This window comes from Physeter macrocephalus, chromosome 4, assembly GCF_002837175.3.
Source record: "Physeter macrocephalus isolate SW-GA chromosome 4, ASM283717v5, whole genome shotgun sequence".
Classification (NCBI taxonomy): Eukaryota; Metazoa; Chordata; class Mammalia; order Artiodactyla; family Physeteridae; genus Physeter; species Physeter macrocephalus.
This window is the reverse complement of record NC_041217.1, coordinates 1,160,690-1,227,451: the sequence shown is the minus strand read 5'-3', so window position 1 is coordinate 1,227,451 and position 66,762 is coordinate 1,160,690. Positions and strand designations below refer to the sequence as shown.

Below are 66,762 nucleotides of genomic sequence, written 5' to 3'. Positions count from 1 at the left end.
CGCCGGGGGCGGGGGGGGGGGGGGGGGGGGGTGGGGTGGTGGTGTGTGTGTGTGTGTGTGTGTGTGTGTGTGCTCACATCCCAGGCCTGCCAGCCCTGCACCTCCCACAGCAGTTCTGGGGCTGCGGCTCCACCTCCCAAATGCCGCGATCCTCCCAGCACAGGAACCCGCTCTCAGACTCCCCTCAGGCTGTCACCCAGCCCCACTGTCCCCCAAGGGGAGCAGCGACCCGGCCCCCAGGGTGTGGGAGGCCTTGGATCACCAGGCCCCTCTGCTCTCAGGGGCCTCTTCCGAAGAAGCAAGGGGTTGACCAGCTGGTCTCTGAGAGCCCCTCGACCTCTGATGTTCTGAGGTCCCCAAGGTCGGTGATGAGTCACGACTGCTAGAGGAGAGGAGAGGCGGGGCGGGGCGGGGCGGGGCGGGGCGGGGCGGGGCGAGGCGAGGCGGGGCGAGGGGGTAGCAGGACCAGGGGAGGGAGGGTCTGGAGGGGAGCGCAGCCAGACAGGAGGTGCTGCCGGAGGAGGGAAGGACGCTCTGATTATCATTAAGCTCCTGCAGTACACCAGGCACCAGGCTAGACTTTTGATCAATATTTTATACATGTTTGTGGTCACAAGAAGCCTGTGAGGAAGGTGTGACTAACCTCATGTTACAAAGGAGGAAACTGAGGCACAGAGCAGTCTAGTGGCTTGTTCAAGGTCACACAGCTAGCAGCGGCCCCCAAAGCCCCTGTTCTTGTTTCCCAGCTGCCTCCTGGGAAGGCCCTGGAGTCTGCGCTCCAGCGGCTTCCCGTCCTGCACAGCCATGTGCCTCCCCGGCCCCGCCCCCCAGTCCTGAGGCTGGGGTTCCGCCCGAGCCCAAGTCCTATCCCAGGTTTGCAAAACATCACTGCTGGCCAGGGGGCAGGGCAGCTGCAAAGGCGGGTGCTGGGTTTGCCGGCGTGGGGTGCACAGAACTGGAATTTGGGGCTGGCAGAGGCGCGGGGCCCAAGCAGATCGAGTGCTGACGGCAGTCAGTTGGGCCGGGCTGGACCACGGCTGGGTTACTCATCACCTTGCCAGCCTCCCCGGCCGCCACCCCACCCACCGCACCCAGGGAGACCAGAACTGCAGCCCTGAAAGGTTCTGAGCTTTGGGGGATGGAGCGCACACCCTGGCCTTGCCCCTCAGCGCCCCCGGCCCAGCCGCCTGGGACTCACCCAGGCCCCCCCCCCGTTCTCCGGGCCTCGGTACCCAGTCTTCTGCCTGTTCTCCCTCCACTGCCGGCCCTGCCCCCTCATCTGGGCTGAGCACAGCAGGGGCCAAAGAACGGGCACAGGCGCCCCTCTTGTCCCAGCCTCGGGCGTGGGGGGCCCCGTCACGCGCTCTCATCGTCCCATCAAGGTCCTTGCGAAGGGCTTGGGGCGTGGCCCCTGCCGTTCCCAGCCCCTCCGTTTTCCACACCCCCAGTGGGGGCCGGGAGCCTGTCTGCGGCCCCTCTGGACCCTCCGGGGAGAATGACCGGGGACGACAGGGCTGCGGGCACCCACGCCTAGGGTGGCGTGAGGTGACGCCAGGAGTCAGGTCCAGGGTCTGTCCATTCCTACCCTGTTCCGCCGAGGGCAGCGAGGGGCCGGGATTCGGCGAGGGGTCTGCACAAAGTCCATCCATTCAGATCCCTGGGAAGATGGCCTCCTAGATTGGTTTCTCCCAAGATGACCAGGCCAGGGCAGGCGGGGAGGGCATTCGGACTTCCTGATGTGGGTTTCCCTCGGGAAGTGCGAGGCCAGGCTCCCTGGAGGCGTGGGGGGATGGGCTGGGGCCGCGGGTGCACCCCCCCTCCCCCACCGGGCATCCCTGACAGCAGGTGGTGAGGCAGAGGTCGTGAGAGGAATCAGTGTTCAGAAAGGCAAAGGCTCGACCGGGCTGCACTCAGCGCCCATCGTCCCAGAGGCCTGGCTCTGGAGCAAAGAGGGTGGACCCGGTTGAACACAATAAGCGTTTATTGAGCACCCGGTGTGTGCCAGCGGTGTGGACGGTGAGCAAGGAGAAACGAATAGCACACAGCCCCTGCGACAGGCTAAGAAGGTGAAGGGGACTGTAACACAGGTAGGCACCTGCTACAAAGCGTCCCAGGCGAGGGCACTGAATTCATTCGTTGTTGGGGAATTCCTCGGCAGGGATAAACAGGATTGACGAGCTGACAGGTGGCGGGAGGCAGGGGTGGAGGGTCTTGTCCCCCTCGTTTCAGGCCTCTCAGTGGCCTCTCAATCCTCTTAGAATAAGATTCAAACCCCGGGCAGAGGTCTAGAGGGTCCGGCACGATCCTGTGCTGGTGGCCACTGGATTCACACATGGAAGCATTTGAAATGTGGCTGGTGTGTCTGAGAAGGTGAATTTTTTTTAATTTATTTAAAAAAAAATTTTAATGGAAGTATAGTTCATTTATAATGTGTTTCAGGTGTTCAGCAAAGTGATTCAGTTATACATATATATATTCTTCTTCAGATTGTTTTTCCTTATAGGTTATCACAAGATAGTGAGTAGCGTTCCCTGTGCTAGACAGTAGGTCCTCATTGTTTATCTATTTTATGTGTAGTGGTTTGTACCTGCTAATCCCACACTCCTAGTTTATCCTGCCCCCCACCGCTTACTTCATTTAGCTGTAACTGGTTCGATCAGCACAGACACAGAACATTGCCGTCATCACCCAGAGCCGCGCAGGACAGCGCACCCTGCCCGCCTGTGTCCGCGTGCGCGCACCTTCTCCTCCCCACGCCGAGGCCACGCCGGTCTGTGGGCCCCGAGGACGCGCCAGGCTCAGGGCCTTTACCCCATGGTTCTCTCTGCCTGTGGCACCTTCCCCCACTGCTGAGATGGGTGGCCTGCGCGCCCCTCTCTCACCCCTCCCTGACCACCGCTCGGAGGGTGAGTGAGAGCGGACCCGGCCATCCATCACAGTTTTGTCCGGGGACTGGCCTGCCGTGTAGCCGTTTAGCACTCGGGACAGACTTACGTGACAGCCTGAGTGAGCCGCACGCAGAGGAACGTACGTGCAAAGGCCCGGGGGAGGCATCGGCGCCAGGCGAGTCAGGCAGGGCTGGCAGGAAACAGAATGAGAAGGGAGGCTACTGAGAGGCGGGGAAGGGGCAGCGGGGTCCCCCAGGGAAGGCGCTACAGCTCCTGAGTTGGGCTGCCCCCGGGGCTCCCACTAGCTGACCGGGGACTCAGCTGGAAGAGACCAGGCAGCCGGGAGCAGGAAGCCCAAAGCTGCCCGGGACAGGGAGGGGGCAGGTGAGGAAGGACTGGGCTGCGCAAGGTGGGGCCGTGCCTTCCAGCTCAGGGGTCCACCCAGGAAGCTACCGCTTCCAGCTCCGTTTGGGGTTCAGGAGGAGGTGGCCCCCTCACCTGAGGAGCTGGAAACAGCAAGGAGTAGCTTCAACCCTTAGAAGCAGCAGGAGCCCCAGAGGCACCCTCTCAGCCTCCACCTGAGCCCGTGCTCCTGCCTGGACCAGCCGTCCCCGCCTCCCCCACCTCTCGGAGGTGAGCTGGATAGAGGCAGGAACTTTGTCTCTTTCGGCCTCGTGTCCTAGGACGGGCCCTGCCCCGTGGGAGATCCTCACGAAATACTCATCAAATGAATGAATCCATATTCCGCTTCTCGGAGAGCCCTGAGCGTTGAGAGTGGAATCTGGGTCCCAGACAGCCCGCAGGGCGGGCAGCAGAGGATAAGACCTCCATCCATACTCAACACCCCAATGTCTCTGAAGATGAAATTGACTCATCTTGCTCCGAATCAAGTCAAAATTAACTTCTTCCAAGACGCTTTCCCTAGACCACCCCACATCCTCTAAACTCAAATCCACCCACACCCACTAGGGTGTTTTCACCCTCTAAAGACATGCCATTCAGAGCGTACTCATCTCCGGGGCCTCTGGGACCTCTGTTCCTCACCTGGGGACTGTGACCCTTTCCTCTGGTCTGTTTCAGGGGCAGGACCCCTAAGGGGCGGGGCTTGGGCAGGCAGGAGAGAGAGGTGACAGGAAAAGCTGTGGCCCAGACCAACCTTCCCAGCCAGAACAAACCTCCCTGTGGCCCCAGACCTGTGGCTTGCGCCACCTTCCTCTCCTTCTCCCAGGTCGGGGGTCAGATCCCGGAGGCACCGCCGACTTCATGTTTCTGAGTGTGTTTTCTCATCTGCAAAACAATACCTCCTGGGGGGTTACTGGGAGATAAAATAGTGTCTGCAGAGCCCTCCCTCCATCCATGTCCACATCCAGACTTTGCTTCACCTTGTTATTGGGGCAGGAGAGGCAAAGTCCAGAAGACCTGATGCAAGATTCTCCTGCTCTAAAAACCCCCATAACTGACAGCTGCATTATAGAGTGTTTGGGCTACGGTGGACTTGGGGAGCTCCTTGCTTTACAGATTTGGTGGGGAGGACGGAGGAGGGCACCTGTCCAGCATCATGAATCGAGTTAGGGATACAGCTGGAACTGGATCCCAGGTGGCCTGGCTTTCGTGCCTTGTGATGGAAACAGATGCTGTTAAAAGGTTGGTCCATGGAAGGCTTTTAGCCGCTGCTCGTCACAGGGAAATCTCAAGGAGGTAGCCTGGCACCGTCACCGAGTGCCCAGGTGCCGGATCCAGGCTGCCTGTGCTCGGCCCTGGCTCTGCCACTTACCAGCCTTGTGACCGTGTTGAGCCTGTTTCCTCATCTGAAAAAGAAAGATGATGATGCTGGTACCCACCTCATAGGATGATCATAAATATTCAAATGAGATGGTCTATGTCCAGGGCCCAGACTGTGCCTGCTTTGTAGGAGGACACCAAATACTTGCTGTGGCTATCAACATATCAAAATGTTAATATCAAAATAACAGGGCTTCCCTGGTGGCGCGGGGGTTGAGAGTCCGCCTGCCGATGCAAGGGACACGGGTTCGCGCCCCGGTCCGGGAGGATCCCACATGCCGCGGAGCGGCTGGGCCCGTGAGCCATGGCCGCTGGGCCTGCGCGTCCGGAGCCTGTGCTCCGCAACGGGAGAGGCCGCAACAGGAGGAGGCCCGCATACCACAAAAAAAAAAAAAAAAAAAAAAAAAGAGAAGCATCTAGAAAAACTTCATATCTGGAAACCATTTTAAAGATAATCAGTTTCAACCTCCAGGGGCTAAGTATGGCCTATTACAGCAATATGGGCTACTCCTGTCACCTCCTTCAGGGCCCTTCTACATCCTAAAGGTGGCAAAGTTATCATTATTTAAAGATGTAATTAACATTTATTATGGCTAGCATGTTAGGCTGTAGATGCGCCAAAGGCATGACACAATGGACTTGTGTTTTTATGTGCTGTCATGTATACTTTATAGGATGCTGGGGCCCCTCTGTCATCGGTGCACACTGTACTTGAAGGACCATTTTGTAGGACTTTTATAAGGGAGGCCAGGTAGTGTGGAGGGGAGAGCACTGGCCCTGGAGTCACCAGGCCCGACTGAAATGTAGGCTTTGCCACGTATGAACTGGTGACCGCGGGCAAGCTACCTCCTCTTCGAGTCAGAAAACTGCAGGGGCCGAGCTGGACGGAGTCCAGGGCTCGGTCCAGCCCTGACAGACTATGGCTCAAAGCAGAATCTTCCAATGTGAAGTGATAATCAAGGTCTACAGGGGTTGAACTTTGGTATCCGTGACATATTGTTGGTCACACCTCTGGTTTATTTGACTCTAAGTTCTTAGGGACATAACCCTCAATTATAAAACCATTTCTATTGAATCCACGATGTGCTTCACGATTTTCTTCTCCGCACGTGGCTCCTAGGAATGCGTTACGGAGAACAGCTGGGCTCCTGCATATAACATCCACGTCTCAGGAAGCGAGCGAGTGACCGTCATGTGGTCCCTGAGACCATCCCTGGGCTTCTCAAGTCTACCTCACAGGATTCCCCACGAGCACGGATTCTGAGGGTCCCTTCCTCCGCAGAGCAGAAGGGCCAGCTGAAAGTGAAGGGTGTCAGCTGTGAGTGCCAACTACAAAGGACCGCAGAGGGGATGGCTGGAGGAGCCCGGAACACAAAGAAGCTGACCGGACTGCACTGCCAGCTCAGCACTGGATGCCCAGCATGGGAATCCCGAGTTGTACGTAAATGTGCTCGGGGTCTTTTGCTAAAGGGGGAAAGGCAGGGGTGGGCTGCCCTTAGAAAGATTTCCATCAGCATAGGTTTAAAATATTCAGTTCCTGTCACACACCAGATTCCCTGACGCCGGCTACCTCGGGGCCTGAGGACAATACTACAAGAATGAAGCATCACTACACACGCCCCAGCGGGTATGGGAGAGTGCACACAACGTCCTAGGATAATAAGTCCACGGCCGGATAGTTTTAAGGGGTAGGCAACCTTACGGGTTTTCAGTAAGGATCTGGGTAGGATTCAAATTAGACTTCATTTACCTTAAATTAGCTAGTCTTCATTTATTCATCCATTAAAACATATTTTTTTATTGAGCCCCGAAGATGTACCAGGCACCCATTTTAGGGGCTAAGTCTGGAGTTTCAGAGACATCCACTGTTCACCTGGTGTTTCCCCTGGCATGCCCATGCCCTGGGGGGTGGGTCCTACTTTGTGGTTTTGCATCTCCAGTCTCATCCCGGTGTGGGCTTCAGGCCCTCACCCGCTCCCTGCAGGTTGGAAGCTGTCTTCGAGCAGAGCCTGTGGACCGGGCTGTGCTCCTTGCCGTCAACCTGGGGGCCCCCATCCACAGGGCTGGTCTCCGCAGTGACCTGTGCACGGAGGCAGAGGGGCATCTGGCTGTGCAGGGGGCGCAGTGGAGAAAGACTCCTTTTTCCTAGAGAGGAGTCTCCCTCAGTGCCGAGCGGAGCACGCACTCTACCCCTGAGCGCGCAGGACCGGGACAGAGGGCGGCTCCCCGGCGGAGGCCTCACCTCGGCAGGTCGCGGGCAGAGGGAAGGGGGCCAAAGGAAGAGAGAGCACGGTCCAGGCTCGGGACTTGAAGCCCTGCCCCCAGAGCGCCCGGCCCGCACGCAGCTCAGCGCCCGGGGCTCCGCTGGAGCGGCCGCGGCGGGGCGGGGACGGCGCCGGGCGGGGCGGTATATCCCGTCCGGCGGAGGGCGGGCCCGCCAGTGCCTGGACCGGGACACGCCGGGTGGAAGCGCCGGGAGCCGCAGCCGGGAGGCGTCACGCGCGTGGCCCGTCGCGCTCTGAGCACAGGGAGCCGCTGAGCACGAGAAGAGCCCGCTCTCGCTGCCGCCCCGCACGCCGCGCGCCCGCACCTCGCACCTCGCCGCTCGCTCTCCGGGCCCGCGCCCCGCGCCGCCATGAACCACTTGCCGCTTAAGACCGCCCTGGCCTACGAGTGCTTCCAGGACCAGGACAGCTCGACGCTGGCTCTGCCGTCGGACCAGAAGATAAAGACCGGCACGTCGGGCCGGCAGCGCGTGCAGGAGCAGGTGATGATGACCGTCAAGCGGCAGAAGTCCAGGACTTCCCAGTCGTCCACCCTGAGCCGCTCCAACCGAGGTGAGGGCCGGATGCGCGCGTGGCCGTGCGCCCCTCCCGGGCGGCGGGGCGCGGGGCGCGCGCAGACCCCAGCAGCGCTCCCTCCCGCCGCCGGGGCTACTGTGCAGCCGCGGCCCGAGCCGCTGGGCGGCGTGCTCACGGGGTTGGGGGTGGGGGCGCGGTGGGAGACGCAGTCAGGGCCGTTCTCGGGGCCCAGGGCTTTCTCTTCGCCGGCCCGCTCCGGGGAACTGTCTCCGCGTCCTGTCTTACCCGGTCGCCCGGCGTCGTGCGCCTCCCTCACCCCGCCCCATCTTGCCCGGACTTAGCTGCGGGATCCCAGTGGCTGGGGTGTCCGGGGGGAGGGCGGTGCGTGGCTGCTGGGCGGGCAGGGAGACACGGAGACCCGAGTGGAGGCCCAGGAGGGGTGGGCGGCCGGGGCGGTGGCGCAGCGAGCGGACAGGCCCTTGTGATTGCGCGGCGTGGTAGCGGGAACCTCGCAGGTGGAAGAGGCAAGTGTGGTTGCAAGGTCGCCCGGGGCCAGTGCGGACCCTGGAGACTGAGCCCGGGAAGGGGTCCAGGATGCCCTCTTTCCGGTGGCTGAGAGAAACCCACTTTCCCACGGGATTCGCCCGGACCCACTCAGCTTGCCTAGAAACAAGCGTCTTAGGGGAAAGTAGGGAATTCGGTGCGCAAGGTTGGAAGCCCCCGCCTCCGCCCCCCGCCGTGCTGGGCCCTCGTGGTGGGCGCTTGTCCATCTAGGTGCCGGCCTGGCCGGCCCTCTCCCCTCCACGGTGAGGTCCCCCACGGGGGGGCGGCCAGGAGAAACGCAAGGAGGAAGGTATGATACCTGACAGGGCCCTTTGCGGAGGATTTTTAGACCAAACGCTTTCATACAAAGCTTTCCCAGTGAGAATTACACACAAATCAGGGCACCTTCTATTTATTTATTTAAACGCTAATGAAGACGCTGCAGACTGCAAACCAGTACAGGTCAACCAAGATTTATTTATCGAAAAAAACAGATATATTGATCAAGTCAGGTGTTCATGAGAGAGCGGGGAGAATGGGAGTAGTAAAGAGGGGGGGCAAAGGAGATGAATCCTCACCGATTCTCCACACACACACACCCACACACACACACACACCCACACACACCCACACACACACACACACGCCAGCTCACGATTTCAACCTCTGTGCCCCCGCCCAGGTGGCCCCCGTGTAGAGCTGAGGGGGAGAAAATGTCTGGCGGAGGACTCCCCTGCGCCCCAAACCCAAAGGCCTGTGCGGCTGTGCCCCTTGCCCTGGCCTGGGCCCCCACTCCTCTCCCGCCAGACCCCCACTCAGGGTCACAGCCTCCAGAGCGCTTGCCCCCTTCCCTTTTGTTTGGTGCCTTGGTAGCTGCTTCCAGCCCTTTTTGGAAGTAGGTTTGGGAAACGACGTGCCCCTCCTTCTGGCCACAGCCCAGTCACAGCTCAAGCCGACCTCCTGTCTCTCTTGCTGAAGACTCACCTGTCCCCGTATCCCACTCCCGCTCCGTCCCTGGCCTGAGCTTGAGGCTCACGGCTGCAGAAAAGTCTCAGGCCAGCCCCGGTGCCCCAGACACCCCATCTCACTCCCCGCAGTGGGGCGCTGGCTGAGCGCTGTGCCCCGGGCCTCTCTCTTTGTGGGTGACGTCCATCCCCCTTCTCTCCACTCCTCCACCCCGAGGTCCTCCGGGGGCGGCAGCAGGCAGGGGTGGACCCTGATGACCAGTGCGTCCCTCTGAGGGCTGACCCTGTAGGCGTGTCCCCTCTACCCTCGGCTCTGACCGGTTTCCCCGGCGGCGCGGTAGCTGGGAGAGGCCGTCTGCAGCTGGTGTTTCTGGTTTATCTGGCTTTGGCTCTTCGCCAGCGCCGCCCAAGCGTCCCCCTGTTTGCTCTGTGACTGCCTCTCCCGGCTTTGGTCCCTCTTTGTCCTGTTGGTTTCACTCCACGTGTCTGCTCTGGTTCCCGGGAGGGGTGATTGGCGGCTGTGAAAGGACCACGCCCCAGGCCATCCCCCTCGCCCCAGGACAGACTCGAATTCTCTTTCAGTTGCCTGAGAGAGAAGAGCAGGTTTCTCTGGGGTCTTTGATTCTCCTGGGCCCCCGCCCTGAAGAAGGCCAAGTGCGCCCCACTGCCCGCAGAGGCGCTGCCTCTCTCTGTAGCCCACGGAGGACAGTCAGGAATCAGCCACCCAAGATCCTGGCAGTAGGAGTGTCTTCTGTTCGGAGCCGGCCCCGTAGGGCTGCCTTCCATCCTGTCAGGGAGGGGCCTTGAGCCGCCGAGGGCTGGGTGTGGGACCCCATGGGAGAAGCCTGGCATGAACGCCCGTCTCTGCCGTGCCCTCCCCAAAACACGGGCCCAGACACGTGGCCCACCCTGTCAGGCAGTCCCCGGTTAGGGAGGGGCTCTCTGGGGCCTGGAGACCCTGCAGGAGGAGGCTGCTCGGGACCTGCCCACCCATCTTTTCCTGAATGGGGCCCCTGAGCGTTGCTGCCCACGCTTCCCGAGGGTCCCCGTGGGCAGCGGGTGTAAGGCCATGTGGGAGGCGGGGGGAACCCGGGGACGTGGCTGCCCAGCCGCAGAGCAGGGCTGGGAACCATGACCTCCTTGCGGCGGGCGGGGAGCCCCTGCGGGGTGGACCGTGGGGGGAGGGACTGGTGCCCTGTCGTCGGCCCGAGAGGAGACACTGCCATATCCACGCCCTTTATACTCCGCTTGGAATCTCTTCCTAAAGCTGAACCCAGATCTCCTCTGATCCAAGTCCGAAGCCGCCGCTGCCCCCCACACACATACACACACACACGCACACACACATACATACACATACACATGCGCACACACACGCATACACACGCGCACACACATACACACAGACGCACACACATACACGCGCGCGCACATACACACACATGCACACACATACATGCACACACGCACACATACGCATACACGCGCGCACACACACGCGCGCGCACACACAGACGCACACACATACACACACGCGCGCACACACATACACACATACGCGCGCACACATACACATACGTGCACATGCGCACACATACACACGCGCACACACATACACACATACACATACACGCACATACACTCACACACATACATACACACGCACACACACACCTCTGCACACACACACACATCTCTACACACACACATCTCTACACACACATCTCTACACACACACACACACATCTCTGCACACACACACACACGGATGGACATCTAGGGTGGCAGTTGCTGGTGACGATGTTTTGCCCTGGACCCCCCTCGGGGCGCTGTGCCCAGGCCCCAGCATGCTCCTGCCTCAGTCCGACACTTAGGCTAGTGGTGGCCACACACGGATCATCAGGAGGAGGGCAGGATTCCAGCAGAGCTGGGTTTGAACACAGCCCGGCGTGCTTTGGTGTTTCTGTCCTGTACACGGGCCCGGGAAAGGGCAGAGACTGCGCCAGAGTGTCTGGTGGGGTTGAGCTGACCTCCTCCCGTCCAGGACAGGGCGGGGCGTCCACGCGCGCCCCGCTGGCCTGGGTGGAGGGCAGAACATCCCCTGCGATGTTCGAGGGGCAGGAGCTGGGCTGCGGGACAGTCCAGGACGCCCAGACATCTCCGTGCCCTCTTCCGACAGTTCTTCTTATTATCTAACTTAAATTCCTCTTGCTGTGGGCCTCGCCCTGCTGGGCACCCTGGATGGGAGGGATTTAGGGGGTGAAGTAAAGGCGTTTCTGAGGCCGAGAGACGGTGGGCTTCCCTTCTGAAGCTTTTTGTGCTAAGGAACAGATGTAAGTGCAGCAGCAGCTAGAAGAGGCAGGTTCACAGACACCCCTCTCTGTGAGGGCCTGTGGCTAGCAGGGACGGGGGTGTGGGGACACTGGGGTGGAGGAGAGGCGTTTCGGTCAACCTCCGCCCCTGGAGCAGCCCTTCGGCCAGGCTGGCCAGTGTCCCGAGGGCCTCTCCAGGTGGAGTCTGGTCCTGGGTCGGGGTGGGTGGAGAACGCCCCCAGCAGACACACACAGAGAAGGCAGCCGTAGCACAGAGTGTGTCGAGCAGGTAGACGGAGCGCTGACACGGCTCCGAGGGAGAGTTGGGGCGCCGGGGTGGGAGGTGGGTCTCCTCCAGGAGGAGCTGGTTTTGTGCAGGGTTTGGGCTCCAGGGAGAGGCTTGGCTGAGAAGGAGAGCAGGAATGTTTCAGGCGTGGCGGGTGGGTGTGACCCATGGAAGGCTTGGGGGTGGGAGGATGAGTCATCCCTGCGAAGGTTCACGCGTAAGCGTCCCGGTGGGGAAGGAATCCCGGGGATCCTGACAAAGGGCTGCCCCAGGGACACAGGGGGAGTCAGGCCGCCGTGCAGGGCCAAAGGGAAGGGGCCCCGGGGTGCTGCCGTGTGCGGGGTGGGGTTTCTGAGATGGCTTGTCACCCGGAGCAGCGACGCGGAGTGAGGCTCGCAGCGCGCGGAGCGGCCAGCGATGCCGGCCCACAGGGAAGGCAGACCTTCGCTCTCTGACCCCGGGCTTCCGTGGGAGGGCAGATGCCTCGAGGCAGACACACAGTCGGGCCACACAGAAAGGCCCATGGGCCCTTCCGGCGACAACAGCGGGTGCAGTGCTCCCCGGGAGGTGGGGTGGCTGTGGGGCAAGCTGGTGCTGGGCCCCCCCTCCCTTCCCACCCCTGGACCGAGAGTCCTCCCTGAGAATATAGCCTTGGGCGTTCTGGCTCCAGTCTCTCCCTGGTTCACCGACCCGCCAGGGACCTCTTCGGGTGGGAGGGGGGCCTGGCTGAGTGGAGTGAAGGACCCCAGTCCCCTGCTGCGGTTCTGGGGACACTGAGCCTCAAGGCACCAGAGCTGGGCAGGGGCACCGTACCTCACCGTACCCCGCACTGAGAGGACAGGCAGCCTGGGGCACGGACACCAGGTGGGGGTCCTCGGGAAAGGCTTCCTAGAAGTGACGTCCAGGGAGGTCAAGGGGCCAGTGGAGAAGGGCAGGCCGTCAGAGCTGTCCCCTCCCTCTCAGTGAGAAATTCCATGTTCTTCCTGCTGAACTTGACTTTCAGAGGGTGGTACTTCCCAACCAGACCCCGCAGGGTCAGGAGAGGGAGCGCTCGCTTCTGCTGTGGGAGCAACAGTCTCACAAACGGCTCGCCTCCCGCCTGCACCCCTTCGGGTATCTGGCACACTGCAAGGTGTGACTGCAAGTGTGTAAGGTCTCTGGACTCCCCACCCTCGAAACCTCGGCCCAAGGGCAGCTGCCTCCTGCCAGAGAAGCAGTGCTGGCTGGTGTGATGGCAGCCTCATTCTCACCAGGAGGCCAAGCCAAGCAGCTCACGGCGGGAGTCAGGCAGTTTGACCCCCAGTTGCAGGTGATCTTGGAGAGATGCCTTCAGGAGCTGCCTGGAAGGGCCTGGAGGCCTTGGCCCAACCAGAAGTGAGAGTTACAACCCATATCTGTCATCACCACAGTCCCCGCTGGGTCACAGGGACTGGCCTTGCAACGATAGGGTACTCCAGAGGTCATCTGCCTCCACGGCAGAGAACTCCCCAGCCGTCACGCAGAGGAGAATGAGAGGCAGGCGGGCAGGTGCAGGGTGTCGGGGAGGATATGCTTCACCTGAGGACCAAGAGGGCGAGTGACATCACTGCTGACAGACCACCTCCCGAGCAGGGCAGAGGCTCCGTGGGAGCCTGCCCTCCACGGAGCCTCCTGGGGCCGCCTCTCCCAGAGCTCTGTGTCTGTCACCACCCCAGATGTTCCATCTCAAGCAGCTGGCTGACCCACGCTTGCCCTTGGGTGAGAAATCCCTGCCCAAGTGAACCCTGCCCTGCCCTGCCCTGGAAGGGATGTCAGGAGTGGGCTGGACGGAGGGGAGATGGACGGGACGCTGGCTGTCGGCCACCGGGGTTCCTGGCTGCAGCCCCTTTCCTCGGTGAGAGCGAGTTCTGGGGCTCTACGCCCATGAGGTTGCCTCCAGACTCCTCCTGACGAAGGCAGCTTTGCCAGAGCTTCTGGAGAAATGAAGAGGCACGAGCTGCCTGCATTCAGCAGGGAGCTTGGAGTAATTCAGAGCCTCAGAGGCGTCCCTTCTGGAGCCAGGCCTGGGCCTGGGGCTTTCTGGGGTGGGGACACCTCTGGGGGACCCTGAGGCGGGCAGCAGAGGAGGTGGTGATGTAGCCTTTGATGCCCAAACTTCTTCCTTGCTGAACCCTGTCTCTAGAGGAGAGAGGTCCGGCTTCTCTGAATGCCCTCAGGCACAAGTCACTATAATCACACAACCACAGGAGCCTGAGGTACAGGGAGGCCGAACCCCTCTTTCTGTAGAAGAGGAAGCCGAGGCCCAGAGAAGGCAAGTGCCTTGCCCAGATGCCAGAGCCAGGACCACTTCCAACACCACTAGGCGCCCAGGGCAGGGGGTCTGTGCCACAGCCGGCAGCCCCGGTGGCCAGTTGATCCTCCATGGTGGGGGGCATGGAGGATCAGGGGCACTGCCCCTCCTGTGAGCTGTTGGGGGTCACCTGGCTCTGGACAGAGGAGGCGGCACCGGGCAGGGACATCTGCCGCAACCCAAAGCTGCCCCTCTGCTCTGTCTTCTCCCCCCAGCTCAGATGCTGCAGCGCCCACCCCCAAAGGCTTGGGAGTCTGAGGGGCCACAGCCGATGGGGAGGGGTGAATTGAGCCAGGTGGGATCCCGGTCGGACCCTTCCCCCGATGCCTGGGTCGGCGCCCTCTCCCTGGATCGACTTTCCCCGGGGCCATCGCTTAGTAAGCGTGTAGGGCCACCCTTGCTCCGGAGGCCCCGGAAACGGGGCACCAGGCAGGATGTGACCTGGGGTACGGACAGCAGGACAGCCTCTTGGGCCGGGCCCGGTTGCAGGTTTTGAACTTGGGTTTACAGACGGTTGCGATTCAGTGGCCGAGGAAGGAAGGCAGACTCGGTGCGGGACACGGCGTGAGCAAAGCCCCGGGCAGGTCACTGTCCGTCACGCTTCAAGGGCAGCGGGACAGCGGGCAGAATTAGGCTGTCCTTTTGGGTTCCCCAGCCATCCGGTGAAGGAGCCTAGCGTCCAGGCTGCCTTCTGAAATCCAAAGCCACTTTACTCTTAATAATAGTAATGACGCTCTGTCCTCCCCGGAGCCTGTCACCTGTGGGCCCCCAAGCACTCAGAAAACAATTAAGCCTCACCAGGCCTTTGAGGTTGGTGGCCGCTCCCCCTGCGGCAGCTGGGGCACCTGGGAGATGCAGGAGGGGGCGGAAGGCCGGGCTCGGGAACGAGTCCCGCGTGGCGTTGGCCTCGGACCCTCCGGAGCTGCCCTGCGGCCCCGAGGCTCTGGGGCTGGCATGTGGGGCCCGTGGCTGTGTCGTCCATGAGTGGGAAGGTCATCCTTGTGGAACTCGGAGTTGTGATTCCCTGGACCGGGACAACGGGGGCCTGAGGCCCTCCAGGCCAGCTCCCGACCTGTAGGTGTCAGCCCACCCCCGGCCACAGGGCTAGACCCCCAGGAAGGGGTCGGCCGAGGCCCTCGGAGCTGACCCTGCAGCCGTCTGGCTGTGGAGGGGCGGGTGGAGAGAGGGAGAAGAGGAGCAGAACACTGGTTCCCCGTCCTCCTCCTGCAAGGCCTCAGCCCTGGTCTCCTCCGAGGGCCGCAGGGCACCAGATGCAGAGGGGATGCCGTGGGAAGGGCCTAACCCCTGCCCCTGTCCTCAAGGTTCCACGTATGATGTCCTGGCCGACGGTTACAACGGCTGCGGGACCACCAGCCGGAGCAGCTACTACTCGAAGTTCCAGGCGGGGAACGGCTCGTGGGGTTATCCGGTAAGGAGCTGCTTCCCGCAGGGTGCTGGTTCAGGCTTTGTGGGGGAGAAGGCGTGTCCTGGTTGCCGAGACAGTGATACGGGGTGGGAAGGGTCCCCGAGGGGAGGCTCCCCCGGCTCCGACCGGGTCCGTTTGCTTGGCCATCATCTCACACGTGGCTCTTACTGCAGCCTCCTGTCTGACTGGATATTTCTGAATGGCTCAGATGAGAACATTTTAGAAAAAGCATAAAGAAAACATCATATTTTTTAAAAAGTCCATTTCCCAATATATCTGATTTGATCATAGATTTGAAAGAAGTTTGAATTCTCATGGTCCAGTCATGTACAGATTAGATGTTTCTAGAAATATCCCGAAGGGAGCCTCTCCTCAGCATGTGCTGATGACCAGGGATGTGTGCTCAGGGGGAATGTGGCTTGAGTTTGTAAGTTGGACAAACCAGCGTTCAGATTCTAGCTGTATTACTGCTGAGCATGTGACCTTGGGCGAGATTCTTCTACCTCTGGGTCTCAGTTCCCCCACCCGTAAAATGGATATAACAAAGTCTACCTCTGGGGGTTGCTGTCAGGACCAAACGAAATAATGCACATTAAAAAAAAAACCCTGAGTATAATCATTCTTAAGAATTTTTTTTTTTAATTAGCATGAGTAGAGATTATCCTAGATCCTTTAATCCTGGCCCTGTCACTGTCTTTCTGTGTGATCTCATCCTGCTATGCCCATCCACCCATTGCTGAGCAACTGTTTCTTTAGCCGTAACTCTCCACCAAGCACCAAGGCAGATGCCCTGGTTCAACCACACAAGCCCACGCAGGAGTTTTCTTCCACTCCGCAATCTGGGGTGTTGGGCTAGGTGATGCCCAGGTTTTCTCCCGGTCTGCAAATTCTGTGACTTGCCTTTAGTTTTGCTAATTTCAACATTAGCCTATATTGTTCTGGAAATTCTCCGGTGAGGCCCTTCAGGCCTATGCAGCTGGGGATAAAGGCTGCTTCTCCATGGGACCCTGGGCCCCGGCTGCTGGGGCCTCAGGTTCTAGCAGCTTTGGCTTCGAGCCCGCATTGCTCGCAGATGTCGGGGTCCCGGGCAGGAGAGAGGTGGGAGGTTTATGAGTTAGGCGTTCTTTGTCATCCGCTTGGTTCCTTCCTACCTGCGCTCTCACTGGGGCTGATCTGGGAGGATTTGTCTTTCTTGCACGTTACAGGTTTAACTAGGTTTGTTGTGAATTTACATACACGTACACATGCGCGCACACACGCATACACACGCGCACACACGTACACACAGACGCACACACATACACACGCACACACACATACATACACATACACATGCGCGCACACACATACACACAGACGCACACACATACACACAGACGCACACACATACACACGCGCACACACATACACACACATGCACACACATACATGCACACACGCACACATGCACATACACGCGCGCACACACACGCATACACACGCGCGCGCACACACATACACACACGCGCGCACACACATACACACATACGCGCGCGCACATACACATACGTGCACATGCGCACACATACACACGCGCACACACATACACACATACACGCACATACACTCACACACATACATACACACGCACACACACACCTCTGCACACACACACACATCTCTACACACACACATCTCTACACACACATCTCTACACACACACACACACACACACACACACATCTCTGCACACACACACACACACACGGATGGACATCTAGGGTGGCAGTTGCTGGTGACGATGTTTTGCCCTGGACCCCCCTCGGGGCGCTGTGCCCAGGCCCCAGCATGCTCCTGCCTCAGTCCGACACTTAGGCTAGTGGTGGCCACACACGGATCATCAGGAGGAGGGCAGGATTCCAGCAGAGCTGGGTTTGAACACAGCCCGGCGTGCTTTGGTGTTTCTGTCCTGTACACGGGCCCGGGAAAGGGCAGAGACTGCGCCAGAGTGTCTGGTGGGGTTGAGCTGACCTCCTCCCGTCCAGGACAGGGCGGGGCGTCCACGCGCGCCCCGCTGGCCTGGGTGGAGGGCAGAACATCCCCTGCGATGTTCGAGGGGCAGGAGCTGGGCTGCGGGACAGTCCAGGACGCCCAGACATCTCCGTGCCCTCTTCCGACAGTTCTTCTTATTATCTAACTTAAATTCCTCTTGCTGTGGGCCTCGCCCTGCTGGGCACCCTGGATGGGAGGGATTTAGGGGGTGAAGTAAAGGCGTTTCTGAGGCCGAGAGACGGTGGGCTTCCCTTCTGAAGCTTTTTGTGCTAAGGAACAGATGTAAGTGCAGCAGCAGCTAGAAGAGGCAGGTTCACAGACACCCCTCTCTGTGAGGGCCTGTGGCTAGCAGGGACGGGGGTGTGGGGACACTGGGGTGGAGGAGAGGCGTTTCGGTCAACCTCCGCCCCTGGAGCAGCCCTTCGGCCAGGCTGGCCAGTGTCCCGAGGGCCTCTCCAGGTGGAGTCTGGTCCTGGGTCGGGGTGGGTGGAGAACGCCCCCAGCAGACACACACAGAGAAGGCAGCCGTAGCACAGAGTGTGTCGAGCAGGTAGACGGAGCGCTGACACGGCTCCGAGGGAGAGTTGGGGCGCCGGGGTGGGAGGTGGGTCTCCTCCAGGAGGAGCTGGTTTTGTGCAGGGTTTGGGCTCCAGGGAGAGGCTTGGCTGAGAAGGAGAGCAGGAATGTTTCAGGCGTGGCGGGTGGGTGTGACCCATGGAAGGCTTGGGGGTGGGAGGATGAGTCATCCCTGCGAAGGTTCACGCGTAAGCGTCCCGGTGGGGAAGGAATCCCGGGGATCCTGACAAAGGGCTGCCCCAGGGACACAGGGGGAGTCAGGCCGCCGTGCAGGGCCAAAGGGAAGGGGCCCCGGGGTGCTGCCGTGTGCGGGGTGGGGTTTCTGAGATGGCTTGTCACCCGGAGCAGCGACGCGGAGTGAGGCTCGCAGCGCGCGGAGCGGCCAGCGATGCCGGCCCACAGGGAAGGCAGACCTTCGCTCTCTGACCCCGGGCTTCCGTGGGAGGGCAGATGCCTCGAGGCAGACACACAGTCGGGCCACACAGAAAGGCCCATGGGCCCTTCCGGCGACAACAGCGGGTGCAGTGCTCCCCGGGAGGTGGGGTGGCTGTGGGGCAAGCTGGTGCTGGGCCCCCCCTCCCTTCCCACCCCTGGACCGAGAGTCCTCCCTGAGAATATAGCCTTGGGCGTTCTGGCTCCAGTCTCTCCCTGGTTCACCGACCCGCCAGGGACCTCTTCGGGTGGGAGGGGGGCCTGGCTGAGTGGAGTGAAGGACCCCAGTCCCCTGCTGCGGTTCTGGGGACACTGAGCCTCAAGGCACCAGAGCTGGGCAGGGGCACCGTACCTCACCGTACCCCGCACTGAGAGGACAGGCAGCCTGGGGCACGGACACCAGGTGGGGGTCCTCGGGAAAGGCTTCCTAGAAGTGACGTCCAGGGAGGTCAAGGGGCCAGTGGAGAAGGGCAGGCCGTCAGAGCTGTCCCCTCCCTCTCAGTGAGAAATTCCATGTTCTTCCTGCTGAACTTGACTTTCAGAGGGTGGTACTTCCCAACCAGACCCCGCAGGGTCAGGAGAGGGAGCGCTCGCTTCTGCTGTGGGAGCAACAGTCTCACAAACGGCTCGCCTCCCGCCTGCACCCCTTCGGGTATCTGGCACACTGCAAGGTGTGACTGCAAGTGTGTAAGGTCTCTGGACTCCCCACCCTCGAAACCTCGGCCCAAGGGCAGCTGCCTCCTGCCAGAGAAGCAGTGCTGGCTGGTGTGATGGCAGCCTCATTCTCACCAGGAGGCCAAGCCAAGCAGCTCACGGCGGGAGTCAGGCAGTTTGACCCCCAGTTGCAGGTGATCTTGGAGAGATGCCTTCAGGAGCTGCCTGGAAGGGCCTGGAGGCCTTGGCCCAACCAGAAGTGAGAGTTACAACCCATATCTGTCATCACCACAGTCCCCGCTGGGTCACAGGGACTGGCCTTGCAACGATAGGGTACTCCAGAGGTCATCTGCCTCCACGGCAGAGAACTCCCCAGCCGTCACGCAGAGGAGAATGAGAGGCAGGCGGGCAGGTGCAGGGTGTCGGGGAGGATATGCTTCACCTGAGGACCAAGAGGGCGAGTGACATCACTGCTGACAGACCACCTCCCGAGCAGGGCAGAGGCTCCGTGGGAGCCTGCCCTCCACGGAGCCTCCTGGGGCCGCCTCTCCCAGAGCTCTGTGTCTGTCACCACCCCAGATGTTCCATCTCAAGCAGCTGGCTGACCCACGCTTGCCCTTGGGTGAGAAATCCCTGCCCAAGTGAACCCTGCCCTGCCCTGCCCTGGAAGGGATGTCAGGAGTGGGCTGGACGGAGGGGAGATGGACGGGACGCTGGCTGTCGGCCACCGGGGTTCCTGGCTGCAGCCCCTTTCCTCGGTGAGAGCGAGTTCTGGGGCTCTACGCCCATGAGGTTGCCTCCAGACTCCTCCTGACGAAGGCAGCTTTGCCAGAGCTTCTGGAGAAATGAAGAGGCACGAGCTGCCTGCATTCAGCAGGGAGCTTGGAGTAATTCAGAGCCTCAGAGGCGTCCCTTCTGGAGCCAGGCCTGGGCCTGGGGCTTTCTGGGGTGGGGACACCTCTGGGGGACCCTGAGGCGGGCAGCAGAGGAGGTGGTGATGTAGCCTTTGATGCCCAAACTTCTTCCTTGCTGAACCCTGTCTCTAGAGGAGAGAGGTCCGGCTTCTCTGAATGCCCTCAGGCACAAGTCACTATAATCACACAACCACAGGAGCCTGAGGTACAGGGAGGCCGAACCCCTCTTTCTGTAGAAGAGGAAGCCGAGGCCCAGAGAAGGCAAGTGCCTTGCCCAGATGCCAGAGCCAGGACCACTTCCAACACCACTAGGCGCCCAGGGCAGGGGGTCTGTGCCACAGCCGGCAGCCCCGGTGGCCAGTTGATCCTCCATGGTGGGGGGCATGGAGGATCAGGGGCACTGCCCCTCCTGTGAGCTGTTGGGGGTCACCTGGCTCTGGACAGAGGAGGCGGCACCGGGCAGGGACATCTGCCGCAACCCAAAGCTGCCCCTCTGCTCTGTCTTCTCCCCCCAGCTCAGATGCTGCAGCGCCCACCCCCAAAGGCTTGGGAGTCTGAGGGGGCACAGCCGATGGGGAGGGGTGAATTGAGCCAGGTGGGATCCCGGTCGGACCCTTCCCCCGATGCCTGGGTCGGCGCCCTCTCCCTGGATCGACTTTCCCCGGGGCCATCGCTTAGTAAGCGTGTAGGGCCACCCTTGCTCCGGAGGCCCCGGAAACGGGGCACCAGGCAGGATGTGACCTGGGGTACGGACAGCAGGACAGCCTCTTGGGCCGGGCCCGGTTGCAGGTTTTGAACTTGGGTTTACAGACGGTTGCGATTCAGTGGCCGAGGAAGGAAGGCAGACTCGGTGCGGGACACGGCGTGAGCAAAGCCCCGGGCAGGTCACTGTCCGTCACGCTTCAAGGGCAGCGGGACAGCGGGCAGAATTAGGCTGTCCTTTTGGGTTCCCCAGCCATCCGGTGAAGGAGCCTAGCGTCCAGGCTGCCTTCTGAAATCCAAAGCCACTTTACTCTTAATAATAGTAATGACGCTCTGTCCTCCCCGGAGCCTGTCACCTGTGGGCCCCCAAGCACTCAGAAAACAATTAAGCCTCACCAGGCCTTTGAGGTTGGTGGCCGCTCCCCCTGCGGCAGCTGGGGCACCTGGGAGATGCAGGAGGGGGCGGAAGGCCGGGCTCGGGAACGAGTCCCGCGTGGCGTTGGCCTCGGACCCTCCGGAGCTGCCCTGCGGCCCCGAGGCTCTGGGGCTGGCATGTGGGGCCCGTGGCTGTGTCGTCCATGAGTGGGAAGGTCATCCTTGTGGAACTCGGAGTTGTGATTCCCTGGACCGGGACAACGGGGGCCTGAGGCCCTCCAGGCCAGCTCCCGACCTGTAGGTGTCAGCCCACCCCCGGCCACAGGGCTAGACCCCCAGGAAGGGGTCGGCCGAGGCCCTCGGAGCTGACCCTGCAGCCGTCTGGCTGTGGAGGGGCGGGTGGAGAGAGGGAGAAGAGGAGCAGAACACTGGTTCCCCGTCCTCCTCCTGCAAGGCCTCAGCCCTGGTCTCCTCCGAGGGCCGCAGGGCACCAGATGCAGAGGGGATGCCGTGGGAAGGGCCTAACCCCTGCCCCTGTCCTCAAGGTTCCACGTATGATGTCCTGGCCGACGGTTACAACGGCTGCGGGACCACCAGCCGGAGCAGCTACTACTCGAAGTTCCAGGCGGGGAACGGCTCGTGGGGTTATCCGGTAAGGAGCTGCTTCCCGCAGGGTGCTGGTTCAGGCTTTGTGGGGGAGAAGGCGTGTCCTGGTTGCCGAGACAGTGATACGGGGTGGGAAGGGTCCCCGAGGGGAGGCTCCCCCGGCTCCGACCGGGTCCGTTTGCTTGGCCATCATCTCACACGTGGCTCTTACTGCAGCCTCCTGTCTGACTGGATATTTCTGAATGGCTCAGATGAGAACATTTTAGAAAAAGCATAAAGAAAACATCATATTTTTTAAAAAGTCCATTTCCCAATATATCTGATTTGATCATAGATTTGAAAGAAGTTTGAATTCTCATGGTCCAGTCATGTACAGATTAGATGTTTCTAGAAATATCCCGAAGGGAGCCTCTCCTCAGCATGTGCTGATGACCAGGGATGTGTGCTCAGGGGGAATGTGGCTTGAGTTTGTAAGTTGGACAAACCAGCGTTCAGATTCTAGCTGTATTACTGCTGAGCATGTGACCTTGGGCGAGATTCTTCTACCTCTGGGTCTCAGTTCCCCCACCCGTAAAATGGATATAACAAAGTCTACCTCTGGGGGTTGCTGTCAGGACCAAACGAAATAATGCACATTAAAAAAAAAACCCTGAGTATAATCATTCTTAAGAATTTTTTTTTTTAATTAGCATGAGTAGAGATTATCCTAGATCCTTTAATCCTGGCCCTGTCACTGTCTTTCTGTGTGATCTCATCCTGCTATGCCCATCCACCCATTGCTGAGCAACTGTTTCTTTAGCCGTAACTCTCCACCAAGCACCAAGGCAGATGCCCTGGTTCAACCACACAAGCCCACGCAGGAGTTTTCTTCCACTCCGCAATCTGGGGTGTTGGGCTAGGTGATGCCCAGGTTTTCTCCCGGTCTGCAAATTCTGTGACTTGCCTTTAGTTTTGCTAATTTCAACATTAGCCTATATTGTTCTGGAAATTCTCCGGTGAGGCCCTTCAGGCCTATGCAGCTGGGGATAAAGGCTGCTTCTCCATGGGACCCTGGGCCCCGGCTGCTGGGGCCTCAGGTTCTAGCAGCTTTGGCTTCGAGTCCGCATTGCTCGCAGATGTCGGGGTCCCGGGCAGGAGAGAGGTGGGAGGTTTATGAGTTAGGCGTTCTTTGTCATCTGCTTGGTTCCTTCCTACCTGCGCTCTCACTGGGGCTGATCTGGGAGGATTTGTCTTTCTTGCACGTTACAGGTTTAACTAGGTTTGTTGTGAATTTATTTCCCTCCCTTTTTCCTGCTTCTTGACGTCAGTTGATACCCTCAGTGTCGATAACTGATAAATACGGTTGGCTGAGTCCAGTAGGCTGGCAGACCAGGCGTAGAAGTGAGTAAAGGGCTTTGACAGAAAGACTGATGACCAGGCGGAATCTGAGAAGATGACTTCGTGATGCCGTGAAAAGGATTAGGAGGGACCCAAGGAGGGTAGGTCCCTGGACGGGACCAGCGGTCAGATGAGTAATCGTGCTGACCGCGCAGGTGTTACGTGTCTTTACGATCAGAGCTCGGGCGCTTGGGTTCCCACCCCGGCCTGCTGCTCTCTGGCTCTGTGACTTTCGATCGAGCTCTGATTTCTCCGGGTATCGGTGTTCTCATCTGCGCGTGCTTCACCTCCACTCAGGGGTTGACGTGTTAAGGTAACCGGGGGCGTGTCGTCGGGTGGGCCGTGAGGGGGTTATTCCACGTGGAGATTTGTAACCGGGACCTGCAGGGAACTCGTTCTGAGGCCCTCCTTGGGAGAACCTGTGTGCGGCTGGGTTGCGCGCTGCTTCTGGTCCGTTAACTCGATCCTCACCGGCTCCCAGCTGCCCCTACACCCTCCCTGTGGCTGTTGTCTGGCGCCCGGTGGGAATCCCTTCCTTTCCCAAACCCCAAGGCCCAGCCCTCCTCCAGCCTCGCTCCTTCTCCCCGCCGGCGGGATTTCAGGGTGATTCAGGTCAGGAGCTGCCTGGGCGCGTCCCGGCTCGCTTGGCCCGGGAGGGGCTCTGGGGCACACGGGGATTTGGTGGAGGGACGGGGGCGGGTGGAAGAATTGACGCCGGAGCCGAGCACGGCAGCCACGATGGCAGAACCGCCAGACAGGACTTCGGGGAAGGGGAGCAGGCGGCAAGGCGACAGAGGTGCCATGGGATTTTCCCAGGGACGGCACAGCTGAGCCGGGGGAGTTCAGCGGCCCCCCCCCCCGCCAGGAAACCGGCGCAGAGAGCAGGGGGAGGGAGCAGGGCGCGCAGACCCTCCTCAGAGGAGCCTCCATGGGCCCTGGGAGGACCGCAGACAGATCGATGCAGGCGTCGTTTGCTGAGCTGGAGGAGTCCAGCTGTGCTGCCGTTGCGGGAAGTGTTTCCGGACCCTCTAAAAAACATTTCTGTGGTAAAATGTAATTGCTGTTAGTGCCATTTGGGGGGGCCATCTAAGAAAACCAGCCCCACTTCTGTGTTGTCAGGACCTGTGTTTGAGCAGAAAGGATGTCAAGCCCTCTGAGAGCCTCATTCCTCACGTTTGTCTTCAGTTTCACGTACCAAATGAACTTCAGATGACAAAGATTGGCCACCACTGGCTATGTATTTTATTTAAATATGCAAAGGATCTGCGGGCATTTCCAAAAAGGAAGTTGTAAAAATGTTTAAAAAGCAGTGGTGTTACCTTATGAATTTACCTTATATTCTATTTCAGCAATAGTCTTCTAACTTTAAAAGAAACAGATGAGATAGATAGATAGATATATATATGTCTCGTCATACTAGTTATAATCTATGATCACTTACATCACAAGATAAGAAAATTGAATATAGACGGTCTTGTGGTAGAACGAAACAAAGTGAGTCTGACACACAAAAAGCATCAAGGGGCTTAAGGAGAAGAAGAACTGGTCCCGAGACAGTCGTTGGCCAGTCGTTCTCTATCCTCTCCTGGCCGCTGCAGCCTCCTGGTCCTCGGACGCCGTATGTGCTGCTCAGCATCTCTGCGGCCCAGAGGCCCAGGGAGGAGCAGGCGGGCTGGGGCCAAGCGAGGGGCACATCCCGCCCTGCTTCTCAGATGAGCAGGCGCAGCTCTTCTGTCCCAGCTCTCAGAACCAGACTCGGGGACTATTGGATTAGAGACCAACAAGGTTGGCATTTCACAGTGGAGGACACCCAGGCCCAGCAAGGACAAGGGTCACACGGCTGGTTAATGGGAGAGCAGACGAGACCCCTGGCCTCCTAACTCCTGACCTGATGGAGTTTCCTTTCATCGCTCCAGACACGTGCGCTCTTTTGTTGGTCATCTTATGGGATGTTTTCTGGTGGTTTCTGGGGACTTGGAACAGACGCATGAGTTCAGATGCCTTCATTGCCTCCCTCTGTCCCCCAGCCAAGCCTACTCGTTCCTTGAGGAGTCAGCCTCACACAAAAGATGCAGGGCAGTGGCCCCTTTTTCCTTCCTAGACTCAAGCTGGAGCCACTCGGCTGTGGGGGTCAGGGTGGGCCACCGAGTAAAACATAGAGAAATGCAATATTTGCGGCGCACTGATCCTACAGTGTTATTTGTTGTTTACCTGGTATTCCAGTGTAACTGGGTGTCCTGCATTTTTATTTGCTGGATCTGGCGTTCCCCAGGTCAGGGTGTATTTCCCCTCATTCATTCCCTGTAATAAAAACAAGGCTCCCTAAGTGCCCCTCTCCTAGCTTGGGGACCCAGGCAGAATTACTTTAGGGGAGCAAAGGGAGGCCGACGGCCCCCCCTGAGGTCCTTGTACGGGGCACTTTGAACGCGTCCCCTGGGTCGTCTGACGGCAGGTTGACGGAGGAGGAAGCAGGAAGCACCGAAGGCGCAGAGCCCTTCTGTTCCAAAGCTGAACGTGGGCTGCTGTCACGTGGGCTTGTCCTGGATGAAGCTGCGGCGGGTGGACGGTTTAGCTTCCAGGGAAGGTTCTGGATTAAGAGGAGGGTCTCCTTTTCCACCGCCTCCAGCCCCGAATGATTTTCCTGTTTACAAATCAGGAAGCACATCTAGAGCGCGTACGTCCCTCTGGGCGGCACATGGAGTGAAACGTGCTTTGGTTATGGACGGGCCTAGAGCATCCTCCCGGGAGCCGATCCCACGCGTGCAGCAGCTGCCAGGCGGTCTGGGCCAGGGTATCCCGTGGGGGCACCGTGCCGAATCCCTCCGCCGTGCTCAGCTATACCAGCCCAGCACTCGGGGCGGGGGCGGGGCAGGCCAAGACTCCCCAGGAGGACGGCCAGAGGAAATTCTGCCTTCATCCTGGTCACTGACGCCATTTCTCTGCTTTAATCCAGGGTTCGGGGAATCCCATGGTCAGGACTCCGCGCTGCCAGCGCAGGGGCCACGGGTTCAATCCCTAGTCGGGGAACTGGGATCCCTCGTGCCGCACGGGGAGGCCAAAAAAAAAATTATTAAAAAAAAATTCCAGGATTCGCTAGCCAATCTTCCTCCCGGCCTCTTCTCAGCTGTACTTGCTTAACTGACCTGTCCGTATTTGATGATCCCGTCACGACAGGGTCTCCTGGACCACGTGCTGGGGACCCTCTCCCTGAGGGGGACTGGCCACCCCGGACCCGGAGACACCTGGGTGGCCCTCTTCTGTAGATGAGAGGGCTGAGGCTGTGCAAAGCTCCGCGGGGCACGGGGAACCCAGGCTCTGGTGAGCCACGCGTGCGCAGGGTCTGCAGGCGGCCGGGCCCACGGCCGAGGGGCTGCCGGAGAGAGAACGGCAGCACTCTCGCCCTTGAAGCAGAGAAAGGTCCCAGTAAACACAGACCCCTCCCGTGGCAGGTGGTGTGGGGGAAGCAGCCCCCGGGCCCTCAGCTGGCTGGCTGGCTGACCCTCGGCACATTCCTCACCTCAGCTGCCGGCCCATCTCTGAAATAGGCGAGAATTCCTATCTCAGGGGGCCGTCGGGGCCGCAGATAGGACACACCCGCTCGGGTAGGAGGCCTGGATTCTGGTCTCAGCTTGGCTGCTGCAAGCGGAGGGAAGGACCTGCGGGGTCTTCACCTCCTGAGACCTTTTCTCAACCACGGAGCAAGGCTGTTGGACCAGACCTAGCCCAGGACTCCTTCGGCCCCGACTTTTCAGGGTTCTGTGCGGCTCGACAGCTTCCTCTGGACAGCTGCGGGACCCACAGCCTGGGCCTCACGGTGGTCTCCGGGGCGGCCCCCCACCCCGGGGCCTGCAGATGGGTGAGGACTTCTGCATGACCTCCCCGCTTTCATCTGGGCGCCTCCAGGCACCGGGGAAACAGCAGGTAATTAACCCTTGCAGCAGGATGGAGAGCTGGTAGGCCCTCATTTCCTTTAGCTTTACAGAGGGGAGGCGGGCCGGTAATTCGCACTGCTTAAAAACCCCGCCCGGCCTCCTGCCCTGCTCCCCTCTCTCAGCTGGGTTCTCTGGCGGTGCCCGCCGGGCCTGGTCTGTTTGGAGAGTCTGGGGAGAGAAGGATGGAGGGGACGCGAGCTCCTGGCCCACGCGGACACGGCTCCCGCCCCAAGAGGGAGTCATCGTCGTGCTTTGCCAGCCCGGCGTCTCCCTGCCAGCAGTGACCCACCCCCGCCCAGTCCCGCGGGCCCCAGGCTCTCGCCCAGCGAGGATGCGGCTGCCGAGGGACAGAATTTGTCCGAGAGACGAGGAGGCGACGGAGTGGGGGGGCCACGGGCCGGCCCCCCGCCCCCCGCCCGGGCTCCCTCCCTGTAGGAGCAGCGCCTGGCTGGGCATCGCCGAGGCTGGAGACATCCCCGCTGTTCAAACTCAGACGCCCATGTCGGGGTGTCCCCTGGGGTGTCCCTTGGAGTGGCCGTGTGCATGGGGTGGCCCTCTCCCAGCCTCGGAGGGGCTGCTCTTCCTGGCTCAGGTTTGGGGGGGCAGGGACTCTTCAGAGGCCAGGGGTGAGGTGGAGGAAAGGCCACTGGCCTGGGCGTGGGGCTCCCCAGCACTGCCCAGCGAGCGCTGCTGGCCCTCCGTCCCCGCCGGGCCCCAGGCGCACCATCAGACTGTCTCCTCGGCACTGACGTCCTGTGTTGTGTGTCCTCCCTGGGGGGAGAGAAGTCGGCACCGTGGGCCTGTGAAGGGAGAGGACGCGGCCCGCAGATCGATGCAAGCGGAGTCCCAGGACGGGCTCCAGGCGGGGAGCTGGGCTTGGGGGCTGCCCTCAGCCGACAGGAGGGGGCAGAGAGGTGCTGCCAGGCTAGGAGCTGGGACCATAGCCCCTGGGCCGTCCTTTGTGAGCGCTCACAAGGCACAGGCATCGCCCCGAGAAGGGCAGCTCCAGAGGCCAGGCCCAGGAGAAGGCAGGATGTCACCTGTCACTGTCCCAGTTGGTGGACCCTTGTGGGGGAGGGAGGCAGGCAGTTGGTCGCAGTGTCCAGAGAGGCGTGTCCATGCAGGGGACTCAGCGTGGCCACTGTGTGATTGGTGGGAGCGCTGGGCTTTGCCAGCCCTGGACAGTCTGCAGGGGCCCCTCCCAGATGGGCCTCAGGAAGGAGTGCCCCTCCGCTGAGAGAGGACCGAGCCTGGTTTTACATCTTCCTTTGGCTTTAATTCACCTGTCACTTCCGGTCAGCGTCTCTCCCCAAGAAGGAGGCTCCCCCGTGATCTGCCTTTGTTGTCACCTTCCTTCTCACATGCGTGTCACAGTAGAGCTGCTGAAACTTTAGAGGGAAGATTTGAAGAATCAAGGACAATTGCAAACATCTTTATTTCACTCCAGAAGAAAATTAGTGAGTTTTAGTTTTGCCTTTTTTTTTTTTTTCTTAAGTCCTAACAAGAACGAATCGGCTGAGCCAACAAGACTTTAAAGCCCTAACACTCTAGTTAAAAACAACTAACAGGGGGCTTCCCTAGTGGTGCAGGGTTAAGAATCCGCCTGCCAATGCAGGGGACACGGGTTCGAGCCCTGGTCCGGGAAGATCCCACACTCCGCGGAGCAACTAAGCCCGTGCGCCGCAACTACTGAGCCTGCGCCCTAGAGCCCGCGAGCCACAACTGCTGAGCCTGTGTGCCACAACTACTGAAGCCCGCGAGCCACAGCTACTGAGCCCGTGAGCCACAACTGCTGAGTCCACGAGCCGCAAGTACTGAAGCCCGCGTGCCTAGAGCCCGTGCGCCACAACAAGAGAAGCCACCACAATGAGAAGCACGTGCACCGCAGCGAAGAGTAGCCCCAGACTTTAAAGCCCTAACACTCTAGTTAAAAACAACTAACAGGGGGCTTCCCTAGTGGTGCAGGGTTAAGAATCCGCCTGCCAATGCAGGGGACACGGGTTCGAGCCCTGGTCCGGGAAGATCCCACACTCCGCGGAGCAACTAAGCCCGTGCGCCGCAACTACTGAGCCTGCGCCCTAGAGCCCGCGAGCCACAACTGCTGAGCCTGTGTGCCACAACTACTGAAGCCCGCGAGCCACAGCTACTGAGCCCGTGAGCCACAACTGCTGAGTCCACGAGCCGCAAGTACTGAAGCCCGCGTGCCTAGAGCCCGTGCGCCACAACAAGAGAAGCCACCACAATGAGAAGCACGTGCACCGCAGCGAAGAGTAGCCCCCGCTCGCCGCGACTAGAGAAAGCCCGCGCTCAGCAACGGAGACCCAACGCAGCCGAAAATAAATAAATAAATAAATTTATTTAAAAGAAAACAACAACAACTAACAGATGAAGCACCAGCGTGAGAGAGGGTGTGATGCAATGCTGGGGTTTGCAGCACGAGCCTCTTAACCCTCACCGGGCCTCAGTCTCCTGGTCTGTCATGGGCAGGTGGGACCAGGTGACCCCCCCCAGCCTTCTTCCCTAGCACCAGCCCTGGTCCCCAGGGTCCTGGAGGTTTGGGAACGGAGCCCTGGGGTTCTGGGTTAGCAGGCAAGTGCCGGCGTTGCCAGGACCACCGCCTTCGAGTTTGGTGGGCTGTCAGTGGGAGGGAGTCCAACCCTCAGAACCCCTTGAATGATGGAGCCGTTTGAACGCATACAAGGTAATCCTGTTCCCACTTGCCAGCCTGATCCTGCCACCTTTGTGGGATCTGCAGGGGTGAACGGGTTCCTGTTATTCCGATTTTATTAGCAGGGAAGTCAGGCTACGGAGAAGTGCAGGGGCTTGCGCCCGGGAGGTTCCTCACAGGTGGACCGGGCAGAACCGGGTCCAGAGTGCAGTCAGCTCTGCGTGGGGTGGCGGCGGCACAACAGGAGGAGGAGGAAGGGTCGGGACCTTGTCTCCTGCCCGGCGGGGCCGGCGGCACGGGCTCCAGAGCCTGGAGGGAGGAGGGGGCCCTGCAGGAGGCCGCCAGAACAAAGCCCCGGGCAGGCCGTCCAGTGCCTCTCTTCTGGCTGCAGCTGCCTTTTGCCACCGGGCTCCGCTGACAAATGCAGCAGCCTTTCCCGGGTAGGTGGGTGAGGACCTCACCCCTCCCTAGGGTGGGGCTCAGCCTCCTCCCCCAGGGCCCCGCCCTGGCCTGCCGCTACCAAGGACTTCCAGCCGCAGGAGAGCAAACTTAGCTGAAAACGAAAATCCAGTGGGGCGGGGGTGGGGGGAGGAGGTGGAGACACGGCTGGGGAGGGATGCAGCTTTGGGGGCTCTAGCAGGGGGCACCCCCCCACACACCCGCACAAGGGCGTGGCCCGGAGTGGGGTGAGGACAGCCTCCTGGGTTTGTTCCGAAGCCCTGAGCTAGGCTGGGGAGAAGGGCGAGTGTGACTCCGGAGGGACTGAGTTGACACTGAAAGTCAGAAGCCTCACAGGGCTGGCTCTGGTTGGGGAGGCGGAGAGGCTCAGAGAGGTGAGGCGGCTGCCCACGGCTGCACAGCCGCTCAGGGAAGAACCAGGACTAGAACCCGACCTCTGGTACCCCTGCCCGATGCTCCTGGTCACGCTGTCACAGGAGGGGACCCTGGCCACTGTAGGCAGCGGAGTTTCATCTGATCTCTGCTCTCAGAGTTTCTACAAAATCATCACACCAACTATTATTTACTTTTGTTTTGTTTTGTTTTGTTTTTGCGGTACGCGGGCCTCTCCCGCCGCGGAGCACAGGCCACAGACGCGCAGGCCCAGCGGCCATGGCTCACGGGCCCAGCCGCTCCGCGGCACGTGGGATCCTCCCGGACCGGGGCACGAACCCGCGTCCCCTGCATCGGCAGGCGGACTCTCAACCACTGCGCCACCAGGGAAGCCCTATTTACTTATTTTTAATAAACTTCCTTTTAAATTTCAGTGCATTCATTCTGAAAAAAAACTTTGTATCAGTAACTTGAGAGAAAAAAAAAAGTATCCTTTGCCATAAAAGAAGGCTTACCATAATTTAGAATCAATAATAATAAATAGAATGAAAACAAATCATTGTTAAATTCCAAATGGGTAAGGCTTTTTTTCTTTCTGCTCAGAAAGGGAGGTTGGCAAATGTTAAAGACACATCCTGGCACCAACCTGGACCTTCTCCTCATGGTAATCAAAGTGAAAGAGGAGTTTTCTGTGAGCCTCAGTGCCACGTATTAGCTGTGCCCTTAAATATGCCCTAAAGTCACCTCACAACTGCTGATGGAGCCTGACCCACACTTGGGGGGGTTCCGGGTCATAAGCTCATCATTCAGGGTAATTTTCCCAAAGCTGGTCCAGCGGGTCAGGTAGAGCCGAGGGCCAAGGAGGAAGGTGACCAGTGGCGCCCCCTCCCCTCACCGGTGACTGCCCTGTGCCCAGCTGAAGGCCTTTTTGAATGGAGCATTTAGATATTTTCTTTTCTTTTTCTTTTTTTAATATTTATTTATTTAGGCCGCGCCAGGTCTTAGTGGTGGCATGCGGGATCTTCTTTGTGGCATGGTTTTTGTTTTTTCTTTTTCAGTTGTGGCATGCAAACTCCTAGTTGCAGCATGCATGTGGGATCTAGTTCCCCAACCAGCGATGGAACCCAGGCCCCCTGCGTTGGGAGCGCAGAGTCTTACCCACTGGACCACCAGGGAAATCCCTTGAATGGAGCATTTAAAGATGAGGTTTCCGGCCAAGGTCTGTGGCCCTCTGTACTAACCCAGGGCCTGCCGGGCACCAAGCCCTGCAGGATCAATTGCTCCTGGGGAGGGTCGGCGGGAGACCCCAGGCTCTCCCGATCTCCCCGCAGCCCTAAGCAGCTCTGGGAGGCCCACAGAGCTGGGGGAAGGGCGAGGTGCCACGGGAGGAGGCCTGGAGGGAGCTGGGGGGCTCGGGGCAGGCCCTTCTCCTCCCTCTGACTGCCCCCGAGGCTAGGAGGGAGGTGGCTCAGCTTCTAGAGCCCCAGGAAGCTGAGTAAGACTCGGCTCATTGCAGGAGACTCTGGGCTCGGCCTCAGTCAGCGGTCGTGACGTGATGTCCTGATTTCTCAGGGCAGTTTGTGTGCACCAGGAACAAGCATGGGTGCGGGGCGTGGGGGCCCGCACTCACTTTTCCATGCCCTCCCTCTCGAGACCCCCCCGGCCAGCCCTGCTGTGGTCACAGGCCGCCTCGCCCGTAGGCGTCTCTCAGGACAGAGGGCCTTCCAGCCGGGCTCTGTGGGCAGCAGAGCCTTATCACGTGTCACACAGCCGGTCAGCTGCACTCTTCTTAAGCGTTTCCCACCGTCAGCCAAAGGGGAGGAGCGGGCATCTCTTGTGTCTGGGGCTCTGGGGAGGGGTTTCTAGGTGACGGGCCAGCAAGTAGCCCGAGGTGGTGGTGGAGCCTGTCCTGCAGAAGCTCTGGGCCATTTAGACTTCCCTCATGTCACCAGACTCTGCTGGCCAAGTGGCTGGAGGACAAACACCGGGAAGGTCGGAGGCCTGGGTCCTGGTTCAGGGTCTACCCCGTCTTAGCCTCATGGCCTTGGCCCGGCCTCAAGCTCTCCGAGCTTAAAAGGTGCTCTCAGAGAGAATACAGATGCTGCTGCCTGTCCTGGCACCTCCTCGGCCAGGCGGGGGAGACTGTGAGGTTCCAGCAAGAGGATGAATGGGAGGGCTCTTTACAAACTGTGAAGTACCACGCCTGCTATGGGGTTCTTAGGATAAGCTCAAGGCACTTCCAAAGACCTACCCGCCTGAGTCCACCCCCAGCCAAGTGATGTGTGTCCCACGCAGGCAGGTGTGCACGTGGAGTGTGTGTGTGTATGCACACGCACACAGGCTCGTCTTCCAGTCGGCGCTGTGTCACCAAGCCCTGGAGGGTCCAGCCAGTCATCCCTTCCTTCCTGTGAAATATTTGGCTGTCTCCTCAGTGGGAGTGGTTTTTTCACCAAGGAGTCTCCAAGGAGCTCTGTTTTGGCCAGGGAAGAATCTGCTCCTCAGCATGTTTCCGTCTTGCAGTGTCCGGCCCTCCTCTTACGGCTGGCAAGTGCCTCCTGGCTCAGGGCTCGGGTGGCAGTTCAGGGGCACCCCCAGTCTCCCTGCACAGGTGGGGTGCCTAGCCCAGTGGGATCTCCCTGACGCTCAGGTGTGCTGTCTCAGGAAGCTGGCACTTCCTTGAGGTTCCAGGAGTTCTTTCACGTGGGAACCTTGGAGGGGCCCTCACTTTTCCCTCCCCGGGATGAGCCATCACGGGGAAGAAGGGGTCGGCCTCTGGGTTCAAAAGTGGCCACAGAACATGGGGCTTCTGGGGGGCAGGAGGACCGTGCCTCGGACACTTGAGCCCATGAGAGAGGTGGCCGAGGGTGCAGGGATCCTTTGCCTCTTGGAACTGTTGAGAGCTGTCTCTGAAAAGGCAGACACCTGCCAGGGGGAACTTCCCAAAGTGAAGCCTGAGGTTTCCACGTACAAAACCTGAGGTCCTTGTTCCCCAGACCCATCCTGGTGGGTCAGGAGCTGAGAAAAGCCCACATCTCAGGTGTGCAGGGGGAGAGGTCCAAGAACAGAGTTTCAGGAAATAGTTTCTCCCACAGTTTAGTGATGAAACAGGGAGCAGGATGTGAAGGCAGAGCTGGATGCTGGGGCTGGGTGCTGGGTGCTGGTGCTGGGTGCTGAATGCTGGATGCCGGAGCTGGGTGCTAGAGCTGGGAGCTGGAGCTGGGTGCTGGATGCTGGAGCTGGGTGCTAGAACTGGGAGCTGGAGCTGGGTGCTTGATGCTGGATGCTGGAGCTGGGTGCCAGAGCTGGGTGCTAGAGCTGGGAGCTAGAGCTGGGTGCTGGATGCTGGAGCTGGGTGCTAGAGCTGGGAGCTGGAGCTGGGTGCTGGATGCTGGATGCTGGAGCTGGGTGCTAGAGCTGGGAGCTGGAGCTGGGTGCTAGAGCTGGGAGCTGGAGCTGGGTCCTGGAGCTGGGTGCTTGGTGCTGGAGGTGGGTGCTGGATGCTGGAGCAGCTGGGTGCTGGGTGCTGGAACTGGCACCGTTGTTTTTTCAGACATCACATATCATGGAGGCCAGCTCTCGGCAAGGTGCTGGGGCACACAGACGCGCTTTGTGCCCCCAGTTCCCGCCCTGTTGCCAGGAGCGGGAAGAGCCACAGTGGGCCTGACCCTTGCCCCCGGCCTGAGAGGCAGACTTGGAGCCTGGAGCCCAGGAGGTCAGGTGGCTTCTGTCCCCAGAGTTGTGACCTCTGTCCCTGGAGAGAGCAGCACCTGCATGAAAGACCCACAGGCTACAGTCTGGAGTGTCATAGGCTCTTTTCTACTTGGGCTTCATGGTCCAGATACTTCAGAAAACTCTTCTCAATTACCCAATTACTCTTACTCCTGCCGTGGTCACTGGGAGTTCAGTCCTGACCCTACAAGGTTATAAGGGACACGCCATTATAAACCAGCTCTCTGGTGAAATCTCTCCTCTCAGAATGAACATCAAAACTGTCTTCTTTTTCACATTAAAAGCATTCAGGAGATAAAAGATGCCCAGCCCCGGCACTGAATTTCAGTTTCAGATTTCTGTGGTGCCTCCCCTGAGCCCGGGAGCCGGGCCTCCCTCAGTGTTGTCCGGTTTGCAAGCCGAGGTCCCCCCAGGTGGGCACTGCTGGCCACGGGTGCGGGTGACGGACTCTCGAGGGCAGCTCCTCCCGCCCTGAGGGACTGCCTGGCCGGGGTACCCTCACAGCCTCGTCCGGGCCCACACGGCAGGGCCTCCGAGCCGAGGGGCTGCTCTGTCCGGCCTCCACGCTCCGCACGAAGCCGCGTGCCAGGGAAGGAGGGGAGGGCCGGCCCAGGGCGGGACCCCTGCTCCTAGCCAGAGAGGGAGCGGTGCCCGGGGGCGGCGGGGACCGTCACTCCCCCCCGGCCGAGGTCCCACCTTTGGTGACTCAGGCCGGTGGTTCCCACGCTGACACAAGCTGCCAAGCAAGCAGCCGCCCCACGCCCGGGGGAGCCCCTCACACCCTGGGCCCTAAGTTTCCCCCCGGGAGCCCTTGCTGGGAGGGGACCCGTGCCCTCCAGACCCCCCGGGCCACCACGCAGCGTGGGAAGGCCCCCTGCTGCCTGTGACCGGCTGCGGTGCCATCCCGACCGCACCCCCAGGGGGAGGGAGGCCTGCTGTCTGCCTGCTGCCCCGGGGGCCCGGCTGGGTGCTGAGTGGGGTGGCAGGTGCAGGGAAATGGCCGATGGGGTCTGTCCCTGAGGCGCCTCTGATCTGGGTCCTTTCTCAGGAGCCCCCTCCCTGGGCCACGAGGGCAAGGACCCCGTGAAGCGGCCCACGCGCTGGCTCTCACGGGAGGGCATTGGAGGTGACTCTTCTCTGAGCGCGCCCGGGCAGGAGGGTCCGGGCGTGTCCGCCCAGAGCAGGTTTGTCCAGCCCCGCCTGCCTGGCGAAGCTTGGTTTCAGAAAGGGCTCATCCGCAGACACAGAGCCTCTTTTCATCCGGGCCCGCCTGGCGCGCCCCTGGCTGCTGCAGACCGAGGGGGGCTCGCGGGGGGCCGCCCGCACTCGGTGCTTTGAGGCCCTGGGTCCCGGGCTTCTGTTGCTTTAGTTCGGCCCAGCCGCCCTGTAGGACCGGCTTCCTTGCCTGCAGATGAGAGGGTTGGCCTCTGCGAGCTTGCTGACTTCAGGAGGGATGGAAAGAGAGGTTACACTGGGGGCCCAGGGCGGGGGTGAGGGCACTCAGTGGGGGGCGAAATTCCCCTTTTCCACGAAGGGAGGGGAGAGAGAGAGAAAATGGGTTATAAGACCAAAGTCACTAGCAGAGCAGGGCGGGGCTCCGGCAGGCTCCCTGGATGGTTCCAGGTGCTGAAACGCGTCTCTCTGGACACGCTGCCCAGGCGTCCCCGAGGCTGCCCGGCCCAGCCTGCTCTCTGGCCGAGGGGTCGGCTGTGCTCCCGGGAAATTAAGAGTCTAGCCTCTGGCATGTTTAGATCCATGGGCCATCCCACCCGAGGCCAGAGTTTCCCAAGGGAGCGTGAGATGACCAGAGCACGGGGTGCGCGCGCGTGACTGTCCTTCGTAGCCCAGCAGAGGACGCTGCGGGCAGGTGACTCTCTGAGCGTGGGAGCGAGCGCGGAGCCCCGGCCTGGCCAGCGCCGTGCCGCGCTGCCTCGCTCTCTGGTCTCCCGGCGGCTGCTCAGGACCCACAAGGCGGCGTTTGGAGGCGTGTGGGCTGTTCTCACTGGGCACAGTGGCTGTGAGGTGTTACCGGTATTTGGGGCCTGGGGGCCAGGGCACCAGACATCCCACAATGCTTGGGGCATCCGATAACAGTGAAGAACTGCCCGGCCTGAAGGCCGACATCGCCCGCGCGAAGAAACGCCAGGCCGTTTCATCATAAAGCCACCCATCTGGGCGGACCGGTCTCCTCTGTTTTTCTGAAACCCGCGGAGGCTGTTGTGTGGCTGTGGGGAGGGAGCAGCCTGGGCCCTGGAAGCCGGCCTGCGCCCCGTTCCCAGGCCGTCCTGTGCCCGCCCGGCAGCTCCTTCGGCAAGCCCCAGAGGCAGCCAGCCCGTCCCCAGTCTGAGCGGGAGAGGGACGTTTACGTCACGCTCTGTGCTCAGCGCCTCTCCAACACCCGTGCACCGAATTCTCCCAACGGCCCTGCACGCCGGGCACAAGGATGCCACGTTACCGATGAAGAAACCAAGACGCACAAGCCCAAGGCCACCCATCGGGCAGTTGACGTGGGCAGAGCTCGACCCAGGCCGTCTGGCTCCTGAGCCTGTGTTCTTGGCCCCCGAGTCTCCCTCTGCTGCAGAAGTCTCAGCCCACCGAGCCCACAATGGCCCTGTCATTTCAGGCAGATAGAAGAAAAGGGGCCAAGGGCCCAGGCGTCAGCTAGGCCACGGGCCGCCTGCTCTGGGAGGGCTTGTCTGCGCCTTGGAGGGGAGCCCAGGCCCCCCTGTGCACCAGGAGGGGATGGTGCCCGGCCGAGAGGAACCCTTGCTCACGCTTGTCGAAGCGACAGCAAAGGTCCTGAGGGCGGGAGAGTCATCCACAGCCGGCTTGGCCACCGCCGGCCCGCCAGCAGGCCGTGCCACGGGATCCGGGTGGGGTGCACGATGTGGCTGTGGCTGAGAAATGCTGCCCCCCGGGGCCGCTGCCTCCCGCGTACCTGCCCTCCCGCAGCACCGCCGGCACCCCGGCCCCTGTGGGCAGCGCCCCCCGACCCCTGGCCAGGGCAGGAGAGCAAGCCCTGAGCTCCGTCGGCAGGACGGCCTGTGCGCTGGGTTTGGGCCGGGGAAGCGTGTGGCCTCTCCGGCGTCACGGTCTGGGGTGACGACCAGGAGTGTCATCACTGAGGACCAGGGGGGCCCAGCCTTCCCTCCACGGCACCACGTCATCTTCCTCCCCCAGAGGAGGGTGGGGTGTGGCCGCCAGCCTGAGGCCTGGAGGCCTGGTTGCGTGTTTCTCGTGTTTCTCGTGTGCTGTGCAGGTTGCCCCCTGAGGACGGTCAGACGGCGGCCCTCCCCTCTGACCTCTGCCTCTTCTTGTCCCTTTGTGCCTCGACCCTGCCCCGCTGGGAACACCAGCTCCCTTTGGAGTTGGCTGGCTTGACCCAGTTTGGGGGTGAAGGCCTTGCCCGCCTGAGCGCATAGCTGCACGCGTGGGCGCGGCTGACCAGAGCGCCTGGGCCAAGGTTGACAGCGGGTGGCTTCTGAGAGCTGGGTGTCACTGCTGACGGAAGGTGACCCACAGGCGGTCTCCTGCTCCAAAGGCTCTCCCTGCAGAGAGGAACGGGGCCCGGCCAAGGGCCGGTGGCTAGATCTGGGGTGGAGGGCAGTTCCCAGCCACCCGACGACTCCCCTGTGTGTGGGCACGCACACACGCGCACACGCGCACACACACACACTCACGGGGTGGGGCGGGCGGGCTCTGGGCTGCTGGACTGGCCCAAGCTCATCCTGGCAAAGCTGAGTCCCAGGTCGGCACCTGTGCGGAGACATTTTCTCAGGCTGCATGTTGATCCTCTAGTCTCGGGACAAGTCAGAGCAGGCAGGCCCACCGCCCGTGAGCTCCTGGGAAAGCTCCCCGGACGGCCCTGTGAGGGCTGCGCTCCCTCCAAGTCTCCGGCTTTGCAGCCTCTTCCCAGGGCACCTGACTCCGCAGCTGGGCTCGCACAGAGCCCTGGGGGCGCCTCATCATTATGAGTTTCCTGCTGGATTGAGCCCTGCCCACCTCTCCCCTGCTGCCAGCCTGATGGCACAGCCTAGGAGGCCGCCCCGCACCCCTGCCGCAGCCCCGGGCCGGCCTCCATGGGAGCAGGAGGCCCAGGGAGCAGGATATTTTCCCTCTCTGGCCTTCGAGGGGTCCCCCTAGAATGCCTCTTGCCATTTGCTTCTTGGCTTGGCAGACAGGAGGCAAAGATGGGGAGTTTAGCAGAGAAATAACAGTGGAAAGAAGTCCTGGCCGGGGTAGGAGAAATTTCCCTGTGCTGAGTACAGGCGGCCAAGGCGATCAGGAGCTGCTGGTGTCTGGGAAGTGCACGGGGCGGCAGGGCGAGGGCCTGGGGGCTTGCGTTCAAGTCTCGCTGTTGCCCTTCCCTCTGCAGGAAGGCCCCTCTCCTCCCTGGGCCTTTGACTCCCCTCCTGGACCGGGCCCACTGGGACCGGATCAGTGGCTGTCAAACGCTTTTGGCTACAACCCACAGTATGAAGTACATTTTACATTATAGCCCAGTCCTTTCTATCTGCACTGCACTCTGATATTTTTTATTCCAGTATATATTATTCAATCCCATTTAAAAAAAATGATGGTCACAGTCTGCTGACTTGATTTCATAATCCATAACGGGTCACAGCCTGCCGTTTGAAAAGTAGTCTGAGATGCTGGCCGAGGTTCCCCCCACACCAGACATCCCGGGATTCTCTGAGCATATCATCACGGGGGCAGCGGGGGGCTGTATCCCGAGGCCGGCTGGACCCAGGACCCCGGGTCGGGACCCTCGGCTGAGCCTCTCTCCCCCTCTCTGGCCAGATCTACGATGGGACCCTTAAGCGGGAGGCAGACAACAGGCGCTTCAGCTCCTACAGCCAGATGGAGACCTGGGGCCGGCAGTACCCCCGCAGCAGCTGCAATCCCCCCGGGGCCGGCAGCGACATCTGCTTCCTGCAGAAGATCAAGGCCAGCCGCAGCGAGCCCGACCTCTACCGCGACCCCCGAGGCACCCTGCGCAAGGGCGCGCCGGGCGGCAAAGGCTCCAGGACCGCCCAGAACCGCTACAGCATCTACAGCACCTACAGCGGCCAGAAGGCGGTCAGGAGGTACCCGGTGCGCCCGCCCTCCTGTGTGTCCAAGCAGGACCCCGTGTACGTCCAGCCCGCCTCCTGCACCAGGGACCAGTCCTTCGGTCACTCAATGGCCAGCTCCAAGTGAGTGTCACTCGGCGGGGATGGGGGGCGGGGGGGGCATGGGAGACAGACCGTTAGCCCGGGAAGTTCTCAGCGTGGAGACACTGAACAAACCTGTCGAGCGTGTGAGTTTCCAGGGGTCACAGGTAATGAACAAGGCGGGAGAGCCAGACGCTAGCTGGGCCTGCGGTCCTCTGGCCAGGAGCCGCAGCGCCACCGGGGAGCTTGTGAGAGGCCCTCCCGTGAGGCCCTCCCAGACCTCCAGCTCAGAAACCCTGGGAGGGGCCCACGGTGTGTGCGTTACCAGCCTGCAGGAGACGGAGACCCTGCCGGGGTTTGAGAATCCCTGGGCTTGGGCGTGTAAACCTCTCCCCACGCTCTGAAAGAGCAAAGGAGTGTGCCCTGGGGTCAACAGTGGGAAAGAGCCGGGTTCATCTTACAGGGCAAAAGACATTAAAAACTGGTAAGATCTAGTGCCAGGGGTGGGAATGCAGGAGATGGAATGGGAGTCCTATGGAGAGCCCTGGGCACAGGGTGGCTTGGGGATGGCCACGGTGTCTCGAGGGTCCTGAGGCCTGCCCTCCAGGGCTCAGAGCCCCATGAACCTCAGAGCTGTCCTCTGTCACCACTGAATGGTCCTTTATTCATGTATTTGACATTCACTGAGCATGTGTGGTCTGTGGTGAGAGCAGGGAGTCAGCCATGAAGAGAAGGACAGCCCGGGGCCGTCCCGCAGCTGCGGGATTAACCCCCTTCCGTGGAGCCCAAGAGCCTTGCAATCTTCATCTCTAACCCTCGGAGCCCTTCCAGGCTAGAACCTGAGGAGAAACAGGCACAGAGACATTAGGTAGCTTGCCCAAGACCACACAGCCGAGGCCACACCCTGTGCCCTCCCCTACTCACCATGCTGTCCCGATCATAAGCAGAGCCGTTATAAAGCCGGCCCTCTCCTGGCTACTCAAAGGCCGTAAGGGGTATTTAGGATGCTCCGGAGAAGGACTGAGAAGCCTCTCTCCCATGGAGACTGACCAGGGCAGCGCCTGGCCCTGGCTCATTGCCCCAGACTGGAGGCCCCAAGAGGACATGGTCAGGTGAGCCATGGAGGGCGTGAGTGACAGGCCATTTGGAGGTGACGTTCGACTGGCAGATTCTGGGCGACAATCTCTCAGTGAGGATGGGGGAGACTGGGGAGCTCTGCCCCGTGGGTGATCTTTCCAGAAATGGAGTCGGGCACCTGCTATGGAAAGGCATGAGGCTGGTACACATGAGGAGTGTTTCTCCCTCTAGAAACGCTGGGAAGATTTCTAGGGGGGCAGGGCTGGGTACCAAGAAGGAGCTGTCCCCGCTGTCTTGTGGGACCCAGGACCCAGGCAGCTGGGGAGGCAGCCTGTCGTCAGCACCCTGGGAAGGCAGTGGGTCTTCAGTGGGTCACGGGGATGGTGAGGGGAAGGGACGAGGCACCCCTGAGCCCTGATCAGGGCTCAGTGCAGAGAGCAGTTTTGCCGGAGCAGACCCACATTAGGGCTAGAGAGTGTGTCGGACACAGCAGAGCCAGACTATTGGGTTAGAACATGATTGTTCTAGGTTTGTGGCTCAGAAAAGCTGATTATCGGCCATTTAGTGTGGTTCGACCTAACACATGCCCTTGCATATCAGTTGAAGCAGTCCGAACTTGAACTTGCAGTATGAGAAAAGCTGCTGAGGGGGCCAACGCAGTGAACAGAGTGTTAAGACTGCTCGTCTGGGAAAGGGTGTAACATCTCGGGTGGGAGTGCTCAGAGAAGACACCAGTTGCGGGGGTCTCACTGCAGTCCCCGTGAGAGTGACCATGATCCGAAGGAAGGCAGTGGCCGTGAGGGTGGAAGAAGGAGTGTAGGTGTGAGCATTTTTGTGTTAATAGAAGATTAGCTAGACTTAGAAATGAAGGGAGGAGAGAGAGACGGATGCATGGGTGGGTGGGGGGGGTGGATGGATGGATGGATGTGTGGATGGAGAGAAGATGGGTGGATGATGGATGGGTAGATGCATAGATAAATGGGTATTGGATGGATGGAGAGAAGATGGATATATGGATAGATGGATGGGTGTGTGGATGGATGGATGAGTGGATGGAGAGAAGATGGGTGGATGATGGATGGATGAGTGGCTGGAGAGAAGATGGGCAGGACATGGATAGATGGACAGGCCCCCAGCCGTTCTCTTCCGTTTTCCCAGTACCAGGCACAGACATGAGATGGCAGAGTGGGTGGAGAGCTTCCCCTCAGATGGATGGATGGATGATGGATGGAGAGATGATGGATATATGGATAGATGGATGGGTGTGTGGATGGATGGATGAGTGGATGGAGAGAAGATGGGTGGATGATGGATGGGTAGATGCGTAGATAAATGGGTAATGGATGGATGGAGAGAAGATGGATATATGGATAGATGGATGGATGTGTGGATGGATGGATGAGTGGATGGAGAGAAGATGGGTGGATGATGGATGGATGAGTGGCTGGAGAGAAGATGGGCAGGACATGGATAGATGGACAGGCCCCCAGCCGTTCTCTTCCGTTTTCCCAGTACCAGGCACAGACATGAGATGGCAGAGTGGGTGGAGAGCTTCCCCTCAGGGATAGGGCCGAGTTTTTTCTCAGGGCAGAGAGGTAACTTGCTGCTTGGACATGAACCCATGACAGGGCCTCGTCCCAGCAAGTGTTCACGGTGGGGTGAGCCTTCCCCCTCCTGTGGGGGAGCTGTCCGCAGCGGGGCCTGGGGCTGCCTCATTCTGGCTCTCGGGCACGCAAGGGGGATTCCAAGCCCCCGTAACCCTCCCACACCCCACACCGCCCGTCCCCGCAGGATCTGCAGCGAGGACATGGAGTGCAGCGGGCTGACCATCCCCAAGGCCGTGCAGTACCTGTGCTCCCAGGACAAGAAGTGCCAGGTCATCGGGGCCTATTACATCCAGCACACCTGCTTCCAGGATGAGTCTGCCAAGCAGCAGGTAAGTGGCCTGGGCGGGGCCTGGGCGGGGCAGCCTGACCCTGCACTTGAGCTGGTGGGGGCATTTGCCGTTGGCTCCTTCTCCCCCAGCCCAGCTGCCTGCGGCTAGGAGTGGGCCTGGCACTGCCCGAGATCAGAACGGGCATCTTAACCCTCTGTGGGAGCAGAGCCCCTGGTGGAGGGGACGCCACTCGGCCGTGTTTCCCCTGTTGGTCGTGGAAGAGACACTTGGTGACGGCCACGGGTTCCAAAGAGACCCCTCCTCAGATTCCACTAAGGAGGGACGTCTTCCTCCACTTCAACTTCCTCCCCCTACCCCCTCTCTCTGTTTCTGTCTCTCGTCTGTCTCTGTCTGTCTCTGTCTCTATGTCTCTCTCTGCCTGTGTCTCTCTGTCTCTGTTTCTGTCTCTTTGTCTCTCTCTCTGTCCCTGTCTCTGTCTCTGTTTCTCTCTCTGTCTCTCTGTCTCTGTCTCTTTCTCTGTTTCTGTCTCTTTGTCTCTCTCTCTGTCCCTGTCTCTGTCTCTCTGTCTCTGTTTCTGTCTCTCGTCTGTCTCTGTCTCTATGTCTCTCTCTGCCTGTGTCTCTCTATGTCTTTGTTTCTGTCTCTCTCCCTGTCTCTGTCTCTGTCTGTCTCTGTCTCTCTGTCTCTCTCTGTTTCTCTGTCACTGTCTGTCTCTCTCTGTCTCTCTCTTTCTTTTTTTCTCTGTCTCTCTGTCTCCCTGTACGATGCCGCCTGTCACCACCCTCAGGCAGACCTCCTGAGCAAAGTGCTTCCCATCTCAGTCGGTGGCTTGAACATCATTAAAAATTATTTACGAGAGAGAGAAGAGAAAACTGGGGTGTGGTGGGAGAGCTTGGAGCACAAGGGGAGCCTCTGGGGGTCTTATAATGCTCTATTTCTTGACCTGGGTGGTAGTTACACTCTGTGTTCACTCTGTTATAATTCAGCAAGTTGGACACTTGTGACAGGTGCACTTTTCTGTATGCACATTATACTTCAGTTATTTTAATTTTTTAAATACACATTTTTTTCCTTGGATTTTCTAGCAAGTTTTGACTATTTCAGGCTTGATGCCCAGGGCCCCATCATATTCAGCAGAACAGATGGAGTTCTTGTCTCTGTCTCTCTCTGTCTCTGTTTCTTTCTCTCTCTCTGTCTCTCTGTCTCTCTGTTTCTGTCTCTCTGTCTCTGTCTCTATGTCTCTCTCAGCTTGTGTCTCTCTGTGTCTTTGTTTTTGTCTCTCTCTCTCCCTGTCTCTGTCTCTCTCTGTTTCTGTCTCTGTTTCTGTCTCTGTCTCTCTGTCTCTCTCTGCCTGTGTCTCTCTATGTCTTTGTTTCTGTCTCTCTGTTTCTCTCCCTGTCTCTGTCTCTCTGTCTCTGTCTCTGTCCCTCCGTGGCGCCATCCTCTCTCACCAGGCATCTGTGGTGGAGAACAGGGCTGTCTGTGCCTCGAAGCGTGGCTGGCAGGGAGGACCCATCCAGTCCTCTGCTGTCAGCCCAAGGGTGCAGCCCCGTGAATGCATTTCCTTGAGCGGGCAGGCTCCGTCTGCTTCCGGTTCCTGCTGTTATGAGGAGGCGTTTCCACGGGGCTCTCCCCGCCTTAGGGTTCTGAAGCGTGTTTCCATGCGTGTTCCCGGCTGGTCCTCACGGCGGGCTCCCGGGGAGGAAGGCGGGGCTGGGGAGGAGGGGCTCCGGGAGCCCCGGCTAGGGAGCGGGAGAGCTGGCGCCTACGTCCTGCCTTTGCTCCGCGTCTGGCCGCTCACTGCCGCTCTGCGCTGCTTGTTGATTTCGGCCGCCCTGGGCGTTTCGGTCGGGGTGAAGCTGCCCCGGGTGGAGGGTCGTCAGCCCGGCCTCACCGCCCTGCCCGGCGCCGGGCGCCCTGTCCCGCAGGTGTACCAGCTGGGCGGCATCTGCAAGCTGGTGGACCTCCTCCGCAGCCCCAACCAGAACGTGCAGCAGGCCGCGGCCGGGGCCCTGCGCAACCTGGTGTTCCGTAGCACCACGAACAAGCTGGAGACTCACAGGCAGAGCGGTATCCGCGAGGCCGTCAGCCTCCTGAGGAGGACCGGCTGCACGGAGATCCAGAAGCAGCTGACCGGTGGGGAGCCCGGCCACAGAGAGTGGGGCGGCTGGGAGGCGCTGGGGCGGCCACAGCCCAGGACAGGGTGGGGTGTGGGCGGCCTCAGGCTGACACCCCAGGAGTCCCATGGGACCGGTGCTGGCCAGGTTGGTCGTGTCCAGCTGGTGACCCTGGGTATTGTGTCCCTCCATCCATCTGTCCGCGTCCATCCATCCGTCCATCCACCATCTACGTGTGAGGGGTAGAGGGCGGGGGTGGAGGGTTGGTGTCCAGGCAGGACCCGTACTCGGCAGACCCTGGGATTTGCAGGGGAAGGGAGAGAGCTGGTCAAGAGGTCTTGAGCGCCTGTATCCAAGGCTCGTGCGGGCCAGCGCTCAGGGTGGGGACACAGGGCACAGAAGTCACCGAGGAGACCTTGAGTGGGACGGGGAAGATGGGACCACATACAGAGCAACAGGAAGAGTTTCTGGGCTGACTTTTGGGTGGAAAACAGAGACCGTGAGAAGATTCTGAGTGCTAGCATTTGTATCAGAAAACACTGATGAGTCAGATGTGGGGTTTTTTTTGTTTTGTTTTGTTTTTTGCGGTACGCGGGCCTCTCACTGCCGCGGCCCCTCCCGTTGCGGAGCACGGGCTCCGGACGCGCAGGCCCAGCGGCCACGGCTCACGGGCCCAGCCGCTCCGCGGCACGTGGGATCTTCCCGGACCGGGGCACGAACCCGCGTCCCCCGCATCGGCAGGCGGACTCTCAACCACTGCGCCACCAGGGAAGCCCCGAGTCAGATGTGTTTTGATCAGCTTCCCTATGTGTAACTTTGACCTGCACAGAGAATTCTAGACGCCCTGCCCTCAAGAGCCTGCCGTCTAGTTGAGACGAGGGCAGGCGGGCTCGCGGGATGCTCCGATGGCAGAGGCCCTTCCGGGAGGTGGGGTCCAGCCAGGGGTGGCACTGGGTCCCCGGTCTTCCTGACCCTGGCGGTCCCCACCCCCAGGGCTGCTCTGGAACCTGTCCTCCACCGAGGAGCTGAAGGAGGAGCTGATCTCGGAGGCCCTGCCCGTCCTGGCTGACCGGGTCATCATCCCGTTCTCCGGCTGGTGCGACGGCAACAGCAACCTGCCCCAGGAGGCCGTGGACGCTGAGGTCTTCTTCAACGCCACCGGCTGCCTGAGGTGAGGGCGGGGAGCGCAGCCCGGCTCCGCCCAGGCTCAGCGGGGCAGGCGGCTGACACCAGCCTGGCCTCCTGGGCCGACTCCCAGACGTGGCTGCGTGCCGGCTTTCCCGGGCCTGGTGGAGGCTCAGGACCCCACCACCTCTGCTGAGGGGCTCTTCCTTAGGAGTCTGGGTGGAAATGCTTGGATCTGAATAGCTCAGCTGGCTCAGCTGTTTCCCCTTCTTCCACCCCACGAAACATGCCTTTCTTGTGCTGTCTTGAAGAGCATTTTTGGACACAGGTCTGCTGATGGGCTCCCGGCTGGGGTGCGGACAGCGTCTGCCGTGCTCCTCGGCATGAAGCTGGCACCGCTCTAGAGCCCAGAGCTCCCTGGGTTCTGCCCCAGGGCGCGGCAAAGGCCCTGCAGGCTGTTGGCGGAGGGACCTAGGCGTGCTGCTTCCAGGGGCGTGGGCGGGATGGCGGTGGAGCTGAGGAGCAGACCCCCCCCGAAGGGTCACACCTCCCTCTGAGGGGGTTGTCTTAGCCGGCTCCTGGGAGCCCCAGAGCGGCGGTGCAGCTGGCTCGGGCTCCTCCCTCCCCGCCGCTGGCGGCAGCCTCTGGGGAGCAGAGAGGCTAGGCGGAGGCGGAGCCAGGGTGCTCGAGGACTCTGTGGGGTGACGGCAGCCACAGCCCCCCTGCCCCAGGCAGAGGGGCCCGGACTGCGCGGGTGGGCGTGAGCCCACTGCCGCGGGCAGAGCACAGCTTCCGCGGGGAGGGACGTCCAGTCCCCTGCCCAGCAAGTGCCACGAAGGCCGGTGCCAGCGGCACCGGCGCCCCGGACACATAAAAGTCACGGGCCCGGGGACCAGGTGGGAGAGAAGGGCGAAGAGAGCCGAGTTCCAGTGAGACCCCTTCCCAGCCTCAGCCAGGACTGAGCAGAATTGGCTGAACAATTTCTCTTTCCTTCCTTGGTCCTCGCTTCTGTTTCCCCGCTTGCTCCTCTCCTCTTCTCCCCCCTGCCCTCCCCCCTGCACCTCCTCCTCTCCCACCTGCCCCCACCCCCACCCCTCCCCACCCGCCCCACGTCCTCCGCCAGGAACCTGAGCTCCTCGGACAAGGGGCGCCAGATCATGCGCAACTACGCGGGTCTCATTGACTCCCTCATGGCCTATATCCAGAGCTGCGTGAAGGCCAGCCGCTGCGACGACAAGGTGAGCGTCGCCCCCAGGCGGCACCCCTGAACCTAGACTCCTCTCTGTCTCCGGTCAGTGAGGGCGGCCTGGGACTCCAGGTCCTGGTGCTTTTCTCTCCCGGATTCCCCGGGGCAGGTCCGCACTCCTGGGAGCCTTTAAGGCGTGGCCTGGGGGCCGGAAGGGACCCGGAGCCTGGCCAGCAGAGGGGACATCTGGATGCTGAGCACCCCGGCCCCTCCTCGGCGGGTGGCGCCCAAGCAGTAGTTACAGGGGCAGGTCCTCCCCCGCGCTTAGAGGCTTCGTGACTGTGACGCTTCCCTCGTCTCTCTGTTCCTCAGTCCACATCGTATCTACCTCGGGGGTTGTTTTAGGGACTCAGTTAATAAGCACGACACGAAGAGAACTCCTGGCCCAGGGCGAGCTGTCTGTGAGCGTCCGCTGCCGCCCCCAAGGGCCCTGGTAGAGCCGCCCTCCCACCCCCTAGGACTCCGGACACCTGCCCAGACAGACAGAACGGGGCAGTGAGGGCAGGAGGGTAAACTGGAGGCCGAGGTCCTTCTGTACAGCAGGATGGAGACTGGCGAGCGGTGCCCAGGGGACGGGCCGGGCGTCACGGCCCCGGGCCCCGCACACGGTTTCCCCGGGGAGGGATCTTGTCCCCCGCTCCCTCCCCTGGAAGTGGCAGCCGGCCTCAGGAGGCAGCCTGTCACTTGACCCTGCTCAGACTGGCCCCGGCAGCACCGCCGTGATCTTCTGCTCTGGATGGAGCACCCCCTCCACCTGGGTGACCCCGGGCCCTGGAAGTCAGGGGCTCCCAAACCCCAGGAGGGCAGATCTGCGGCCGCACCCCCGAGCCGGGAGGGTTTACGGAAGGAAAGCGGCAGCGATCTGGGAGCAGCTGCCCCCGGGAACTTCTTGGACCGTGGCGGGGTCTGTGCCGGCCCCGGGCAGCCCCAGGGGCCCGCCCTCTCGCTGGGGGGGCTGCGGCAGCAGGGACCGAGCCGGGCGTTCGGGGGCCGAGCAGAGGCTCAGCGCCGTCTCCGCTCGGCCCCCAGTCTGTGGAGAACTGCATGTGCATCCTGCACAACCTCTCCTACCGCCTGGACACCGAGGTGCCCACCCGCTACCGCCAGCTGGAGTACGGCGGCCGCGACGCCTACACCGAGAAGTCCTCCACCGGCTGCTTCAGCGGCAGGGGCCACAGGATGTCGGTGAGCGCGTGCGTCTGCCCGTCTGCCCCCGTCCAGTCCCCCGGACCCCACTGCCTCGTGCGCCCCACGTCTCTGCCCCGCTGGAGCCTGAGACCAGTCCCCGGGGACGGACCCTCGCCCGACCTTGGCATCTTGCGACACTGGGGGCTTGTGCTCGGGACGCAGGAGCTGCTCAGACCCCCAGAGGCCAAAAGCTCCAGCCCCCTGTTTGCAGGCCTCGCCCCTCCTGCTGTGTGACTAGTAAAGTCTCCCCCTCTTCATCTCACCCCTGAAGACTGGGGGGCAGCCCGGTTCCCACCGCCTCCTGAGCCCCCCAGGTCTCCCCGGAGGCAGAGGGATGTGCTGCGGAGGGAGGGAGGCTGCCGTCACTGGGCCGGCGGTGGGAGCCGGGCCCTGGGCCACCCGTGTTGGCCCGGGGAGGGTCGGGTTCAGGCTGTGACGCGGGGAGGGGCGGAGGTGTCAGGGTGTGTGGGACCCACCGCAGCCTCGTAGCTGGCTGGGGGCACCGAGGACGCTCCGCAGCCCGTGGAGACGGCAGAGGGCGCCGTTGCCCCTCGCCCGCCGGAGAGCAGCTGCCGTGCACAGAGGAGGGGCAGCGGGCGCTTCCTCCTCTGGAGCCATGACCCGGGGGCCGGGGGAGCCGAGTGCGTGGGTGCGGCCCCCCGCGACTTGCTTCTTGTCCGCAGAACAACAACTCCGACTGCCCGCTTCCGGAGGAGGAGCCCCACCCCAAGGGCAGCGGCTGGCTGTGCCACTCGAACGCCATCCGCACCTACCTGAGCCTCATGGGCAAGAGCAAGAAGGACGCCACCCTGGAGGCCTGCGCCGGTGCCCTGCAAAACCTGACCGCCAGCAAGGGGCTGGTGAGAGCCCCCGCCCCGCCCGGGCTCAGCTCCCCGCGGGCCCGGGAGCCGGGGCCTGCCTGAGTCAAGGGTCCGGCGTGCGACGGCTCTGGGCCAGGCCCTGGGGACGCGCGGCCGGGGGGCGGGGGCCGGAACCCGGGCCTCCTGGATCCTGTCTGTGCCGAGTCTGCCTCCCGGTGTCCCGCCCTGGGCTGGCCTCGGGCTCTGCCTGGCATGGGGGACAGGGTGAAGGCTGTGTCTGCGGTAGGAGAGGGGTCTCCTCTTTGCTGAACTGACAGGGCTGGAAATAGAGGGTTTGGGGTGCGGGCAGGTCCAGAGGAAGATGTGGCAGGATTGGGAGAGATCTTGAGGCCACAGGCAGGCGGGGGACTTGGCGGACTGGGCGGAACCATGGGAGGCTCGTCTGCGGCTGCCCCGCCCTCCTCTTTGCTCGGGACAGAAGGGGGTCGGGTGGAAGGGGGACAAGGGCGGGCTGAGGGTAAAGGAGGACCCCCCCCCACCGTGAGGGGATAGGCCGGGGGTCTTCGGGAACCCCACGCCAGCCCGGACTGGGTTACGGCCAGGGTGGCTCTGCTGCCGGCGGCCCGGACGGGCTGACCCGGATCGCGCCCCCACGGGGCACAGGCCCGCTCTCATCCCTCCTTGACTCAAGCGTGTACTGACTCCACAGGAGGCAGGGAGGTTGGCAGAGGAGGTGGGCACTTCCTCAGGTGACAGGGGCCCTCGACCCGAGGCTTCACGTGAGCAGCTGGTGCCGGGCAGGGCGAGGCGGGCAGATCGGCAGCCGCCGGCACCGGCTCAGTCTGGAAGTTGGCTCTGGGGCCCCTCCCACCGTGAATGAGGGGCCGGAGACGTCCCCGCTTCCCTGGGCTCCAGGCTGCCCCGGGTGAGGCGCAGGCGCACGTCTGCCCGGGCCTTTGTTCTGCAGTCACCCGGGTGGGAGCAAATGCGTGTCTGTCTCCGCTTCCAACGCGGAGGAGAGAAAGTTCTGGGGTCTCTCGGTTCGGGGTGACTGGCCCTCTCCGGCCTGCCGGGCGGCCTGGGGAGCCCAGCCAAGGCCTCACCCGTCCGTCCCTTCTCTCAGATGTCCAGCGACATGAGCCAGCTGATCGGGCTGAAGGAGAAGGGCCTGCCCCACATCGCCAACCTCCTGCAGTCGGGCAACTCCGACGTGGTGCGGTCCGGAGCTTCCCTGCTGAGCAACATGTCCCGCCACCCCCCGCTGCACAGGGTGATGGGTGAGTGCCGCGAGGCTCGGGCCAGCCCCCACCCCCTCGAGAGGGACCCCCCCGCTTTCCAGAGCCTACCGAAAGGTTACCCTCTGACCGCTCCCTGGGGTCGGGGGGAGCTGGCCCAAGAGAGGCTCGGGCATGGGAAGGGGCAGGTCACCTGAGGATGGGGCGCAGGTGTGCGAGGTCCCATACGGTCCCAAGGCCCGAGTTGGAGCCGCTAGGCCCGGGGCCCCATGGGAGCCCTCGGTCACCTGACCCCGTGCCCTCCCCTCCTTTCTCTCCCAGGGAACCAGGTGTTCCCAGAGGTGACCAGACTCCTCACCAGCCATACCGGCCACACCAGCAACTCGGAGGACATCCTGTCCTCGACCTGCTACACCGTGAGGAACCTGATGGCATCGCTGCCGGGCATGGCCAAGCAGCACTTCTCCAGCGGCATGATCAACAATGTCATCAACCTGTGTCGCAGCAGGTGGGCAGGACGGGGGCCCCCTCCGTGCCCTCCCCGGCCCCGCGGAGCAGTACTGCCGCCTGGGCAGGCCGTGCGGGGCAGAGGGGAAGCGGCGGGGAGGCCGACCAGGAGGGAAGTCCGGAAGCTGAGCTCTAGCGTCCAGGCCTCGGGCAGCACACTTCCCGGCCGGGGGACCGAGGGACACTGAGTCCTCGCGGGCCAGCAGGAGGCACGGAGCGGCAGACCCAGCCGCGCAGGAGCTGCGTCTGCTCCACGGGCCCCTCTCCTCCGAGGACGAGGCCAGGGGGTGGGACCGGGGCCCCAAGGAGAGTCCCGGGCACCTCTAGGTGGGCAGGGGCCTGGGGTTGTGCCCGCTGTGTAGAGTGACCCCCAGTGGGGCTGCGCTCTCAGGCACCCAGGGGCCGCCCCACGAGGAGGTGAGGGGGGGACGGAAGGGGGTGTTCGTTCATCCTCAAGTTGCTGGAGTCTCACCCCTGACGAACTTCCACCCGTGCAGCGCCTCCCCCAAGGCTGCAGAGGCCGCCCGACTCCTCCTGGCCGACATGTGGTGCAGCAGGGAGCTGCAGGGGGTCCTCAGACAGGTAAGGGCCCACACCTTTCACCCCTGCCGGCGAGGCTTTCCGGCTCCTTCCCGGCACCGACTCAGGTCCGCGCGGCTCAGGAAGGGAGAGGCCGGCCCCTCGGTGACTGGGATCCAGGCGCTGACACATCTCAGCCCAGGGCCTGAGGAGGTGCTGACGGGGTGGAGGACACGGGAAATCTAGGAGGTGCTGCAGAGGCCTGGGAGTGGGGGGTCTTCTGGGGACGAACTGAGAAGCAGGCGGACCGAAGGCACATCACGCTCTTGGGGGCACGTGTGCGCTCGGCTGGGAAGGCGCGTTTGGGCTGCATGACGAGACCCCATCAAGTTTAGACTAAAGGGTTTGCTTTTGGCGCGGGGGAGCCATTGAGGGTTTGGAGGAGAGGGTTACATGCTGAAACCAGCCCTAGGAAGGCTCCTTCCATGCACTGCAGGGCGGAGAGGACACGCGACCAGGCTGCTGGATTTGCCCGGTGGCAACCTTGCCCCTCTGTCCCCAACGCCTCCCCCCTGCCCGGCCGCACGGTCGGGTCCAGTTCTGTAGGAGCCCTTCTTGCTGACTGACCTCCTTTCCCTTCTCGTGGGCAGCCGCTCTTTAGACCGAGGTGTCAGCAGCGGTGAGGGTGGACGTGAAGGGCAGGGGCAGAAGAAACAGGCGGGTCGGGCTTCCGGCTGGAGACCCTGTTAAAAACGGATCAGCCAGGGAAGCGGGGGAGGGTCAGGGGCTTCTGAGGGAGGAGGGAGGGGAGCCCTGATGGAGAGGTGGAGTCTGGGGTCCGCGTGCGGGGCCTGGGGAGAGAGGCCAGGCTGCGTGCAGACGGCTGCGTGTCCACGTGGGAGAAGCCACGGGCACGGCAGCACGTCTGCAGAAAAGTCTTGGGGGACAAAGGCGGAAGCAGGGGCAAGACCCTCCCTGGGGGCCGAGGGGAGAGGGGGGCAGGAAGGGAGGAGGAATCGCTGGCGGGGGGGCAGGCAGCGGGTCCCGGGGCTCCTGATGGACAAGGAGATGGGAACAGGAAGGGCCTGGGTCTGCAGATCCAGAAGTCTCTGGTGACTCTAGGGCGCAGCTGTCAAAGCGGGGAGGGGGAGCCCCATGGGGCCCACTGCAGGGGGGAGGGCGGGGGGCTGGGAGGGGACCTGATCACCTCAGTTTGGCCTGAGGGAAGGGAGACAAAAGAATGGGTAAGAAGCCGCCTGTTTAATGACATTGCTGCAGGGAAAGTGAAGGAGGGGGAGGAAGGCGGGGGGCGGGGGGTGGTGACAGGGTCTTGGAGGGTCAGGAGCTGCCTGACCAGGCAGGGGAGGGGAGGGGAGGACAGCCCCCTGGGCAGGAGGAGGACGGCTCTTCCCCCAGCGCAGTGGGGAGACGGACGGGGCCGTGGAGCCACCGTGGTCAAAGGTGGCCGGGGCCGTGTGAAGCCACTGCCGGCGGTGGCCCTGGTCCTGCTCTTTTGGGCAGGTGGGCTTGGCCACGTGACAGCTGCCAGGAAGGCCTAGTGGAGGGGAGGCGGGTGAGAGGACCAGGGGGCGCTTCCTCCAGCTGCTCCGAGGTGGCCCGAGGGTTGGGCTCACCCGGATACGGAGGCGGCACCCTCCCGGGACGCACAGAGAGTCCCCTGGCTAGGCTCTCCTGGGCCGTGCAGTTGGAGCCAGCTTTGACCGCAGCCCCGAAGGGACTGGGCTGGTGCTTCGGTGCTCGTCCACCTTCACGGGGCTGTTGCGTCCCCAGTGAGGCCGCCATGGCCTTGGTCCCCCCTGCAGACCAGGGAGACGGGGCCGCGGAGTTGGCCTGGACTCGGCCAGTTGGAGGACAGCGGGGCTGGGACCCAGGACTCGTCTCTCCTGGGACCTTCCACCGCGTCCCGCCAAGCTTGGCAGGAGAGAGCCTGCAAACCCGCGGGGGACGGGGGGTGGGGGGGTGGGGGGGTGGGGGGTGATCACGTGGCCCGTGCCCAGACCAGGTGGGACCGGGGCTTTGCACCGCCTGCCTCGGGCCCCTGTGTCCCCACCGGTCAGTGAGCGCTGACAAGGCTCTCAGAGGCCAGGGCTGGAGCCGGGCGCCCCTCCTCAAGGGCCGCCCTCCGTCACTCCAGAGCATTTACTGAGCACCTCCTGTCTGCTATGAGACATACAGGAGTAAGAGTCAGTCTCTGCTCGGCCTGCACTCGGGGCTGGTAAGGCTGGAGGTGGCAGAAGACACAGGTAGACAGAGCCCGTGACCCTTGCGCCCCGCCGGCCATGACCTCCTGCCAAGAGCTCTTGTCGGGATTTATTTGTTTTAAAAGCGGGGCCAGTCGGAGGAAGAAACAAACAATTCCTCTAATCTGATCTCGGTGGCTGCTCTGTTTCTAGAGTGACAAGCACCAGCTAAACCCTCACGCCTTGATTCAGATTCCTGTGATGGCAGAAGTAGGGTGTCCCATTGCGCGGAAGGCCAGACCCAGCTCACTGACTCATGAGTGCCAGTGACCTCACGCTTGGTCACACGTTTAACCAGGCCAGTTTTAGCCCCGACCCACGTGCAGAGCGCGTCCAGAGAGCCTCGCGCGAGCTCAGGGATGCTTGGGGGTGGTCTCTGGCCGCGTGGACGCCCGCGCTGGTCCGTCTGGAGACGTCTCACGTCGCTGCTGTCTCTCCACAGCAAGGTTTCGATAGGAGCGTGCTGGGACCCCTAGCCGCGGCCAGGAGCCTCAGGAGCTCCACCTCCCGGGTCTAGGAAGAGGCCGCCCGAGCAAGGTCGGCTTGCAGGTAAGAGTCGGCCCCTCCAGGGCAGGGCGCGCCCCCAGGACCCCCGCCGCGGCCCCAGCCAGTCCCAGAGAAGGGAGCCAGACGGTGCTCCCCAGGGATCCAGAAGCATCCTGCCGTCCAGCTGACACACGGTGAGGCTGTCTGTGAGGACAGCCGTGTAGACTGCCTGCCCGGCGACCACCCCACGCGGGATGTTCGGGGTGTGCAGTGTCCTGGCAGCATTGACAGGCAGAGGCCTGGGCAGAACTGCCGGGTACAGCCGGCGCGTCACACACCGCACGACCCAGGGGGCGCCATCCGCGTGCGCTGCGGTGTGGATGGCGCCCCTGCAGTGACACCATGTGTCGTTTGGGGTTTGGGCTTCTACAGCTCACCACCTTCTCCTTTTTATAATCCACCCTCCGGTCTCTGCAACATACCTAGTGTGGACAGGCTTGTTTCCAGCTGATGATTCTAGGGACCAAAACCTCAGAGCCAGTATCTGTGACAAAGGCTCATAAGCCTTAGGCTTCATAAGACTCACCTGGGATGCTTGCTAAACGGCACGCTCCTGCTCCCAGCCCGGGACCCAGCCCCGGTCCCTGTCCCCAGCAGTTCTGACTCAGTGGCTCCGGAGCGGGGTCCAGGAGAATGCATTGTTAATCAGGCATCCAAAGTGATTCTGGTGCAGGTAAGCCCAGGACCACGCTTAGATGCCCAAACCAGACCTCGTCAACCCTCGAAGGTCAGCAGAGGCAGGCAGCCGTGGGGGGGAGCCGTCTGCAAAGAGCCCGGGATGAGCACAGGGTCTTCTGAGCTGAAGGGGACTTCCTAGTGCCCCAGCTATCGCCAGGACCCCAATCCCAGCACCCGGGGAGGGTCCTGGTTGGGGTAGGCGCTATAACTTCAGTCCAGAAGAGGGTTCCCTTAGACCTCGGACACCCACTCCTGGCAAATGGGCTCCAACAACGTGAGGACAGGAAGGGAGAGGAGACCAAGACCAGCAGATGCCTGATGCAGGCAGTCACGGCATTCGGTGCTCCGCTGGCCACCGGGGTGGGGGTGGGGGCGGGGGCGGGGGGTGGGGGGGCGGCTCGGACCCAACAGGAGCAACCTGTGAACGCATCGAGGGCGACCCTGACCCCAGGCTCAGGCCTGGGCACGTCTGTGTGGACGTGGTGAGAGGGGGACAGCCCTGGCGAGACCGGCGGCGCGGCTGTCCCCCTGTGGGCACTCACTAGAGGTCTTGTCCTTTTCCAGACATGATACGATCCAGCTGAGAAGACTCGGGCCTTGCTGGAGGGGTATTCTGTCCAGCTGCACAGTATTGGGCAATGTTTAACCACAGCTGAGAGCAAACCGGGACACTGTGGATGACAAAAATACTTTTAGATTCTTTTTTTTTTTTTTTTTTTCCTTGGGGGAACTGACAGGCAATGAGGATTGGGGAGGGTTGGGGGCCTTTTTTCAGTTAAGGGGGCTTATGTCTGATGTCAATACTTCTTTCGCCGAGAAACGGTACATATACACGTGTATAGTGTTTGTGTGTGTGTGTGTGTGTGTGTGTGTGTGTGTGTGTGTGGCCGCGCACGCGTGCGTGTGCGTGGGCTGAAAGCAGGACCTCGAACCGCAAAGAACTGTGTGAGCTGCCGGGCTGTGGCTCGCCGTGGTGGAGGGGCTCGCCCTCACAGGCGCGGACGACGTGTGCTTTGGGTTCAGCTTCCCCGGGCTGAAAGCAGGACCTCGAACCGCAAAGAACTGTGTGAGCTGCCGGGCTGTGGCTCGCCGTGGTGGAGGGGCTCGCCCTCACAGGCGCGGACGACGTGTGCTTTGGGTTCAGCTTCCCCGTCGTCCTGAGCTGTGTGTGCCGGGGCAGGGGCCACGCCAGCGCCGGGCCCACGGGGACCGTGGCAGGGGGTGGCGCGCGGTGGGGAATACCTGGGGCCAGGGGCTCAAACCCCGCTAAGAGGCAGCTCTGCAGGAGAGGGAGGTTGGCGGGTTTCGGCGTATCTCCTGGGAAGATCTAGTCGTGCGCTTGTGCGGCCCGGCCCGCAGTGCCACGGGGCCGTCTGCAAGACGGGCCGGGACAGGCACGCCGGCTTTGCTGCGTGAAGGCCGTCCCGAGGGTAGGTGCCAGAGAGGGGGGGCTGGCCATTCTCGCGGGCTGCGTACCCGTCAGAGCAGGCTCAGCCTGGGAAGCCCCTGCCTTCCGGGGGCTTGGAATCCACTTGTTGCAGGAGAAAGAAGGCAGATGGTGCTCAAAGCCCAGGAGCTGTCCAGGGAATGGCAGCTTGGTCCTTGTATTCCCAGCGGAGGGGCAGGCTGGGCTGGGCAGGGAGCCAGCCAGGAGGGTCCTGCCCTGTGCGCCTGCCAAGATCCAAGCGAGGGAGTGTTCTGGGTCCCGGGAGACTTGGAGGAAGAGAATTTGGATAGACCAGGAAGGGGAGCCGCCTCCGTCCCAGCCGGAGGCCGCTCGCTTCTTCCCCGACCCCAGCCCTCTGTCTCTACTTTGTGCAAACCGCAGGGGACGTGATAAGAGGCCCACCAGGGACACTGGCCACCCCAGACCCCAGACTCCTGTGCATTTGAGATGAGAAGTAGAGGAGGGGCCTCCGGAGAAGGGCTGTGTAAATGGTCCTGGGTCTGCACTGTAGGACAGGGCAGGACACGGCGTCCCCGCCCGGCGGCACTGGTGGTAATCCAGGGGAACTGGCTGCCTGGCCCCCGCCCCGCCCCGCCTGGAGTTCCCCCACGCCCCGTCCAGCCCCGCCGCCACCCCAGCAGTCAGAGCCTCTGCGCTGAGGACCCTCGTGATGAGAGATGTGGCAGCAGGACGGGACCAGGGAGGGGGTGGGGAACAGACCCGAGATGACGGCCACGCAGCCGGGCGTACTCTGCGGCTGGGTCTGTGCCGCGTCCTCCCGCCCCTCGTGGTGGCGGCTTGCCTCTCTCTCGGGGCCCGTGGGCAGCTGGTCCCAGTAGACACTCCCCTCTGCCAGCCCCCAGGGCCCAGAGGCACTGGTTTCTCAAAGAAACACGTACGGAGCCAGGCAGTGCTGTAAGCACTCTGGATACATCAGTGAACGCAGAGGCCGCACCCCCGTCTCACGTTCTCCTGGAGGAAAGAGGGGCCCTGGGGCCCCTGGCTTTAGGGGTCCCCAGTGTGAGAGGACCGTCCAGTCCAGTCAGGCCCTGTGGAGGTGCCCCTTCCCTCGGCTTTCCTTCCCCCGCAGGGTTAGGAGCTTCTGCCTTGGGGATGGGCAGCTTTTCAGACCCCCGTGGGCCAGGGGGACAGTTAGGCCAGGCCTGGTTTGGGTCACCTCTCTCATGACTTCTGAGGCCAGCCAGCTGGGCCCGTCACTTTGGAAGAGGCAGACCTTGGCGGGGCCTGTGGATAAATTTCCTACGGAAGGAGCACGGGGTCTGCTGAGGCCCAGCTCAGGATGTGAAGTACACGCCGGCCGCGTGCTGCCGGGCTCGCCACCCGGAACAGGACAGTCCGACGCCGAGTGGGGGAGGACCCTGTCCTCCCCGTCGCTGCCCCGGCCCAGGGCCTCCTGCGCTGAAGACAGACCTGGTCACGGGCGACCAGCAGCCAGTCCAGCGGGGCCGGCCTAGCAGCGAAGACTCAGCTGCTCCCGGGACGCAGAGGCAGAGCTGCTCCTCTCCACCCTGGAGCCTGGCTGAGGGGGGTGGGCAGCTGGGACAGAGAGGAAGGGGCTCTGGATGGGCAGGGAGGGAGGGTGGGGCGCTCTGCAGCCCGTTCCCCCCGCCCCCCGCTCCGTGTTTGCGGAGGAACCTAGTGCTGGCCGGGCCCGTGTCCCTGGGGGGTACGCTATGCGTTTGCTTTTTTTGGAAATATAGGAAATCAATAAATTGCTGGCATTTCTTTGAACATTTTTGAGCAGTGGATTATTGGGGGAGCTGCTGAGGACAGAGGGGCCGCTCACTTCCTCGAGGGATCCTCTTTCACTGACCCTGCGCCAAGCAAGGACTGGGGTCACCATGGGGGGGGCCCCACCCGGGGGGCCCCGCCCGCTCTGAGTCCCACATTCCGTCCTCGTTTCCAGGACACTGGCGTGGCTGCCCTAATCTGACAAATAAGTCACGTGGGGCTTAGGGAGAGGATAGACACGCCCAACGTCCCACAGCTGGTAAAGGGAACGCCACCCCCGGGGGAACATGTCCAGGCAGGCACCTGGGGGACGTGAGCTTCAGGGCTGTAAAAGGAGCTCGTGTTTACTGAAAGCATGTTCTCCCTGGGTCCTGCAGGACGGGCTGGGGCCCCCTGCCTCGAGGCTCATAAGGGACACGACAGGCACGTGGGACTTTCCAAGTCACAGGGCATAAGCTCCAAGTGGTGGTCAGACGTATGGCTGTGGGCTCCCGGATGGAGGAGGCTGGGAAGGCTTAGGGAAGGCTGGAGAGGACTCTTCTCAGCCTGGGAGGGCAGTGAGCTCTCTGTAGAGCCCATGGCCCTGGCCTCTGGGCCACCCCTCAGTTGGTGACGGTCAGGAAGGCCAGGGAGGAGGGCTCTACCTCAGCCTAGCGGGAGAAAGACGGCCGGTCTGTGGCCCAGATTGTTGATACACCAGGTCTGGGGCCTCCAAAGTGTGAGATCAAACCACAGATTCAAAACCAGTAAGCATTTGGACTTCCCTGGTGGCGCAGTGGTTAAGAATCCGCCAGCCGATGCAGGGGACACGGGTTCGAGCCCCGGTCCGGGAAGATCCCACATGCCGCGGAGCGACTAAGCCCGTGCGCCACAACTACTGAGCCCGCGCGCCTAGAGCCCGTGCTCTGCAACGAGAGCAGCCACCGCAGTGAGAAGCCCGCGCAGCGCAGCGAAGAGTAGCCCCGGCTCGCCGCAACTAGTCAAAGCCCGCGCGCAGCAACGAAGGCCCAATGCGGCCAAAAATAAGTAAATTAATTAATTAATTTTTTTTTAAATGGCTGCTTAATTAGAAAAAAAGAAAATCAATAAGCGTTTAATTGGTGAGCTGTCACTTAACCAAAGCGTACACACAGGAAAGGGCACGGCTTCAGTGCGGGCGGCTCTGTGAATCTCTGCCAACCGAGCGCAGAGCGCCAGCCCCCGTCCTGACTGACCTGTGCTTCTCATAAACGGAGTCGGCACGCCCTTCGGCCCTCCCCACAGCTCATGTCCGCGGGGCTCGTCCGCCGCCGGTCCGGGTCACGGTCACTGCTGTGAAGCGGCCCTTTCGCGACGACCCTACGGTGCAAAATACAATGTTCCGTGCCCACCGTCCTCACGTCCGGCGTTTACGAACGTGGAAACCACGTGTGGATGCGTTGTCTCCCTGCCCAGGAGTCCGCACAGGTGAGGTGATGACAGAGAAAGTAAAACTGACGGTAAAGAGCTCCGGTCTCTTTGGTCGGTGGTGCATTTAACGTGTACGGGTGCTGAAGGGGCGTGACCTAGCCGTCCCTGGTCAAGAGCCCTTCCGGCCCCTCGGAGGATTTGCAGATGGGAGTGGGAGGCCGCGGGGGCCCCAGGGCAGAGGGGGCGCAGAGCGGGGGCGCCAGGAGCCGCCGCAAGCCTGGAGTGTGAGAAGGGGGTCTCCTGAGCCTGAGCCTCCCAGACCCCAGGTCCAGGTTGCCCACAGCCAGTCCGCCCCGAGCCGGGACGCCGTTTCTTCCTGGAGTCCAGACTGCCCTGGAGACCCTGCAGGCCTCACTCATCTCCTCTTGGCGCGCCCAGAGGAAGAGTGAACGGAGCTTATTCATCCTAACGACGGGCTTTTTACCTGAGGGACCACAACATAACCCTGTTACCTTGCCAAGCCTTAGGGTGTTCATTTGCTTCCCCTGGTGAGGCAGGCGGAGCTCAGGGCACTATCGTCCCCTTCACAGAAGAGGAAACAGGCCCAGGGAGGCTGGCCCAGAGCCGCACGGCCCGGCTGCGACACAAGCCGGGGGGCGGGGACCCGGCCTCCTGGGGCCCTGCCCACGGGGACATCCCAGTGTCAGAGCTGAGGGCCCCGTAAACAGCCGGACACGGGGGCTCCGCCGTGTGTCATTCAAGCTTCAGTGATTCGGGCGCTTGTGCTGCCCGAGGCCTCCTAGGACCTCACGTCTGGGGCCGGCCGGTTTGCTTGGTTAGAATCGGGGCTAATGAGAGCGAGGCCACGGGGCATACTATGCCTCAGCGACCCCAGCAGGCGTCCCCCAGCCTAACTGGTCCTCCTTCGGAAACTGCCACTGGCTCAGCAGAGGACTGATGTCACCGACCAGCACGTCAGCCCTCTCGGGGACGCACGTCAACGCCGGTGAGCCCCCTGACGGCGGATCAGCAGGGACCCCGTGTGAGAAAGGACTTCACGCCCTTCAGCCAACCATTTGGAAGTTTCAAGACTGGTGAATTCATAAAAAAGCACTTTGGCATTTATCGAGTGGTTCTGAATCTCTGGGCCGTAAGTGCCACCCCTTCCACACAAGGCCATTAAAATCCCACCCTGTGCACCTCTCTCAGGAAGCAAGCTTCACCTGGGTCTCCATGACCACGGGGACCCCCGCTGAGCCTAGTGTGTCGTCTGGACCTCCCCAGCCTCGCCTCCCTGCATTCTGGGGCCTGAAGTTGTCCTGGAGGACAGCTGGGCCGTGGGGACAGGTAGACGTACAGAGCAATGACCACACATTAATCACCTAAATCTTTATATCGATGCCGCAAGGTAGGCATGACCACTCCCAGTTCACAGATAAAGAAACCACGGTTCAGAGAGGCTGAGTAACTTGTTCAAGGTCACACAGCTAGTAGGTGACAGGCTTGGAATTTGAACGTGGTCTGAGGCCCAGGCTCCCACTCTTCCCCCCTTCAGCTGCATGTAGACAGCAGTTGCCCACAGTCGGGCCAGCTCCCACACTGCCCTCCGGGGACTGTGTGAGCCCGAACCTCGGCCCCCACCTGCCCCAGCTCCCGGCCAGGCAGGAGCGGGGGTACCCAGGGTTGGTGCCCAGACCCCACAACCTCCTGCCTCCTCAGCATCTGCCCGAGGCGGGAGGCCCGGCCGACACAGCTGGCAAGTCAGGCGGTGAGGACCGGCTCTGCCAGCTCCACCTCCATCCAACCACAGCGTCAGCAGAAGCCCAGGCTGCCACCCGCCCTCCAGGTGCCAAGACAGGGCGCTTCCCTCCGCCGTTTACAACCAGCAGGGGTGCCAGTTCCAGGCCGGGCTGGTGGATTTGAGAGAACCATCGCCTTTGGAAATCAGAACAAAAGCTGGTGAGGACAACCTGCCCCACAGACCCTGGGCAAGGCGACGTCACCTCGAACCCACGGCCGCTGTCCAGAGGGCAGCGGGGAGAAGCTCCCCCAGAGCCAGCATCCCACCTCCCGAGGGTGCAAGGGCTCCTCAGCACCAGAGAGCCTCACGTGAAAGCCTTCGTAACTGCCGTATGTGCATACGTGTGCACGCGTGTGCGCGCGTGTGCGCGCGTGTGCGCGTTGTTGCATGTGTGCAGTGAGCATGTGTGTAGAAAGGAATCAGATTAGCATTTCCCTAAGTTATTCCCACAGGACGTTCTTTGGTGCTAAGTGACAAAGGAGGTCTAAGTTTTGGAGACTCTAAATGAGGGTAAGCAGTTAGCGTTCTTCACTCAGGGCCCCCAGAAGCTTTAAGTGGGAGCAGAGAGAGCGAGAAAGAGGGAGGAGGTGACGTGAGCCCCCCGCCCCAACCTTGTGTCCCTGCAGGGAGCCAGTCTGGGCCACAGTCTGCCTCAGCCCAGGTGGAGGGAGATTCTGGGGCCCCAGGCAGACATCCCCCTGGAGCACGTTAGTGGCAGACCAGCCGGGCATGGCCTGAGGGGGCCTCTGCCTCAGCTGAGCGGGCCCGACGGGGGCGGCCTCCCAGGGGAGTTGGTGTGTCCGGGTTTCAGCCAGCAGGAGAGGCTGGTGGGCAGGCTGCTGTCCAAGGCGGATTCAGGATGGGGCCCGAGCAGACCTGCGTCATCATTTACAGAATTTGAGACGCCCCCTCCTCTGTCCCCAGTCAGCCTGACCAGCTGACCAGATTCCCAGAATCTCCATCTTGTCGGGGTTGGAACAGCAAGAGTGACCTCGCTCGGTAATTCTCAAGCTGTAACGTGCATGTGGCCCCTTGGAATCTGGTTAAAATGCAGGCTCTGAGCCTCTGCGTTTCCTCCAGCCCCCGAGGGGTGCTCCTGCCGTCCGTCTGTGGACCACACTTAGCAGCGAGGTCCTAGCCAGTCCAGGAAGGCTCCCTGGAAGAGCAGACCTACTAGAGAGGGGAGCGCGGAGGGAAAAGATACCAGGAAGCAGAGCTGGGGCTGCAGAATAACAGGAAAGTGGGGAGAGCCTGACAGCGAGGCCTCTGGGGGCCCGGACTTGAAGCAGGCACGGGGTGGGAGGCCCAGAGGGGGCCCAGAAGGTGGACGCCAAGGCCGAGCAGCCGGCCAAGTCTGCCCCGGACCCCACGGGGACACACCTGCAAGGCCTGGGGACCCCACCCAGGTGAGCCCTAATTCCTTGGAAGAGGGGTGTGCCGTCAGCTCCCCCCGCGGCTGGGGGCTGCAGGGCAGGGCAGGGCAGGGCAGGGCAGGGCAGGGTGGGCCCATCTTCCCATGACCAGCGGTCCCAGGCTTGACTCAGGAGGGAGAGGGCAGGAAGGAGGGGTGGCCAAGGCCCGCCCTGTGCCCTGGGCTGGGTGAGGGGAGCCTAAGCTGGGGGGATCTGAGGGGAGGCAGAGGGGGGCTGGGCACCCCCGGGAAGGAGAAGGACAGTACCCGAGATGCCAGCAAACGCCCCCAGGCCTCGCCCGTGTGCCAGATGCTGCTCCGAGCTCTCAGAGCTAAATAAGCTCGTTTCACCCTCACAATGACCCAGTGGTCACGTCACCCCGTTTTACAGACGAAGAAACGGAGGCACAGGAAGGTCACTTAGCAAGTCTGTGATAGAACTGGGACTAATCCAGGGCGGGTGGCTTCAGAGGCTGCGCCCTTAGCAACGGGCTCCGGGGCACCCGTGGGCTCCCCGCTCCCCACCTGCCCCCGCCCCGGCCCAGCCCCGGCCCAGCAGGTGCAGGGTGGGGTGTGATGGCCGAACAACGGCCCCGCTGTCGGCTGGCAAGGCAGCCCAATCTCCTTCCTGGGAAGAACTCCCTTCCTACTGGTCCCCCACTGAGGGCCCTGCAGCTCTGGCCTCTCCACTGCCACCAGCTGAAAACTCTGTGAATTCCCTTCCCGTGATAAATTCTTCTGAGTGTCAAAGAGCCAACTGCCCCGGCCCCAGGGCCACGAATCTCTCTGTCACTTTCTCAGCAGCAAGATTCTCTCTGACCTTTTTAGAGCCCCGGGGATGGGCGGCCCGTCCAGTGCAGAGCCTCAACTCCCTGGGGATAAACGGTCATTCATTCATTCATTCAACAAACAGTTGCCGCCCACTTTGTGTACCAGCCACACTCTTGATGCTGGGGATGCAGATGGGAATTTGGCAAAAAAGACAAATCCTGGGTCTCTTAGAGCTTACAGTGAATGGGGAGAGACAGAAGAAAACAAGATAAACGGTGAAAGCGCACAGTATGCAGACAATGAATCATAAAACAGGAGAGGGGCCAGAAGTGCCACGGGGAGGGGAGGGCACAGCAGGTTTAGCCTTTGTGCCAGGGATGCCACCTCCAGGAGGTGAGGTTTCCCTATGAAAGTCTCATTTTTGTCTCAATAACGGCCACAACCGAGCCCCAGGGAAGCCCCTTCCCTGCAGGGTGGTAGGTCAAGGCCCCGGACTTAGCCGTTTTGGTTCTTTCAACTGTCACATCTTAGTTATGAAGACTCCATCCTAACCCACCTCAAACACCTGCTTCATATTCAACCCACAGCCCCCCGCCTTCCCCTGCGCCAGCACGCATAGACCTGAGGGGACAGGGCCTGCGCTCTGCCATCCCCCATGCCTCTTTCCACGCGGCCCGCACTCGTGGAGGTGGGCCAGGGAGAGGAGACAGCGGCTCTTACCTGGTCCCATGGGTATCAGGCCAGTCCCCTCCCCTCCACGTAGAGGCTCCATCGGGTCCTCTGCTTCATCGTCTGCAGGCTCAGAGGGGCCGGAGGGCGCCCGAGAGGTGGGTCGTGGAGGGCACAGTCCAAGCGGCAGACTCACCGGACTGCAGCTCTGGGCCAAGCCGTGACGCGCCCACTTCTCTTCAGGGACCCTAAACCACGCCCGGGGACCCCACGCTCCCAGCCCCCCAGCTTTCCACAGTCAAGCCCCCCAAACCGCCTTCTCTTGCCCTGGGGGAGGGGTAGCTAGCTACTTTGAGCCTTTCTAGCGCTTACGGTGACCCCTCCCCATCCTGTCCCCTGCAGCTGGTCCCACAGCGCCCTACGCGCACCTCGGCCTCCGTGGACGGGAGAAGCCCTGGAAAGGCCAGGCCTCCCTAGCCGTGGTAGCCGAGGCCCTGGCCAGCGGCCCAACCTGTTTCTTCCACCCCGTCTCTTCTGACACTGGGAGGACCTTGAGCCCCATCACAGCCCCCCGTCCAAGCTGCCCCAAGCCCCACCGGCCACACGCAGTCACCCCTGGGCCCCGTCCTGGGTCTGGGGGTGTCCGGGGCACACACAGGTGGTGTGGTCTGCCCCCCGGAGGACGCGCCCAGGGTAGAGGCCTCGCAGGCCCTGGATCGTGGCAGGAAGCCGGGGTGCCAGGCACCCCGACTGTGGCTAGAGCAGCAGTGATGGGAGTGCGGGCACCGTTTCCAATCCTGGGCCACAGGAGCCCTCATGGCAGAACGCAGGATGGCTGCATCCCGAAGCCCACAGCTGAGCCCAGCTGCGTGCGTGTTTCTCCTGTAGCGAGACTTTCCCGGTGAAGGAACCTGCACGGGCTCAACTTCTGGGGCAAACGCCCAGATCGCCGTGCTGCGTCTCTGAGCAGCTCCGGTTCGGAGCAGCTGGGTCTGGGGCGCGTCCCTCGGGCAGCAGGCTGCTCTTCCCCTCGGGCCCTCCCGGGTCTGGGGTGATGCCGGAGGGACCAGGTGAGGCGGGCCTGGGGGGTGGATCCGAACCTGGGCACCGGAAACAAAGCAACCTGCAGGGCACTCTCGCCACAAGATTCTACACCAACAGATCTCAGAGCCCATCTCTTCATCTCCTCCACCGCCAGCCAGGACCTCAGCCGCCCCACCGTCGCCACGGTAACAGCCTCCCACCTGGTCTCCCCACGTGCCTTCTGGCAGCTTCACAGCCAAAGCGATCTTTTTTGAAACGTAAACCAAAGTGCGTCCTCCTGCCTGAAACCCTCCGTGACTTCCCATCCCACTCAGAGGAAGATCGACCCCCTTCCCCCAGCCCCCAGGACCCTGCCGGCCTCCCTGGCTCCTCTCCCACCTCCTCCTGCCTGGCTCTTTCAGGCCCCGGACCGCACCGACCTCCCCGCCCTGCATTCCCTCTGTTCCCCGACAGCTGCGCTCTCCTCCTCTGTGGACCCCTGTTCACTCTGGGTGCCAGCCCGGCCACGGCTCCCGCATTCCACGTGTGTGTGTCTAAGTGGGTACACGTGCGCACCTCTCTCTGTGTATTAGCATCCACCTGTTCATTGGCTTAATGTGTTTACTTTCTCTCCCCCTGGTCTATGAACACCTGTTGCCCGTTACGACCCCGACAACAGTCACTACCCGCCCTAGGCCCTGTGCTCGCTGCGCGTGTGTTGGATTCACGGGGGGATGGATGAGCCTCACGGAAGAAAGACTGGTCATCAGTCAGACCCGGTGCTCACGCTGCTGTCACACGAGTGAGGCGAACATCTCGACCTTTCAAGATCAAAGTTGTTCTTTTTCTAGTTTCAGTTGTTTGGGCTTGATTCAGTGCTTCGACTATACAAGCTAGTACGGCTCTAATGTGACAGTTTTGCCTTATTTTCCCTCCCCGTCAATATTTGATGTTCAGATGATCAGATCCTGTACCAGACAGGCTGGATGAGAATGAGCTCTTCCTCCATCCATTCACCACGTGTGGCTGGACGCTGGGCTCCACAGATGCCTAAGCCAGGGCCCCAGGAAGCCCCCAGGGCAGAAGGAGAGAGATGAGGAAACCAACCACCACAGCCGAGTGGGGTGAGGCCGACGTTGTGAATCTGGCTGGTCACCCTCGCCGGCCAGACCGCCAGCAGAGCGCCCGGGGAGCCATCAGAAGCTTGCAGTAGACGGATGTGAATGTGATTTCACACTCTTTCTCCCACCATCAGGACTGCTGCACCCAGACTTTGCATCATATAATCAGAAACTAGTCAAACGTTTGTTGGCTAAAACACAGAAGCAATTGCTTGAAAATACGCTTTTCTTGGTTTCTATCAGATACCCAATTTGGTACGAAGCGTACCATGCAAATAATTTAAAAATCATAATCAGAACAGCAAAGGTCCTGCCCTGCATGGCCTTGGATGAGTCACCCAACTTCTGTGAGCCCCAGTCCCTCACGTAGAGGGTGTTACTTATGTGGGCCCTGACTCGGCGTGGGACTGAGATATCGCACGTGAATCACGCGTGGCGCCCCAGCGCACAGCAAGGGCCAGATGTTGATCTAACATCATTCGTCCGTGTCATCGTGGAGCTGGCTTATAAGTTATGCCCACTGTTCACCGCCTGCCCTGGACCCCGGAAGGTGGGAGATGTGGAGCCAGAGGGACCACGTCAAGTCCAGAGGAAAAAAAACTGCTTGTCCGTTACCACCGAGCAGCAATGAGGTGACCCCTCCCTTCATTCTCAGCAACGTGCACCCGTGGGCTGCTCCTCTGGGGAGCTGGCAGGGGAGGGGTGGGTGGGGAGAGGGGAGGGGGCGGCGGCTTGTGCTGAACAGGGTCTCCCGACCCTCCCTCTGCAAGCCCAGCACGAGACGATCTCGGCCCCATCTCAGCACTTCTCAGCCCGGAGCCTCCAGGGAGTCACACCCCCTCCAGCCCG

The 66,762-nt window shown here is 61.6% G+C and overlaps 1 protein-coding gene and 1 long non-coding RNA gene across 3 annotated transcripts; one reads left to right on the top strand and one right to left on the bottom strand.

Moving 5' to 3' along the window:
- Window positions 1–2,066: 2,066 nt before the first annotated feature.
- LOC129392024 (uncharacterized) lies at window positions 2,067–4,172 on the bottom strand. The gene is made up of 3 exons (XR_008616972.1): window positions 4,064–4,172; window positions 2,995–3,078; window positions 2,067–2,362 (listed from the first exon to the last, which is right to left on the bottom strand). It is a non-coding gene; the product is annotated as an uncharacterized lncRNA (long non-coding RNA).
- Window positions 4,173–7,042: 2,870 nt separating this feature from the next.
- On the top strand, window positions 7,043–55,274 carry PKP1 (plakophilin 1). Of its 2 annotated transcripts, none has more exons than XM_024130740.3 (14): window positions 7,043–7,507; window positions 15,229–15,335; window positions 38,960–39,354; window positions 42,181–42,325; window positions 44,215–44,422; window positions 45,397–45,574; window positions 46,652–46,766; window positions 47,804–47,959; window positions 48,646–48,822; window positions 49,907–50,060; window positions 50,340–50,526; window positions 51,023–51,107; window positions 53,748–53,854; window positions 55,094–55,274. In XM_024130740.3, the coding sequence occupies exons 1-13, from the start codon at window positions 7,306–7,308 to the stop codon at window positions 53,820–53,822; spliced, it is 2,184 nt and encodes a 727-aa protein (XP_023986508.1). In that variant the 5' UTR covers window positions 7,043–7,305; the 3' UTR covers window positions 53,823–53,854; window positions 55,094–55,274. The 2 variants fall into 2 exon arrangements, with proteins under 2 accessions (XP_023986508.1, XP_054939974.1); XM_055083999.1 differs by lacking the exons at window positions 7,043–7,507; window positions 15,229–15,335 and adding exons at window positions 19,590–19,647; window positions 21,562–21,668 and having other exon boundaries at window positions 55,094–55,273.
- The last annotated feature ends 11,488 nt before the right edge of the window (window positions 55,275–66,762 follow it).

Bases quoted from the DNA above. Each gene is read 5' to 3' on its own strand.
- PKP1 (XM_024130740.3), top strand. From the start codon at position 7,306: ATGAACCACTTGCCGCTTAAGACCGCCCTGGCCTACGAGTGCTTCCAG. The intron at 44,423-45,396 runs GTGGGGAGCCCG...CCCCACCCCCAG, and splicing joins GATCCAGAAGCAGCTGACCG to GGCTGCTCTGGAACCTGTCC. The intron at 47,960-48,645 runs GTGAGCGCGTGC...TCTTGTCCGCAG, and splicing joins GCAGGGGCCACAGGATGTCG to AACAACAACTCCGACTGCCC.